Genomic DNA, 72,089 nt, shown 5'->3' with positions numbered 1-72,089 from the left:
AAGAGCTTGAAGGCAGTGTGATGCGCAAATCGAGTGACTGAGAATTGGGGCCTCGAGCCAGGGTATACGGGGCCTCGGGGTCGATCCAGATGTTAGGTTGTGGACAGTCGATGAAGGACTAACAATTCTAAGAGCTTTGATAAGAGCTCTTTACGATCAATAATGGGTAATAAATGAAGAACAATTAATGAAACACAATAAATGTAAGCAATAAATGTAAGTAATAGAATCAAGGGAGAATATGTTTAAGTTAGAGAGCAGAGAATGTTCTTGTATTGAATATTGTGTGTCTTTACAAAATGACAAGGGTCCCCTTTATATATGAGGGGGAATCCCAACATAATACAAATGCATTTATTACAAAGATATATGGGGTACAGCCATTCAATGCCATGGTACGGGTTCGTGCTAGCCTAATAGGCTTGGTCAGCCTTAATCACGTGCCTCGGGAACTTCTTGTTTTTTCATCATAACTACCAATTTGCACTGCTCCGAGGTCGAACGTTGAGGACCCTTCGGGGTTGAACCTCGACCCTTGCCTCGAGCCTTTGGAGACGTGTTTATAAAGCGTCATAATGACCATAAACTTGGACCCTCTGATTTTTCCCGTATACCAATAGTCCACGTGTTTCTTAGAATGAAAATGATAAGAAACGACCTTGAATTATTGCCTTTTTGATACTACCATTATGATGTTAGCCCATCAGAGCATTAAATGCCATGACTCAAAAGCTGCGTAGGAGTCGTTGTCAACACGACTATCGAGAAGGCCATGAACTACTATTGGTTCGGCCTTTCTGTTTCCCAAACGCTGCCCATATGGCTTCTATAAATACCTCAACCGTTTTGTTATTCACACTTTTACAACGTCTTCAATTTTCTAAAGTTAAATTCACCATCTTCTGCATTCTTCTCTCTTCTGTGCTTGCCTCCTCACTTTTTTTCTCAGAAACCTTTTTTATAGCTAGGACCTCTAGAACAGTACCTCAGAAAGAGGGCACTGCTTCTTCGTCTCGCCCATTCAGGGGTAAACCAAAAGTACCCTCAACTATCGAGCAATGTACCCCTACCCAATTCGATACTGTCTCCAATTTTTCCATCGAAAATCCCCCTTCTACATCGGGCTGATGTGAGCACGTGTCTCGGTTCATCAGTGTGGTGACCGATACGAATAGAGTGAAGAAAGACTGCCGATGGGGGAAGGCAGTGCTAGTGGAGATTCCCAACCTGAGGAAAGCATAGTATACTACAAATATGGCTTCCTCAGCGTGTATACATACCCATTTACTCTAGGTCCCGTAGATTCTTTGGATCCTTTTCCCCGTTGATAGATCCTATGATTCTCGACTTCTGCCATGAGTATCGAGTGACACTCGGTCAGATCTATCCTTCTTTTTGGAGGATAGTTTATATGCTCTGATACTTTTCCAACCAGGTCGAGGGTATGACCTTCACCCTCAATCACTTGGTCAGATTATACAGCCCTCGTCTCTTCCAGGGTTCGATCAAGCTTCACCCTTGATCCGCGAGGCCGTTCTTTTCGAGCATCGATGAGGATAAGGATCGGGGGTGGATGAGCCAGTTTGTCCAAGTGAGGACCTCGGACCCCGGCTAATAGGATGCCATTCCCGGAGGAATAGAATATGAATTGTAAGTGCCCCTACCTCGAGCATATTTTATTGCCCTTCCATCCCCTTCTAAAAAATGATCTTCTTTTGATTTTGCAGCCACCACTTGTTACCCCGGCATGGTTCAGAACCTATTGGGATGGATCAAACAGTTGGACTCCACTTTCCCTTATATCAAACGTTCTTGGTGTGACTTGGCCAAAATGCGGTGGCAGACCAAGAACCACGGTATGCTTTTTACTGCTATCTTTACCATGTTTCCTTATGAATATCTTTTACGATGGTAAGTTTGACGCATCATACTTGTGTAGGCCTCGGGATGGAGTGTTGATGAGATCGTCTCTTGATGGTGAGGAAGGGACCTTGAAACCCGGTAAGGGTAAGAAGAGGAAGAAGGAGGCGTCGGCTGAGTCTCCCAAATTAGAGAAACCTAAAGTTCACAGGCCTCGGACTAATGCCAAGGTATCGACTTCGACGGCCCATACTGAGGATGAAGGTGATGATGATGATGAAGGCCCTTTGATACAAAGGACGAGACGAGGTGCAGATGCTCCACATGTTGTTGGGCGGAAAGTTGCCGAATTGGGGGTGCTCAATATAGACCAAACCCGTGCTGAGGAGACCCTCGAGGAGGGTTCAGGCACAGTCCCCGAGTTTCAAGTTTGACATGGTACAGTCCGTACCGATGAACCTGTGGCTGATGATTCCGGAGGGCCTGACCTAAAGTTTTTCGGGGGGAAAGATGAGACCCTCAGAGAAATTAATGCTCTGGGTGGCCTTAATTTGGGCCCTTCATACTCATCGGAGGAAATCAGGGATGCATAGGACTCGGATACCGCCGATATGGGGGCCTCTCATAGAGGAGAAGATGTGCTCGGAGACCTCTTCAACAGAGTTGATGAGAACATTGATCTCGATGCTCCCTTTTCTCTCGAGGAGGCGGAGAGGATTCAGCAGCAGGTGATACTCGTGACAGATCATTTGCGCTTTAAATCTTTGTTCTTGACTTTCTAACCTTTTTGTGTTATTGTAGGCTAAGAAAATGTACGACCATGCCTTTTCTAGGCTTCAAGATGAGCTTTCGTGCTGCAGGAAGGAGCTCGAGAAGCTCACCTCGGTGTTGAAGGAGTCGGAGGCCTCCTCTGCCCAAAAGGGGGAGGAGTTGAGTGGGCTTCGGGTGAGTTTGGAGGGAGTGCGCCGTGAAAGGGCTGGCCTTGCTGAGCAGGTAACATGGCATCCATGAACTCACCTTTTTATTCTTATAATTAGATGCTCACCAACTTGTTTTGACTTTGCAGATTGGGCAAAAGGATGCCCTAGTGGGGCAACTTCAGGAAGAGGTTGCAGCCAAGAATGCGGAGATCCTCGAGCTGAGAGGGAAAAATGAGGTCGTGACCTCGGAGAGAGACCTTTTGCGGTGGAGCTGGCATCGATCCATGGTCTTCTTCGGAGTGCTCAGAAGGAGGCTACTGCACTATCTTTGGCCAAGTCTGAGGCTGAAGAAAAAGCATCTTCATACATGAAAGATGCCGCCACCAATGATCGAGCCAGAGAGATATCGGAGAAGGCCCAACAGAAGCTGACTCGGGTCGTCGCTTACGCTCATTTGCAAGCAAGGAGGTAGGCTCTCGAGGAAGCAAGCGCCAAAGGCACCAATCTCTCAGTTGAGAATGAGGAAGTCCGAGTCTTGGAGGAAGAATCGGCATTTTTGGCCACTTCGGACGAGGGTTCCGGAGATGATCTAGAGAGTAGTGATGGTGAAGAATAGACCCACATCGTCTTCCTCTTTTCTTTTTTCTTTTTTTTTATTTTTTCGTGTATGAATTTCTCGGGGGGGGGGAAGGTTTTGTAAAGACCCCCCCCCCCTGTAAATATATTTTTTGGGAATGTAAAAAAATTTTGCTTCAAGTCTTCGAATTTCATATTTCAGTGTTTATGTGAAGTTAGCCTTTGAACTTTGATGTTGGCTCTTTGGAGACCATACTTGGAGTAATCGGGGCCCTCGAGATCGGCACCATCTCGAGATTAGGTCGATAGCTCTTTTAGAGTCGATGCTTATAATAACATAGGTCCTCGGGATCTCGATGGCTCCTAAGCGCCGTATGACAATGTCATTTATGTGACATAGTTACGAAGTGACCGGGGTGGCCCCACTGGTACACTTCCCCAAAAATGGTACTGACATGGTCAAAATTAATTAGCCTTCAAGATAGGCGAACAGTCGCTGCTTGTTCTATATATGCATTTGCTTGTTTCTTATCTGGGGACTCCGCTACTTTGAATAACTATCTCTTTTATAGAGCTCTTATTCTTTGTGCCAGTTACCATTTCAACTCAAAGCTTTCGCCCAAGTCCTCATCTTCCTTTTCTTATTATATCATAGCCATGGCTGCTACGTCCAAATCCGTTCACCCAAGAGAGGAGAGTTCCACCTCTGTTTCGCGTTTGGTCGGTGGTACACCGCCAACGTCTGGTGAGCTAACTTCGAGGTGATTTTTCTCGAGGAGGAACTTTATGTTAGAGAGACCTCCCAATGTTCAGGACCATCGGGAGCATACATCGAGGTTTATCTCCTCAATAGGGGAGGAACACCTTGAGGTAGTTAGAAGAGACTGCGGATGTGGAGAAAAAGTGGTATTGCAGGTACCTTCCCCGGAAGAGAGCATCATGGCTCATGAACGTATACACGTACCCCTTTACATTGGGCCCTCTCGATAGGGTTGTGCTCGAATTTTGTAGAAGATATCAGGTTACCTTGGCACAGGTTCACCTGTCGTTTTGGAGGATAGTGCTAATGATAAGGTATTTTATAGATAAAGTCGGGCTCGAGTTTACCCTCAGCCATCTTATTAGATTGTATCGGCCCTTACATTACCGAGGCCTGATTACTCTGCGACGTCGATCCACTCGGCCCTTTATTGTCAGCAATGAAGAAGATGTGGACCGAGGGTGGATGAGTCATTTTTTTCGAGTGTGGACTGTTGATGTTATCCCCACAAAGTTCCTTTCATTTCTTGAGAAATGGAATTTTACACGTAAGTGGTACACTCGTGTTCTTATTATTTTTGTCCATGGTATAGGCGGATTCTGTAAAGATGCTTTCTTTTTCTTTTCTATTTTTGCAGCAATACCGTGGATGCCATATGAGGTTCCCGACCTAGCAGATTGGTCTCGAAAACTGGCGGCTTGCTCGACTTACGATGAGCGTAAGTGGCGAGATCTGTCCAAGGGTATATGGGAGGCAAAACATCATGGTACGTGTTGTGTGGCTTGTTTTCTTTGAAAGGTACTTTCTTTTATGTGTACTAACTCCGTCACTGCAGGCATTGGAGAATTTTTAGAGATGAGACCATGCCCCCTCGGGGAGGAGGAAGGGTCGTCGGCTTCGGGGTCAAGGACTGATAATAAACGGAAGGAGTCCTCGAAGGACGAGGGTGCTCATAGCGAGGCAAGCCTTGCTTGGAGGCTCAAAGAAGATGTATCAGCTTAGCCTGCGGCATCTGAGGCTTCTAGCCTCGGAAAAATGGTTCATCCCTTGCCACCGTCTTCTTTTCCCGTCGAGGTTACCTCGAGGGATACAGGTGTTCAGCCGTCGTCCTCACCTCCTGCCGAAGGTACTTCGGGGGATACAAGTTTTTTGCCGCCGTTTTCGCATCCTACCGAAGGTACTTCAGGCGATATAGGTTTTTTGCCGCCGTTTTTGCCTCCTGTACTTTAAGGGATGTTCGAGACCAGGGGCCGCCTAAATCAAATGGGGTCTCGAGCGACCATACCCCATCTAGATCGGTTCAAGTGGGGTCGGTGAGACCAGGCTAATAGATGCGCGCTCAATCTTTTAGGAGGCTCGGCGGCTTTGTTCTTTGGTGAGCTTTGGTTGACTTTGTTGGTCTTTTGATTTTACATTTTCGTTTTCTCATCGAGCTTCTTTTTCACAGGCCTTTGACAAGCTCAAGTTCGAGCTGCTCTACTGTGAAGCCAAGTTGAGGAAAGCCTTGGATGGGGAGAAATCCCTCAAGCTTCTATGTGATAAAAGGGGAAAAGAATTGAGGCACCTTCGGTACGAGGCGAATCGAAGCCTGAACTACGAAAGTCACCTCGAGAAACAGGTAACCTTTGCTCCGAGGGAATGCATGCTTCTTCTTATATCCTCATAGATTAATATTTTGATACTTCAGTTGTAGAGCAAGACAGAGAATTTGGAACGCCTTCGGGGCGAGGTTGGCCAGACCAAGTATGAGTGTAACAAGCTAATATAATGACCCGACCGGTCGTTTTGAACTTTTACACTTTGTGCGCCGGTTCTCGAGCATGGTTTGCCCCGTGTGATGTATTATGACTCATATAAGTCGTTGGTTTTGGTTTTCAGGGTAATCGGAATGAATTTGGAAGAACAACTCTCAGTTTGAAGCTTGAAATTTGAAAGATTTGACTTGTTAGTATATGATCTTAGATTGGAATTTTTATGATTTAGTTAGCTCCGTTAGGAGATTTAGGACTTAGGAGCGTGATAGGAATGCATTTTGGAAGTTTGTGGAACGGTTTAGTCTTGAATTGGCGAAATTGAGATTTCGGCGTTTTCCGATTGATAGGTGATAATTTGATATAGAGGTCGGAATGGAATTTTGGAAGTTGCAGTAGTTCCGTTGTGACATTTGGGATGTGTGCGCAAAATTTAAAGTCATTCGAACGTGGTTTGATTGGATTTTGATCAAAAGCAGAATTCGAAAGATTTTGGAATCCTAGGCTTGAATTTGATATGATTTTGGTGTTTTAATTTTGTTTTGAGCGTTCCGAAGGTTGAGACGAGTTTGAATAAGGTTATGGGATATGTTTGTGCTTTTGGTTGAGGTCCTAAGGGCCTAGAGGTGATTTCGGATGGTCGACGGAGAGATTGGGAGTTTGGTGAATGCTACAGATTTGTTGTTTCTGTTGTATCCGCACCTGCGGATTTAGGACCGTAGGTGCGACGCCGCAAATGCGAGAGATTGGTCGCAGAAGCGAAAATAGGCTGGGAATGTTGTGGCCGCAGTAGCGGTTGTGGAGCCGCACCTGCGAAGGCGCAGGTGCGGGCAAGGCATCGCAGATGCAGTTTTTGGTAACTTAAGTGAAAGACCGCAGAAGCGGCTCTTGGACCACAAAAGCGGTACCGCAGATGTGGTGGATTGGCCGCAGGTGCAAAAATGCCTGGGTCAGAATGTATATATTTCACCCTTCGCGATTTTGAGAGGGTTTTCACCATATTTCATTCGAGAGAAAGCTTGGAAGAGCTAATTGAAGAGGGAATTCAAAAGGATTTCGTGGAGGTAAGATTTTTGGACCCTAAACTTGTTTCTATGATGAATTTTAACATTTTAAGCGTGAAATCTATGGAAAATCAGTAGCAAAATTGGGGGTTTAGGGCTTGGAAATTGGAGACCTTAATCTAGGGATTTGAGGGGCCATTTGTAATCGAATTTTGGTATTCTTGATATGTAAGAACTCGTGAGAGGATGAGGATTCCATTGATGTTAATTTTATCGGATTCTGAGACGTGGGCCCGGGGGCGGGTTTGAGCAATTTTGAGATTTTTTATGTAAATTGGATATTTTCGAGTGGGCTTTGTTCCCTTAGCATATTTTAATGATTATGTACTGATTGTGGCTAGATTTGGAGCATCCGGATGTCAATTTGTGAGGGCAAAGACATCGCGGGCTAGAGTTTGGACCGGATCGAGGTGAGTAATGATTGTAAATGATGTCCTGAAGGTATGAAACCCAGGATTGCACATCGTTGTGCTATATTAAGGTGACACACACGCTTGATGACGAGCGTGGGGTCGTGCACTATTGGGGATTGTGACTTAGTCAACCCCGAATGACTATTTTACCGCGTATTTGACTGAAATCTATTTGTTATCATCATGTTTTGGGTTGAATGCCATATTTGGGTTACGTGCCAACTATTTGAACCCTTAGGGGATTTTTATTGTTATTTCCTCACTGTCTTGACTTTATACTTGAACTCAGTCATGCTATATTTCATTGTTTTCATAACTCAGCCATGTTTGCTTTGTTTTAATATATCAAATGATATTTTAAATAATATTTTGGGTTGAGCACCATGTTTTACTATTGCCCGAGTGGCTTATGTGATTTTGACTGAGTAAGGCCGAGGGCATGTGCTGTAAGGATATTTTGGGTCGAGCTGCACATCGCAGCGGTGATACACTGATTATGATTATGAGGCTGAGGGCCTGAGATATGTATGCCACGAGGTGGCTTGTTGATATGAGACCGAGGGCCTAGTAATGATGCCACGAGATGGCTTGATATTTCGTTTAGGTCGTAAGGGGACCCTACAGGAGTCTGCACACCCCCAGTGAGCGCAGGTACCCATTGTGATGTGAGATATAGCCCGAGGGGCTGGTATTGTTGACATTGTGCCCGAGGGGCAATCCTTTATGTCCTTATCTGTCTTATTTGTCTATCATTTACCTGTTTAATTGTGTATTTGTGCCCGAGGGGCGGATTTTCTGTGCTTATCTGTTCTAATTGCTTTGCATTCAATTACTTAACTGTTAAAAAGTCATTTTTAAAGAAGTTTAAAACTGAGCTAAGATGTTTTAAGAGATTTCACAGCTTCATTGTTTTCTTACTGGTTTTGTACTACACTATACAGCATATTGATGCACTTTTCGTGATTTCCTATCACTCAGTCTTTTGTTATGATTATTACTCATTGAGTTGGAGTACTCACTTTACTCCATGTACCTTGTGTGCAGATTCAGGTATTTCTGCACCCGGTAGCGGGTATTGGTTGATCAGAGGCAGAGTCTTTGGAGTTTAGCAAGGTAGCTGCCCGACGTCCGCAGCACTGATTTTCTCCCTTTGATGTCATTAGACTGTATTTAGTACATTTACAGAAATTCCATATATTTTAGACCTTAGCAGATGCTCGTGACTTGTAACACCCCAATGTCGAGCTTTATCTATTTCTGCACTGTTCTTTTAAAGTTACATTATACAATACCTGATTAACTAAAAAGGCTTAAATTGACTTATTAAAATTTTTGGAATGAACTTTGGGATTGTGTCGGCTGGCCTTGTCTTCACGAGAGGTGTCATCACGACCGGGTCCGGTTTTGGGTCGTGACAAGTTGGTATCAAAGCCTAGGTTACATAGGTCTCACGAGTCATGAGCAGGTTTAGTAGAGTCTCGCGGATCGGTACAGAGACGTCTGTACTTATCCTCGGGAGGTTGCAGAACCTTTAGGAAAAACTTCACTATCTTGAATTCTTATCGTGAGTCCTTGATTCCGCTTGAAATGTAACTCTTTGAATTCCTTCCATGCGTTTGCATGCGCGCATGAACGCTCAGTATCAGATGTGCATCGATGGCTTGTTATTCCCTGGTCGAGGGGCGAGGTGTGATTTTCTATGCGTTGATGTTGGGCCAGTCTGGAGGACTCGAGGCCGCCGGATTTTTGCCTATAGCGTGAACCCTGAACTGATGATTGCATAATGCGCGTGTTTCTGGATCTATGTGTGTTGTTGTGCCCCTATTAGGGGAAGTAATGACTGGATAGCTTCGTGATGAGGGTGATGTGATTGCGGCAAGTGTTCATATGAGTCGAATGAGACGAGAAGAGTCTGTTTTAGGGTAGCAAGTGTCATACCTCCTTTTTTACCACCCGAGGGATATATGAGAATTTTTCCAATTAAAGTGACATTATTTGAAATGGGATTATTTTATTTGTCAGAGTCGCCACTTGGGATAGTTCATTTGGTGTCCCAAGTCACCGGTTTATTTTAAAATCCCAAATCAAGAAAATTCGACATTTATTTTAAAGTCTCTAGATAAGGAATTCTGTTAAGCCGGGAGAAGGTGTTAAGCATTCCCAGGTTCCGTGGTTCTAGCACGGTCGCTTAAACTATTAAAATTGACCTATTATCTGATTTATTACATGTTTTAGCCTATGGTGCATTTTTAACTTTAAAACCACTTTTAATTAAGTTAAACCGCTTTTAGGAAGATTCAACGTTAATTAAAACACGCCTTGAACCCCGCTATATGAAATGCACCCGCGGTTCGCAGCACGTTCGATTTAACATTATTGAGAATTGAAATTAGGTCACATGAAATGTACATCCAAATTTAGTACTTTAAAAAATCAATTTAAAGAACGCGCCTAAAGCAACTACGAAGGTTCAAATTAATAACAATGTTTGCGAGGGCCATGAAAAATTCAATTGATGGCACACCTCGATTTTTAAAGAGTTAGTATTAATTACATGAGGGCCATGGGTTACTTAATGAAAATGGCACACCTCAAATTATTTCAAAGGATTTTATTATTCGAAGTTGTTATAATCGGGTTACATGAAATGCACCCCAAAATTTGGGATTACGTATCGTAACTACGCCACGGGAACCATACCCGTGATCACGATTGTAAGCACGTGATTTTTGCCCAATATGAGAATTACTCCCAAAAAAATTCAAAAATAAAATGATTTTTCTTTGGTGTGCAATTTTGTGATATTTTGTGATATTTTGAATAATTATTTGTATTTGTCTGTACGTGTTTATTTGCTAAATTAACAAAAAATACAAAAATATGTCGCATTTTGCATGTAGGATTTAATTCTACAATTGTTAGTAATTAAATTTGTTTTACAAAAATTAAAAATTACAAAAATAGGCATCGTTTGCATTTTTAGCATTTAATGTCCAAATATACAATTTTATGCTTAATTAATACTTAATTGTGCGTTAATTGTTATTGAGAGTTAATTTGCGCTTTTATAACTTAATTTAGTTCTTAATAATAGTTTAAGTATTTTTATAATTTAGTTTTAGAAAAATAAAAGAAGAAAAGAGAGCGAAAATATAAAGAAAGTCGGAATTGGGCCTCTTCTTCAATTTCAAGCCATAGGCCCAAAAACTGGCTCAATCTTCCCTACGACCCAGTCCATTTCGAACTGGGTCGACCCAGTCCATAACCCAAAAGACCCAAACCCCTTTGTCTTACATTTTACAAAAACAAAGCAAAAATTAAAGGAAGAAAACCCTAAAAAGTCTAAACCATCCGCCCCCCCTCTCCTATCTTCTTCTTCTTTCTCAAGCTCACCTCCCTCCCAACCATGGCTGCCCGGCAACCATCCTCCAAATGATCAGTCCAAGTGCCGGAAAACCAGACCCCTCCACCGTCCGCCATTGACAAGCAACGTTGTTGCTGCGTTTTGCTCGTCGACCAGCTCAAACCTTACGACCAAACACTCCTGTCGCAGCTGCTTCATCGTCAACCTCCCCATCGCTGTTTCTGCCGATGTTTATTCTTCTCCCCGTCGTCCCCCTCGACGGACAGCTGCTGCCACTGTCGTTGCTGCGTTCCATCTTCTTCTGCCATCTACTACGTCCAGCCATGGACGAGCTTCGACGTCGACCATGTCGTCGTCCATGGCTGTCCGCGCCGTGCTGCTGCTCGCCGCTTCGGACTGCTGCTGCTTCACGTCGTCTCCTTCGCTGTTGCGTACTGCCATCGACGACCCCATGAGTCTGCCGTTTGGTTGCTCACCATTGTACTGTTGTTGACGACGCAAGGCAGTCCGGTTAAAGTCCGGCAAAGGTCGAGGGTTTTTCGTCAAGTTCGTTGTATGTTTGGTCGTTGTTCATCTTTCGTCCGGTTAGTAGTTTTTGAGTTTTATTTTGTCCGTATTTTGTTTTGATATTTTCGAATCTAAAATCAACAAATGTTTGTTTTGTTTATCGTTTGAATTAATTTTTAGTTCATGTTCATGTGTTGTTTGTTAAATTAATTTTCAGATTTTAAAATGGAAGTTTAATTAGTTGTTTTCATGTTTATTTCATGTTTGTATTATTGTTTAAGTGAGTATTTGTTAGTTTGATGTTTGTTAGATTCAAATTGAAATTTAATTAACTATTTCTTCAATTTGTTTCATGTGTTTATGTATTGTTAGAAATTGTTAATATTGTTAAATTCAAGCTTAAGTTCATAAGTGTTTATTCGTCGATCTTGTTATTTGTCTAAAAGAATTTAGTTGTGTTTAGAGAAATATGTTGGTTTAATCGTTTAAATCTATCATGTTTGTTGTTTAAAATAGATTTAATTCATGTTCATACTTTGTTTGATTGTTCTTGAATCCGAAATTTGTATAGCTTGATTTCTTGTTTATCGTTTATGATTATTTCTTGAATTTGTCTCATAATCTTGTTGTTTAAAGTTTAATATAGGAATTGTTGGTTGTAATGTTGTTAGAGTTGATTTTAAGTTCAATATGATTGAATTTAGAAATCTTCATACTTTGTTTGTTGTTGTTGTTGAATCCGAAAATAGGTTTGTTGTTGCTAAAATATTGTTCAATCAAATTTTAGTTGTTCTTTGTTGTTCAATTTGTGTTCATGTAATTTGTGGTTGAAATCATGTTCATGTGATTTGTTGTTAAAATGTTGAAGAAATCATGTTCATGAATTTTGTTGTTTGAACATTGTTAGAAATTAATCATATTGTCTATATTTTGGTTATGTTTGATTAAATGATGTGTTATAGCTGATGGGTAGTTTGGTAAATTTGTAGTATGTTCAGGGGTAGTTTGGTAATTTCAGTAAGGTCGTGAGGGGTAGTTTAGGAATTGTACATTTTGAAATTGTTTATTTGAAGCATGGGGGACAAAATGAAATGGGGTGGGTTGTGATATAGTTGTTTAATATAAAGGGGGAACAAGATTTAATTTAAAGGGGGAATCTTGCATTATTTTAAATGAAGCATGGGGGACAAAATATAATGGGGTGGTGTGATATATTTATTTAATGTAATGGGGATGAGTGGAAAGATAATGGGTTGGGTAGAGAAAAAGTATGGATTTTAATTAATTGAAAGGTTTATGGGATGGGTTATAAGAAGAAGTCTTGAACACAAGACATAGACAATACAGAGAGAACAGAAATAGAAAGAGATACGAGAAAAAAAATACACACACATACAGAGAGAAAAAATAAAGAGAGATACGAGAAAAAAATACACACACAGATAGAGAGAAAAAACGGACAGAGAATAGAAGAGAGAAAAATTTCGAAAAATATTTAAACTTTCAAAAAAAAAAACTAAAAAAATATTCTGCTTTCTTTCATTGTTTGAAATAAGAATTAATTGTTGTTTCATCAAAGCTTGAAGCTTTTATTTTTGGGATTACTGCTCTACTGGTTTGCAAACTCTTTTCCTGGGTTGGTACTGTTGCTGGGTTGTTGCTGCTGTGCTATACTGTTATTACTGTTGCTGATTCTCATCTTCATTTTTTTCGCTTCCAATATCAGGTACACAACTGAAAAGCTGGTTATTGTAATCCGAAATATGAAGCATGAATACATATGAAGAATGAAATTTTGAAGTTTTAATTTCGTTTTTCTTTGTTTCCTTTTGTTGATTATATTTAAGTTATTTCATGTATTACTAAATAATAACTGGAATAAGGAAAGAATAACTTAAGTTAGTCTTTAATGAATCAGTTCAGCAAAACAGGTTAATTCACTAGTTATGAAGGTTTCAAGATTATCAACAGTAGGTTAATCATGAATAACTAGCTAAATTTAGCTAAGACATGAATTTAAATTAAAACTTCGTAAATTAGGCATTAAGGCACGACTTGAGTTCAAGCAAGACTAGAAGAACGTTTAAGTCTAATAAACTTTCTAATAAGCTTTAGTAATTATGGTTAAATCAAGTTTCAAATGGTTGTGAATAATTAATCTCAATAATTTTTTTATAATAATGCTGAGTTTTAATCTAGCTATATTTGATTCTTTTGGATATTAGTTGTTGAACTTTTATTTTATTTATAAATTCCTTTTTCATCAATATTTGTATTAATCAAGCAATTAGCATGTCATGTTTTCTTAATAATAATAATAAAAAAAAACGTAATTAATTAGGATTTTCTTTATTCATTTTAGAGACTAATTTTAAATAGCAAAATGTAGTCGCTTTAAGATTTGTCCATTTAAAATAAATGAGACGAGCCTCGCCAAATAAAACACACAAATTGCGGGGCCCTCGATAAAAATTTAATTGATTACTTAAACTTCGGGATGGACCGTTTAGCAAATTTCACGGCCTTCCCCAAAATAATAAAGCGCTAATCGCTTTAAGCGCGATATAATAATAATACATTCTTAAACACGGGTACGCATTTATGCGACCCAAATCCAAATCCCAAAACATTGAATAAAAATATGTTCCGGATCGTGGATGCATTTTATGTAACGCAATCCAAAGACATGTTTTTAAACGATGTTCACATTCTTTAAAAATATAATAATAACAATAAAAGCGGTTAAAAGTTAAAATTGCACTATAGTTTTTGAACATGTATTAAAATCAGATATTTTAACCATTACAACAGTTTAAGCGACCGTGCTAGAACCACGGGATTCGGGGGTGCCTAACACCTTCCCTCGGGTCAACAGAATTCCTTACTTAGAATTTCTGGTTCGCAGAATAACAAACAGAGTCATATTCTCCTCGATTCAGGGATTAAAACCGGTGACTTGGGACGCCTTAAAATTCCCAGGTGGCGACTCTGAAACAAACAAACAAATCTCGTTTCGACTGTCCTTTAATTGGAGAAAACTCCCTACGTACCCCGCGGGGGCGGAAAAAGGAGGTGTGACAACGATAATTTTTTTAATCGCACCTAAAGCAACTAGAGCATTTGAATTATTTTTCTAATCTTTAAGATTATTGCGATGCCAAATTATGGAAATGGCATTGTTGGAAAAGAGTAAGACTCCCACTGAAAGATTATTATCATTATATATCTTGAAATAATATTAATATCACTTGGTTATAAGAAATGGGCTAATTACACTCCTAAAATAAAATCGTTGTTATAAATATATTATATTATGGATGTTCATTTAGTACTCCGTTGTAAATAAGCTTCCTGAAAAAGCTTATCCATATGGGACTCCACTGTAAATATGTTTATCTATTTAGTACTATATTGGAAATAAGCTTCCTGAAGAAGCTTATCACTTTGGTACCCGGTTATGGATAAACATTACCCCCAGTAGAAGTTTATCCATATCGGGTATAATAAGCTTATCTTTTCAGTACCCAGTTATGGATAAACATTACCCTCGGTAGAAGATTATTCATACCGGGTATAATAAGCTTATCCATTCAGTACTTCGTTATGGATAAATATTGCTCTCAGTAGAAGATTATCCATATCTGGTACAGCAGCAGCTTACACAGCAGCTTACACAGCAGCTTGTAGTAGCAGCTTACACAGCAGCTTACACAGCAGCTTGTAGTAACTTACACTGCAACTTGTAATAGCAGCTTACACAGCAGCTTGTAGTAGCAGCTTACGGAGCAGCTTCCTTTCTTCTATAAATAGAAGAGATTTCAGTTCATTATGTACATCAGTTTGAATTCAAATAATATATCAGTTTCTCTCTATACTTGTCTTTACTTTATAGTCTTTATTTCATAACACGTTATCAGCACGAAGCTCTACCATCTCGAGCAAATATTTTGAAAGTATCTGAGGTAAGAACTTTCTTTTCCTAAATAATGTCAAATCTTTCTAAACTTGAATTTGTAGCCCTGGATATATCGGGCAAAAGCTACATGTCTTGGGTGCTTGATGCTGAAATTCATCTTGATGCGATGGGTCTGGCAGACACCATCAAAGACAAAAATCAGACATCAAACCAAGACCGTGCCAAAGCAATGATATTCCTACGCCATCACCTTGATGAGGGCCTGAAAATGGAATATCTTACTGTTAAAGATCCAGTCATACTGTGGAATAATTTGAAATATAGATATGACCACCTAAAGATGGTCGTTCTTCCACAAGCACGATATGATTGGACTCATCTAAGGCTACAAGATTTTAAATCCATCAGTGAGTATAATTCTGCTATGTTCAGAATTATTTCCCAATTGAAGTTATGTGGTGATAATATTGCTGATCATGATATGTTGGAGAAAACTTTCTCCACTTTTCATGCCTCGAATATGCTCCTGCAGCAGCAATATCGAGAGATGGGATTTAAAAAGTATTCTGAACTTATCTCACATCTTCTTATAGCAGAGCAACATAATGGGCTATTAATGAAAAATCATGAAAGCCGACCTATTGGTTCTTGTCCATTCCCTGAAGTGAATGAGACGAACTTCCACCAAGCTAAACGTGAAAAAGGTCGTGGCCCCAGTCGTGGTCATGGCCGTGGTCGGGGAAGAAACCCCAATCATGGTAATAATAATGCACCAAAGAAGCCTCCTCACCACCAGCAGTGGAAAAGGAAGGAACAAAAGCATGAAGCGGTGCAAGCGCCAAATGTAGAAAATGCATGTTATAGATGTGGAGGAAAAGGGCACTGGTCACGTACTTGTCGTACGCCAAAGCACCTGGTTGAGCTTTATCAAGCCTCCCTGAAGAAGACAGAGAAAAATGCTGAAGCAAATTTTATTTCTGAAGATAATTTAGACTTCATGCATTTGGATGTAGCTGATTACTTTGCGCTCCCAGAAGGAGAAATAAGTCATGTAATCGGTGGTGAATCTGTAGAAATGTAAATATTTTAATTTTTGTTATTTGTAATAGATAGTATGGTTATGTAATTGTTGTACATAAAGAAAAATTATTTGATAATGATGTTTACTATAATATATCTTATTTATGTCATTTTAAAGAATATGGATAATATTATTAGATCAACTTAAACTCTAGCAGAGTTTGCAAGAAATATACAACCACCAGAAGTAGTTATATTTCATATATCTCATTGTAATTATATTTTGTTAACCACCATAAGTGGTATATGTCTATGATCACCAAAAATGATAATTTAGGCTTTTTATAGTTACAATTGAAGATAAGCTACATAAATATTCTCTATATTAAATGCACGCCTCGATTTGCTCCTGAAGTAGTAAATATTTTAAAAGAGGTTGAGGCATCACAATTTGATGTGATTAATGCGCATTCAGATAATTATGTTCGATTTCCTAAAGGATGAGAACTTTTGATAATATTAATCTATTTCCTGAAGTGAATGTGACAATACTAATAAGTCGGGTAAATATGAACGCGCTCTTGATGTGAATACATTACAATTCACCTCCAGAAGAGTTAATATAATTGAGAGAATATATACTCAATATTTCGTATTTTAAATTTGCTCCTGAAGAAGTAACACAGTTGAAATTGCCTCCTGAAGTGGAAAAATATTATGAAGAAAAGTTTTCGTGTGCTTAAACAATTGTTTTACATTGTTTATTTGATTGTGATTTTCTCTCATGACACCAGTAGTGTCTGAGCAATATTTGATAGTACAAACTGTATCAATAACTCCTGAAGAGCTAAATGTTTGCCTAAAGAATACATGACACCAGTAGTGTCAGATAAATATTAGAGTGTGGATAATAAATTAAGGCTCTCGAAGAGCTTATATACAAATATGTCATTCATATTATATGATTATGGTCAAAACATATGTTGTAGTAAACCTGAAGTTTACTAATACAAATGGCTATCATATTGAGACTACAAATGATTGGAAGATTGATAATCTTCATGTTTCCACAATCATAGGGGGTAAAATAATATGTATGTGAGAAGTTACCTGCATTATTCTTTAATTTGTACTATATCATGTATCACAGTAAACCAGAAGTTTACTAAAGCAAAAGTTTATGTCATAGTAAACCAGAAGTTTACTAAGAGATAGCACATGACATGATAAACTTGAAGTTTTCATTTGCCATTTTTAAAATGAGCTATTTGAGAATTCAGATAAGCATATACTAAAGAACTAGAAGATTCTTCAGGAATTCTCATGTGTTGCTTGTTCTCATAATGAATTGATTATACCAGCTAAAGTTGGGACTAAGACCCTTGATTCTGAAATATATAAAAGGTGAATATGGGCCCGTTCACCTATCATATGAACCACTTATAGGTGCATATATGAGATGGTTACATGTGTAATTATTGTCAACCTGCAGTTTGGCATTTGGAATTGCTTTTCTCGATTAAGAGCATAATTTTCAGATTATGAAATCAAGACAGTTCATCTTGATAATGTTGGTTTATATCCAAGCTGGTTTAGCATTGAATACCTCCTATTAATGTCTAAACCATTGCTTATGAGAACAAAGCTTCATGTGTTGGTCTAAGATTTTCTAAATTGCATATAGCAGCACTTGTATGCATCAGATCAACAATATATGATAAGTCCTCCCTTCACAATTGGTTTAGGATCAGAAACCAAATATTTTTACTATCTTTTGTTGCGTGGTATATGATTAATTTCTCTACCATAATACACAAAGATATGTTTCCCAAAGATGATTGGGGATATATGTTAGTTTTTCTAACATTTGGGGGATGGAATAAGCAGTTGAAAAATATGCTATATGAATCGAATTATCATGATCCTCACTTAGAAGATAATTCAAGTCGAATGCCAGAAGCATTTGTTGATCCAAAATTAAAATTCATATTTCAGCTGCAAATGCTCCTATTAAAATTAAAGTCCCTGAAGGATAGAGTTTACTGTACGCATGAAGCGTGGTAGATCAATCGGTTCCAAAGGTAACAATCCTTGAAAAATAGTAGGAGCTAATGATCGAAATGATCATAATGAGGAGGAAATAAGCTCTAGAAGAGCCCACGACATAACATTTTATGAAACTCCCGAAAAAGTTCAGGTACCTGAAAATAAAGAAAGTGATGAGATCTCCACAAGTTATGTCGCTTCGGAACTGACACAAAATGATCGTCGACGATACATTTAATACAATATAGTGCACAATATTGTAAACGATTGTGAGGATCGGACTAGCAGTCCAGACACTTGAAGATGTCGTACCATTTAGATACAAGTCTTAACCTATATGACTTATTTGGCTAAATCTATATGAAGATCCTTGAAGGATTGAAAATGCCCGAAGCATATAATTCAAAGTCTTGAGAAATGTACTCGATCAAATTATAAAGATCTTTGTACGGTTTAAAGCAATCTGGGCGCATGTGGTATAATCGCCTTAGTGAATATTTGCTGAAAGAAGGTTACATAAATGATGTTATTTGTCCATGTATTTTTATAAAGAAAATGGCATCAGAATTTGTTATACTTGCTGTTTATGTTGATGACATAAATCTTGTTGGAACTCCAGAAGAGCTCCAAAAGGCAATTGAATATCTTAAGAAAGAATTTGAGATGAAAGATCTTGGAAAGACAAAACTTTGTCTTGGTCTGCAAATTGAACATTTAGCAGACGAGATCTTTATCCATCAATCTGCCTATACAGAAAGAGTCTTAAAACGCTTTTACATGGACAAAGCGCACCCATTGAGTACACCAATGGTTGTTCGATCACTTGAAGTGAATAAGGATTTGTTCCGACCTCCAGAAGAGGACGAGGAACTCCTTGGTCCCGAAGTACCCTATCTCAATGCAATTGGTGCACTAATGTATCTTGCTAATGCTACAAGGCCTGACATAGCATTTTCTGTTAATTTACTAGCAAGATATAGTTCTTCTCCTACACGGAGACTCAAATATTTGAAACAAGGTTTTCATCAGGGGGAGTAAAATACGCGATGCACTCTTTTTCCCTTACTAAGGTTTTTCCCATGGGGTTTTCCTTATAAGGTTTTTAATGAGGCACCTAGCAATGCGTCTTACTAAATATGTGTACTCTTTTTCCTTCACTGAGATTTTTTTTCCCACGTGATTTTTCCTAGTAAGGTTTTAATGAGGCACATTATCTTTTAATGAACATCCAAAGGGGAGTGTTATAAATATATTATATTATGGATGTTCATTTAGTACTCCGTTGTAAATAAGCTTCCTGAAGAAGCTTATCCATATGGGACTCCACCGTAAATATGTTTATCTATTTAGTACTATATTGGAAATAAGCTTCCTGAAAAAGCTTATCACTTTGGTACCCGGTTATGGATAAACATTACCCCCAGTAGAAGTTTATCCATATCGGGTATAATAAGCTTATCTTTTCAGTACCCAGTTATGGATAAACATTACCCCGGTAGAAGATTATCCCTACCGGGTATAATAAGCTTATCCATTCAGTACTCCGTTATGGATAAATATTGCTCTCAGTAGAAGATTATCCATATCTGGTACAGCAGTAGCTTACACAGCAGCTTGTAGTAGCAGCTTACACAGCAGCTTATAGTAACTTACACTGCAACTTGTAATAGCAGCTTACACAGCAGCTTGTAGTAGCAGCTTACGGAGCAGCTTCCTTTCTTCTATAAATAGAAGAGATTTCAGTTCATTATGTACATCAGTTTGAATTCAAATAATATATCAGTTTCTCTCTATACTTGTCTTTACTTTATAGTCTTTATTTCATAACAATCGGCAATTTATTGTTAAGAAAGTAGGCTAGTCTATAAATTGATTTGATAGGCAAAGCATGTAAGTAAATAATACTACAATCCAAACATTTAAACTAACATATATCGAACAAAAAATGCAGCAAATCAAAATACATCTTTAAATCTTCATTATCTTAAAACAGTGTGAACTAATATTTAAACCCAATCAATTAGATGCCAAATTAATGTACTCACTATAAGAGAATTAGGATAGCAATAGTAAAAAACGAACCTGTTGAGCCAAGTCTTTTTAATAATAACAGAAGCAACCAGCAGATACAAGTTTTTGCTCCAAATCCAAGTGAGAAAGTAGAAACAGAATCGGACAGATGTCGCGAACCCGAATCGGACCACGAACAGCGACTAACCAACGACGGCGAACTCGAGCGGAATTCAAACTCAATCCAACTCCATGGCTTTGTAATAGAAATTCAGAAAAGAAAAAAAAAAAGAAACTAGAAGTATTGTATTTTTCGAATTTGAAATAAAATTAAACTAGAAGAGACTAATTTTTTTATATATATTTTTTCTATATATAAACAAATTGGAACCAAAATTAGAGGAAGAAGAAAAATGTCTAAATCCTCCGCCCTCTCTTTTTGATCGAAAATCTGATCGTTCCCCTGCTATGTACGTGAGTGTGTGTTTTGCGGCTGAAGCTTTTTGTGAAGAAGGGGTGGCTGCTCTTGTCTTAGGGATATTGAGGGGTTGAAGCTTAAGGGACTTTCTAGAGTGAGAGTCGTTCTTTTGTGAGAAAGGGGATTGATGATTAGAGGTGTTTTATATGATTATGAAGTTTATTGGTATTGCATTTTAATTCATGATTGTCTGGTGGAGGACGGTGATTTTGGAATTGGAGTTTGGAATCTTTGGTATTGCCGTGTCCTTTCCTCTCTTTGTTATCTATGAGTCCGTTTTTTTGAAGATAGGAAACGGCAGATCCTTTTGGGGTTTTTAGGCGTAGGTTAATTTAGGGATTAAGTATTATTATATAGGGATAGGGATTGGATTAGAGGTATGGGCCTAGAAATTATGGGCTTGAGAATTATGGGCTAGGTCCAAAATTAGGCCTAAAATGGGTTGTTTGAGCCCAAACACCGGTCGGGTCATTACATTTTCCTCATCTTAAAGAAAATATTCGTCCTCGAACAAGGATAGAGACATACCTGAAGTGCTGAAAAGGTGAGGATAACAGCTACACATATCATGTTCGGCCTCCCAAGTCGCCTCCTCGACCGGTTGGCCTCTCCACTGAACCTTTATTGAAGCAATATTCTTTGACCTCAACTTCCGGACCTGCCTGTCCAAATATAGTCACTGGCTCCCCAACATAATTCAAATTTGTCCAATTTGACTGAGCTAAAATCTAGTACATGTAATGGATCACCATAATACTTTTGGAGCTTGGAAATATGGAATACCGAGTGAACTGCCGATAGTCTGGGTGGCAATGGAAGTTTGTAGACCACCTCACCAACTCTCTCAGGGATCTCAAAAGGATCGATATATTTAGGACTCAACTTGCCCTTCTTCCCAAACCTCATGATACGAATGCAAAAGCAAAGTAACAAGAACACAAATTAAATGATAGAAATATAGAGATTTAGTAGAGAACCAACTAAGAAAATTGAAAGAACATTTGAAATAAATAAATACCCAATCAATTTAAGACTTAGTTGACCCAAAACTATAGGAACAGGGAAGTAATCTCCTTGCAAGTTCACCTTAGCAAGTAATCACCTTAATTGATTCTAGCATGTATAGTTGTCATGCATGTGTCGGGTTGTGTTCTTCCCTCATGCTTATTGGTACTTGATGTCTCTATTTGATATGTTGAACTTGGAAACGTAGTTAAATTGTTAAAACTATGTGTAAGTGACATATTTGGAAGAATCTATGCCTTAACTGATATTCTTGAAAACCATGCTTATTTCTTCTCTTTCTGTGAAAAGGTCGAACTTGATATTACTTGAGCTATCTTTCCTTTTGTTGTTATTATACTATTATTGTTGTTATTGGCTATTAGTATTGAATATTGGACCTTTCCAAGTTCGTCACTACTTTCAGCCTGAGGTTAAACTTGTTACTTATTGAGTACATGGGATCGGCTGTACTAATACTATATTTTGCACTTTATGTGAAGATCCAGATGCTGCCGAGAGAGGTAATTACTAGAGCGTGGCACCAGTATCAGTTTTATTGGAGATTTCGACGTAGCTTTTGTTCTCGTTTGCAGGCCGTGAAGTCCTTTTTCTTTTGGTTTCTATTAACATTGTTCTATCATTCGGATAGTACTGTATTTGGAGGTTAGACATTGTATTTAAATTCTGTAGCGCTCATGTACTTAGTGACACCAGGTCGTGGGATGAGACTATTTAATAATTGTTATTTGAGTTTATTGTTATTTATTGATTGATGGCTTGCCTAGAAAGCAGTGTTAGGCGCCATCATGGCTCCGGTGGTAGTTTGGGTCGTGACAAGTTGGTATCAAAGCACTAAGTAACTTAGGTCTCACAAGTCATAAGCAAGTCTAGTAGAGTCTTGAGGATTGATAAGCAGACGTTTGTGCTTATCTTCGAGAGGCTACAGGGTTGTTTGGAAAAATTTGCTTTCTTTCATTATCTATCATACGGATTTGTTTATCCCTAAGTCTGAATTGTTGCTTTTCTATTCTCTCATAAATGGTGAGGACACGATCATCAGGTGCAGCTGAGCAGGCGCCGGTACCCCAAGCTACTTCCATGAGAAGCCTAGGTAGAGGTAGGAGCACATGTTGCAGCTAGAGCCCATGTTCATGCAGCTGTTGTGGATCTACCAGTAGCTCATGTTAAGGAGCAGGTTCATGATTATGTGGAGTTTGAGGTACCTGCTCAGGTTCCCCAGGTCTTATTTTTTTGCCCGTTGTTCAGGATGCCTTGATCCCCATGGTTGGTTAGTTCGAGAGTTTGGATCAAGCCGAGGCATTTCCTACTATACCAGTTACTTCCTAGGCAGGGGGCGGAGCGCAGACTCGTACCCCATAGCAGGTGGCCCATAGTTATCAGACTCCTGTGGTGTTGCTAGATGGGGGGTTCAACTAACTATTGCCATGAACTTGAGGATAGGCCCGCGATGTCAGATGATGAGCTGAAGAGGTTAGACAAGTTCACGAAGTTGCATCCCTCACTTTAATGGTACACCTTCAGAGGATGCTCGAGGATTCTTGGATTGTTGTTATAAGATTCTGCACAATTTGGGACTAGTTGAGTCCAATAGAGTTGACTTCACTATGTTCGAGATACAGGGTCCGTCCAAGAGGTGGTGGTGGGTTTATGATATGGGTAGACCAATAGGTTCACCTCCTCTTACATGGGCTCAGTTCTCCAGAGTATTTTTGGAGCAGTTTGTGCCATGCACCAGGAGAGAGGAGCTAAGGAGGTAGTTTGAGTGCCTATAGTAGGGTCAAATGTCAGTTACTTAGTATGAGATGAGGTTTACAAAGTTGTCCTACCATGCTATTACTTTGGTTCCCACTAAGGAGGAGAGAGTGAGGAGATTCATTGAGGGTCTTCGCCCTAGTATTCTCCTTGTTATGGCTAGAGATACTGAGACCAGAACTTTGGTAATCAGGTGGTAGAGATAGCACGTTGTGTAGAGCGCACCCATATCGAGACTAGGGAGATGATGCATGGTAGGGACAATAGGTCCCAATATTCAGGTAGCTTTAGTGGTGCCTCATTTGGAGGTTAAGGCCGATTTGGGAGAGGCCATTCTAGCAGGATGGCTTATCATTTCGAGGAATTTCAGTGCAGTCTTTATTCGGTGCACTCCCAGCTTACGGTTCTTACCACGCTCCCTTAGTTCAAGTTTGTCGGTACCAAATTTTTCTATTAGTTATTCTAGTTCATGGAGCCCGACTCTGACTTCGCAGTCATTTTCGATCAAAGATTGCTATGAGTATGGAGAGTTGGGGCACGTAAGGAGATACTGCCCCCAACTTTACAGAGGTCTAGTGTAGCAGGGAGGTCAAACTATGATTTCCGCACCAGTTGCTACACCACCTGCTCTGCCAACTCGGATTGGAGGTCATTTAGGGTGTGGTCGTCCTAGAGGGGGAGCTCAATCTAGTGGAGGTTAGGCCAGATGCTACGTGTTTCCAGGGAGGACCAAGGCTCTTGCTTACTATGTAGTGATTACAAGTATCATTTACGTATGCCACAAGGATGCTTCAGTATTGTTTGATCCTAGTTCTACTTATTCATATATGTCATCATACTTTGCTTCTTGTATGGATATGCCTCGTGGTTCTCTTTATGCTCCTCTGTATGTGCCTACACTTGTTGGTGATTCTATTATGGTGGATTGAGTTTATCGGTCATGTGTGGTCACTATTTGTAGTTTTGAGATGAAGGCAGACTTCTTATTGTTTGATATAGTGGATTTTGATGTGATCTTGGGTATGAATTGGCTATCTCTGTACCATGTTATTCTTAATTGTCACATTAAGATCATGATATTTGTGATGCTGAGGTCGCCAAGTTTGGAGTGGAAGGGGTCTCTTGGTTGCAATCCTAGCAGAGTAATTTCATTTTTGAAGGATCAACGCATGGTTGAGAAGAGGTGTTTGGTGTAAATAGCTTTTGTTTGAGATATTAATGTTGATACTCTTACTTTTGAGTCAATTCCAGTAATGTGGGAGTTTCCAAACGTGTTTCCAGCACACCTATCAGGAATGCCACCCGATAGGGATATTTGGGATTCATTTAGCACCGGACACGCAATATATCTATATTCCTTAGTATTATATGGCTCTAGCAAAGTTGAAGGAGCTGAAGGAACAGTTACAAGAGTTGTTGGATGAGGGGTTCATCAGGCCTAGTGCTTCAGCTTGGGGTGCGTCGGTGCAGTTTGTTAAGAAAACGGATGGGTCTCTGAGAATATGTATTGACTATCGGCAGTTGAACAAGGTGACCATCAAGAACAAGTATCTATTTTTGTGCACTAATGACTTGTTTGATCGGCTTCAGGGTGACAGGATGTTCTCAAAGAGTGACTTGAGGTCGAGGTATCACCAGTTGAAGATCAGGGCTTCAGACATTCCCAAGACTGCTTTCCGTACTCATTATGGGCATTATGAGTTCTTGGTGATGTCGTTTGGGTTGACTAATTCCCCAACAACTTTCATGCATCTGATGAACAATGTGTTTAAGCCCTATTTGGATTCTTTTGTCATTGTATTCATATATATTGGTGTATTCACGTAGTAAGGAGGAGCATAAGAAGCATTAGAGGATCCTGCTTCAAACTTTGAGAGAGAAGAAGTTGTATGCTAAGTTCTCCAAATGCGAGTTTTGGTTAGACTTGGTGGCATTCTTGGTTCACAAGGTATCTAGTGAGGGGATCAAGGTGGACCCGAAGAAGATTGAGGTAGTTCAGAGTTGTCCCAGACCTTTTGCCTCTATAGAGATTAGGAGATTTCTGGGTTTGGTTGGTTATTACCTTCGCTTCGTAGAGGGAGTTTCATCTATTGCAGCCCTGTTTACTAAGTTAACTTAGAAGGGCGCTTCGTTCAGGTAGTCGGATGAGTGTGATAAGAGCTTTCAGAAGCTCAAGACAACTTTGACTACAACTCCAATGTTGTTTTTGCCTTCGGAATCAGGGTCATAGATGGTTTATTATGATGCTTCGCGGGTTGGAATTGGGTGTGTGTTAATGCAGGACGATAGGATGATTGTCTACGCATCACACCAGTTGAAGCCCTAGGAGAAGAACTATCAAGTGCACGATTTGGACCTAACAGCTATTGTACACGCACTCAAGATTTGGAGGAATTACTTATATGGAGTGTCTTGCGAGGTGTATACGGATCATCGGAGCCTCCAGCATTTGTTTATACGGAAAGAATTGAATTTGAGGTGATAGAGATGGTTGGAGTTGTTGAAGGATTATAACATTATCTTTCTTTATCATCCGGGTAAGGCTAATGTGGTAGCAGGTGCCTTGAGTAGAAAGGCAGAGAGTATAGGAAGTTTAGCATATATTCTTGCTGGGAAGAGGCCTTGGGCTAGAGATGTTTAGGCTTTGGCCAATAGATTCGTGAAATTGGACATATCAGAGCCTAGTAGAGTCCTTATTTGTATTGTATCTTAGTCGTCCTTTTTTGAGCGCATCAAGGCTCGTCAGTATGATGATTTACATTTGTTTATCCTTAAGGACACGGTACAATGAGGTAGTGCTAAGGAGGTGACTATTGGTGATGATGGTGTGTTGCTGCTTTAGGGCTAGATTTATGTTCCTAGTGTGGATGGGTTGAGTAAGTTGATCCTTGAGGAGGCTCATAGTTCATGGTATTTAATTCATTTGGGCGCTACTAAGAAGTATCATTATTTAAAGCAGCATCATTGTTGGCGGAGAATGAAGAAAGACATTATTCGATATGTTACTGGTGTTTGAATTGTCAGCAGGTTAAGTATGAGCATCAGAGACCTGGTGAGCTGCTTCAGAAGATTAAGATACCGGAGTGAAAGTGGGAGCTATCACTATGGACTTTGTGGTAGGTTTGCCTCAAACATTGAGGATATTTGATGAAATTTGGGTATTGTGGACAGACTGACCAAGTCTGCACATTTCATTCCAGTCATGACTTCCCACAATTCGAAATAGTTGGCTAAGATATACATCCGGGAGATTGTTCGACCGCATGGTGTACCTGTTTCTATCATCTCGGATTATAGCACTCAATTTACTTCGCATTTCTAGAGAACGGTTAGGCATGAGTTGGGCACGCAGGTTGAGGTGAGTACCACATTTCACCCTCAAACGAATGGGCACTTTGAGCAAACCATTCAGATTTTGGAAGATATGTTTATAGCTTATGTCATATATATCAGAGGCCAATGAGATCAGATTCTAACTCTAGCGGAGTTTTCCTACAACAACAACTATCGCTTGAGTATACAGATGACTCCGTATTAGGAATTGTATGGGAGGCGATGTCGTTCTCTGGTTGCTTGGTTTGAGATGGGTGAGGCTAGGCTATTTGGCACAAATTTGGTTTGTGACGCTTTGGAAAAGGTGAAACTTATTTAGGAGCGATTGCGTACAATACAGTCCACGTAAAAGAGTTATGCTAATAGGAAGGTTTGGGATGTGACATTTATGGAGGGTGAGAAGGTTCTTCTTCGAGTTTCACTTATGTAGGGCGTGATGAGATTTGGGAAGAAGGACAAGTTGATCCCTCGGTATATTGATCCTTTTGAGGTGTTTGAAAGAGCGGGTGAGGTGGACACAAACTTGCTTTGCCACCCAGCTTATCGGGAGTTCATCTGGTGTTTCATGTTTTCATGCTTCAAAAGTACTATGAGGATCTATCACATGTATTGGTTTTCAGTTCAGTGCAGTTAGATAAGAATATGGCTTATGAGGAGGAGCCAATGTCCATTTTTGTTAGGTAGGTTTGGAATCTAAGATCAAAGAATATTGCATCAGTGAAGATTAATCGAAGAGGTCAACCAGTTGAGGAGGGGAATTGGGAGACCGATCATGATATGCAGAGCATATATCTTCACCTTTTCTATATCCCATGTATGATTCTAAATTCGTTCAAGAACGAACATTTATTTAAGAGGAGAAGAACGTAATGACCAGACAAGTCATTTTGTGTATTTTGAGTCATGTTCCGCTATTTAATGCATCTCATATGTATATTTGTTGATATGTGACTTGTGGCAATGGTCGGTTTGGTTTCGGAAAGGTTTTGGAGTGAATTGGAACACTTAGTTCTATGGTTAGAAGCTTAAGTTCTAAGAGTTAACCGAGGGTTACTTTGGTGTAAACAACCTCGGATTGGTGACTTGATGATTTCAATAGGTTTATATGGTGATTTTGGACTTAGGAATATGTCTGGATTTGGATTTAGAGGTTCCTAGGTTTATTTGGCTTAAATTGGAGAAAGTGAAAAATTGTTTGGAAAGTTCATAGGTTTGACCGGGAGTTGACTTTGAGGCTATCGAGGTCAGATTATTGTTTTGGGACTTGGAACACGTTCTTTATGTCATTTGGGATTGGTGTGAAAATGTGGGGTTATTCCGAGTTGGTTAGACGTGGTTAGATGTGAGTTTTGAAAGTTGGAAGTTGATTAGTTCATTAAGCTTTAATTGAGGTGTGATTTGTAGTTTTAATGTTACTATGTGTAATTCAAGACCTCATGTAGGTCTGTATTATGTTTTGGTACTAGTTGGTATGTTTGGATGGGGTCCCGAGGGCTCGGGAGTGTTTCGAATGGATTTCGGATCATTTGAGCTTGGTTGGACTGCTCAAGATTTGCTGGTGTCTGGTGTGCTTCGCGATCGTGGAGCGGGTCTTGCAATCGAAGAAGCTTATTTTGGGGTAGTGGCATTTTATTCTTCGCATTTGCAATAGGTGAGTCGCATTTGCAAAGCTCTATGAGCAGTGGCCTCTGCGTTCGCGACCAAGGCATAGCATTCGTGCAGAAGGACGGAAGGCTAGGGAAGACCAGAGCTAAGCTAAGCCTTCGTGTGGGTGAGACCGCATTTGCATAGATTTGAGGTTGCAAGTGCATCGCGTTCATAGGACATAGATCACGTTCGCGATGGGTAACTTCAAGGGTGGAGTTGGTTGTGCTTCGTAAATGCGAGGCTTGGTAGTGTTCGCAAAGGTTATCACTAGGCAGAACTATAATTTCAGGATTTAGACCCATGATTTCATATTTTGAGTCTTAGACTTGGAAATGAGCGACTTGTTTAGGAGATTTTCACACAAGGCAAGAGGGTAAGTGATTTCTACTTAATTTTAACATTATATCTTGTTTACCCATAGATTATGGGATTTGAAGGATAAATTTCGAGATTTTGACTATAGTTTTGGAGAGTAAAAATGAAGATTTGAACCTCGATTTGGTGTCAGATTTGGATGAAACTTGTATATTTGGACTCTTATTCAAATGAATAGTCGGGATTTGTAACTTTTGTTGGGTTCTGGGAAGCGGTCTCGGGTTAACTTTTTGGTTGACTTTTTGAAATTTGATAAAGATTGAAGCTTTATTTCTTGGAATCTATTTATGAGTTTTTTTACTAGATTCGAGTCATTTGGAAGCCGATTCGCGTGGCAGGATTTTAGAGTATTTATTCATACGCTTTGAGATAAGTAAATTGTCTAAATTTGGTTTGAGGGTAATTTCCCTTTTAGCTTTGGTATTTGACATATGTTGGGGGTGATGCACATGCTAGGTGACAGGTTTATATACGTACATCGAGATTATTCATAATCTGGGTAGACCTTAGACTATTATGTACCTTATTTTGCTATCATGCCCCGTTATTTCCGTATTTTCTCTACTTGTATGACTACTTGAGCTATTATTCATGCTAGAAATCGTGTCTAGGCTATGTGATTATCTATTGGAGACATAATAGAGTTATTCTTACTATATTGAGATAATTGCCTTAATTATAGCCAAATTCTCAGTCATTATGTTACATCCGCGTATTATATCTCTATCTCTATGCAATGTTTATATGTTATTGATTCCATTATATGTGTGACGTTGAGTATTGTGAGATGTGAATATTTAGAACTTGAGCGGTTAATGACTAGCCTTGGACGATAGAGCCGATTTGATATTAATAGTGAGATGAAACGTATGCCAACCCCCAACATTGGGTTAAGTGTTATTGATTATGTGTTGATGTGTGCACCAAGCCCCATATTGGGCTAAGTGATATTGATCGTTGACTTAGATCTGATCAGTGCTTAGACAATGACCCGCCCCTCCGAGTGAGGTATTAATCGTGGGCGCAGGCACATGATCATATATATGCTTGAGTGAGGAACTTTTGTCAGGAACCCGTACAGTGCTGAGTGTTGTTGTGTGTGATGATTGAAGAACAGTAGTGTCAGGCACCATCCATGTGTTGAGATTCGATATACCTAATGATTTAACTATGATATTGTTGATTTTAGCATGTATACTTGCCATGCAAGTACCGGGTTATGTTCTTTCCTAATGCTTATTAGTACTTGATGCCTCTATTTGATATGTTGAACTTGAAACACACAGTTAAATTGTTAAAACCATATGTAGGTGATATCTTTGGAAGAATCTATGCATTAACTGATATTCTTGAAATGCATGCTTATTTCTTCTCTTATTTTGAAGATGTCGAACTTGATATTACTTGAGCAATCTTTCCTTTTGTCATTATTATACTATTATTGTTGTTATTGGCTATTGGAATTGAATATTGGACCTTTCCAAGCTTGTCTTTGCTTTCAACCCAAGATTAGGCTTGTTACTTATTGAGTACATGGGGCCGGTTGTACTCTATGTGCAAATCCAGGTACTGCCAAGAAAGGTGATTACTAAAGTGTGGCACCAGTACCCATTTTCTTGGAGATTTCGAGGTAGATGATGTTCCCGTTTTCCGGCCTTGAAGTCCTTTTTCTCTTGGCTTATATTATCATTGTTCTATTATTCAAACAGTATTATATTTGGAGATCAGACTTTATATTTAAATTTTGTAGCGCTCATCTACTCAGTGACACCAGGTCGTGGGATGGTTTTAGTGGTATCATTGTTATTGACTTCAGTTATTTGTGATTATTCTATTGTTGAGACTATTTAATACTGTTATTTGAGTTTATTGATGTTTATTGATTGATGGCTTGACTAACAAGCAATGTTATGTGACGTCACAGATCAGGTAAGAGTTTGGGTCATGACATCGAGTCTCCCCAATACTAGTCACCCCTATTAAAACCACTAGGATTTACGCTTGAATCTGCACAAGAAGTGTAGAAGTATAGTATGAGTACAATCAATCCAATGTACTCGGTAAGTATCGAGCATAGCTTCGATGAGGTAGTGATGAGACAATGATAAAACATTTACCATATAAACTTGTGTAAGTAATAGGAAGGAAGCATTAGCAATAGAGAGAAAAATAAAAGTATAAGATAAAATAAAAGAAATCACAAGGTTTATGGGAATAACAATAAACACCACAAAGGGGAAACAACAACAAGGAATAAGATCAAGACATCATATGTGTTGTGGCATGCAACTCGATCCAAACATCAATATTGTTGTAGCATGAGATCTGATCAAACCAATAAATTGTTACATATGCAACCTGATCCAATCAATATACCGTTGCAGCGTGCAACCCGACCCAATCTCAATAGAAATCCACATGAAAACCAACAAGCAACAAACATGATAAGGAACATGAATAATACTGTGGGGAAAACAAGTAAGCATAATATACCAAGCAAAGGATAAACATGATACACAATTCAAAATTTTAAGATCCATCTCGCTCATATATCCCAGCAAAGCCTCAAAGATAGCTAATAACATGTAAATAAACAAGGAGTCTCACATTCCAACATAGCTTAATATAATAGTACAAGAATTAAACAAGGACATGAAGAAAACTACTTTTACCCGCATGTTTTTCCCCACTACAAATGCATATACACTCGTCACCATGCATATACGCCATCCCCAACACATTTAGCACATAGAAAGTAAGACATCTACAATCTAATTCCCTCAAATTAAGATTAACCATAATATTTACCTCTTTCGGAATAAATCAACAATCCAATACCGCTTTTTCTTTAGAACAAGCTTCCAAACAATTCGAATCTAGTCACATAATACTCAAATAAGTCAAAACAAGCTTAAGGAACCCTCCTAATACTAAAAGGTTATATCTTTAACATATTTGGAAAAGTTAACAAAAAATCTACTCAGGCCTATTTGGTCGAAATCTGAAATCAAGACAAAATTCTAACTATCCATTCATCCTCGAGTCCAATTATGTGATTTATTTCGATATCCGACCTGAAATCGAGGTCTAAATCTCCAAAACATTTATATCTTAAGTTACTACCTAAAATTCTATTTTACTCTTTAAAATCCTAAATTTAGAGATAAAAATCTATGGGGGGTAATGTAAGTTAATCAAAATAAAGTTAAAATCACTAACCTTTGAATTTGAGAAGAAAATTCTCTCAAAAATCACTTCCTAACAAAGTCTAGGTCCAAAAAAATAGAGTAAAATGAGCTAATCTTGGAACCCTCCCCTTTTTAACCAGCTGTAGATATCACAATTACAAAATATTGTTCGCAATTGCGAAGCTTGCAAATACGAACCAGTGGTTGCAGATGCGAGGTTCACCTAAGTCACTAAAGTCGCAAATGCGAGTGAAAGTTCGTAATTGCAAACATCGCAAATGCACTTCCAATTGTGAAGCTGAGCTTCCCTTTCCAAACCTTGCAAATGTGAGTTCTCATTCGCAAATGTGAACCTCGCATTTGCTAGTTGGTCATCGCAAATGTGATGACTGTAGCACCAACAATGGAAAAACTCTAAAAGACTTCTGAAATCAATCTGAAACTCACCCGAGCCCTTTGGGACTCCATTAAAACAAGTCTATAAATCTTACACGAACTCTCTTTTAAGATCAAAACATTAAAATAACACCAAAAATCAACCACCAAAACTCAAGAACTCACATATTCATAACTCAAATTTCCAACTTTCAACTATAAGAACCGAAATGGCCTCGGGTCATCCGGGACCCAAATCAAATATATGTAAACGTCCAAAATCATCATACAGACCTACTGGAATGATTAAAACACTGATTTGAGGTCGTTTACCGAGAATGTTCACGGTGGTCAACTCCGTCAACTTTAAAGCTCTAGAATTGAATTTCTCTATCAAAACACATCTAAACGTTATGGAAATCAAAACGAATCGTATATACAAGTCATAAATTATCAAATGAAGCTATTCAAGTCCTCAAATCACGACAAAGAAATCTAGAACTTAAAACGACCTATCGGGTCGTTACAGAGTCGACATTTTGAGATCGCTTTACTTGCACCTTGGTCTCTGGGCATTTGAATGCTCAAAACTCATGTATTTTGGGGTGGATACACTGGAAAAAGGTCACTGACTAAATAACTACATATCATATCTACTCCCATCAATAATTTTTTCTATGTTCATATTTTAGAAACCTATGAATCACAACCTACTAATATATTCTAGCAATTCTCACAATATGACCGACTCAAAATTAACCTAATAGAAAAGCATGAAGTGTCAGCTTCGTTTCCCTCTGTGGCTATCAAGTAGATCACGTTAAAATCCTTTTATTTGTGTCAATTCATATATTAAAGTAAATGTTTATCACTTATTTCGATTCCAGTACTGTCTGCAAAACGAGAGTGTTGATCTCAAATTCTAGGGAAAATTACTCAATAAGGAACTGTGGAAAATAATATTTGCTAGAATAAATTTTAAAAAGACATAAAGTAGCCATAAAATGTCGGATTTACATCTAGTGAGTCAAAGAAAAAAATTACATAGCGTAAGAGACGAAGTTTGAAATCCCAAAATGGTAGTTAAAAACGAAAATCCGACACCAAGAGTGCAAACGTTAGATTTCAAATTTACTGAATAGTTATTACTGTGAATTGCATGTTACATCGCATAAACGATGTAACGACCCAACCGGTCGTTTAGAGTTATCGAATCTTGTTCTGTGATTGAAGACCTCGAGTAGGTTCATGTGATGTTTATGACTTGCATGTATAGTTGGTTTGTTTCCAAGAGATTCGGGAATGATTTGGAACATTTAGTTCCTAATTAGAGGCTTAAAGTTGCATAGTTCATCTTTATAGCTTTTTCATAGAATGTTTTATATTTTTCACAGGTTTTGGAGACTTAGTTTACACATCAAGATGTAGGTTGAAGACTTCATGCAAGTTGACGAGTTGATTATTATTTTGCAAAGACTGCTAGGCAAAAATTTATACTTTTTGCTATGGATCTTAACTCTTTTACAAAGAGGTTGTGTAAACAATAAACAAAGATATTATTGAAAATTTTGTTGAATCCGATTGATTATAATATTATAAATTGTATCATATTTTAGTGAATAGGATTGAAAAAGATAATATGGGTTGGTGAAGAACTTGCCCTTAAAGATCCTTTAAGGACCAGATTTATTGTCCTTAAAGACCTTTTAGGACCAGTGTAAATGGTCGCCAGTAATCCGAATACACCAAAACAATGACCAAGCACCATATTTAGGGAACAAAAATATGGTCCTTAAACGTATTTTAGGGACAGGAATACTATCGGTCGCTAACTCCCTTTAAGGACCAGATGTGAAACCTCGTCGTTATTAACTTTTGGCGGTGGAGCCTTTAACGACGGGTTGCGGCCAATTTTTTCCGGTCGCTAGTGACATTTAGGGACTAGAATTGGACTTTTAAGGACCATATTTCTCGTCGTTAATGGCCGTTTTTCTTGTAATGTAGAAAATTAGCTAATCATCTAAATTAAGAGTAATAGTAATTAAACCGCTCACATGTCAGATTCTATCAAGTGTAATTATATGCACCTTCAAAATTTGAATCAACAAGGGAAAATTGACTGCAAAAAATATACACAATAATAAATTAGAATGTCAAACAAACAATGTTAGATAGAAGCTGACATTCTTTTTAATCTTGACATAAATTATTTAAAATGAGCAAAACTTTATAAACTGATCATTAAACACAAAGAAATATGAAGCTGGAATTTAACATGGTATGGATCCAAATTCTAGTCTATATATAATGTTGAGATCAGGTATTTAAAGCTAAGCCATAAACAAGTATCAAATGTGCTAATTATATGAAAAGTAGCTTCATATAAACAGGATCAAATCTCAAAATAAACCAGAACACGTAACAATTTTCAAAGATGCACAGTCAAATAAAAAATATAAAACGAAGAAAGAGTCCACAAAATTGATCAAGTCATTGAATGCGGGGAGCATTAGATTAACGGATTTAGTGTGAACTTACATGATCAGTAATCATCAATTAAATATTCAATATGAACTTCATGATAATTTAAGGTATCTCACTTACAAAGATGTCATTATTCCCACTGATGTATTCAATGGCTTTTTTAATTACGGGTGCCATTGATCTTCTGATAACAAGAAACATGTAAACCTTTTTAATTTATACCCCTTCCTTTGCCAGTTTCTCCTAATATTCGTCTAAGTACTTTTTATTTCATGAGTAGTATAAATCGTTGCACCAAAGCTCAACAATTCTTCAACTATGGCATGTCTAGTGCATCAGTAAAGAAGAAGAATCAAAAGTTAATGGACGCTGTAAATGAAATGAATGAACTCCAAAATTTCATACGATAGAAAAAAAAAGAATAATGGATAGGACTTGAAATGTTGCTTACTCTATACCCGTAGTACTCCAATAACAAGGGCAGTTCCTCCATGGAATTACCATTTTTCAGCTCCATTGTTGCTTACTCCATCAGTGGTAAAAATTTCTAACGATAGAAAGAAAGAATACTATAATCTACTACTCAAATTATCAAAAGTATTCTTCAGACTTATATTATTATGTTAAAATAATTAGAGTCACCATTCATTAACCATTAGCGTCAGCTCGTAAATTGCTCTAACATTTCTTAAATCGATATCATGCTTAAGTAAAAATCTGATAAATCTAATGCAGTGGTTTTTACTTAAAAAGACATACTTTTCTGTAAAACGAAGATTCATTCAACACTAGCCCGTTACTATACATAATAGAATCAACTTTATTAAGGCAATAAACTAAAATATTGAGACTTTTAAAGAGTAGGAAAAATGGCACTTGATCTCAAAATGAGCCGATTTCACCCACCAATGCTCAAGGGCAGTGACAATATAGACATAGACAACTGTTAATGACTAAATTGTAACTGGCCAGCACAAGAGTAAAAGAATGATAATGCCAAGTGAACAGAATGAAACCTTAAAAATTTGGTATGACCAACTGAATCAAAATATAACAAGTAGACCAAGACAAAAAGTAATATTCTCCAGTTGGAAACATAAACCAAACTATTAGCTAAGTTATCAACCATTAAAAGGAATACTAAATAGAGCTAGAGCAAAATTTTAGAACTTCACTATTTTGCCACCGGCAGCATGCTTCCTCCTTCCCATCTCATACCCTCCCCTGCCCCCAGAACCATGAAGATGCAGAAGGCACAATCTAGTAGCACGAGTATCCAAATGATATCAAGCATCAACTTATTCCTACTATAAAGAGACTAATTTTAGCACGCAAAACTACAGAAGCAACCATCGTCCAAACAAAGTGGTGTGCGAACTAGAGAATATCAGAATCTAATTAATTGGATTACTCTCACAATAAGACTATAATAAAGAAAGCACCAAAAATCTCAAGCTTCACCCAAACTGTATGACTCTATTGTATCAAATTATGACACTTACACTAGATTCTAGAATCATCATCTCCATCTAGTTCTCAAACATATTCAGGAAAGTATGAACATATACTTACCTAATTAGTGAATCCCAAAAAGAGTATCTCATACTAAAATCACTACACTTTCCCAAAGCTCATCCATGACATAGAACAACGAAAAATTCCAGATCTTCATTATCGCAATTGGCCCACGAGATCTTGGTCTCAAAAAGTTGAGAGTCCTATCATCACGAGCTGTAGGGTGAGTAATTGCTAAGAGGAAACAATACAAACCTAAATGCTCCAAATAATGTAATAAAGGACGAATTCGCCAACTCCCAAAATATATAGCTAGATCTGAAGAAATTTGAGATTTTATTTCGATCTTTCCAGGGTTTGGGGAAACTAGACTTACTCACATGTGATTTACCCTTTTTTTTTTCTCTCGCTAGTATTCTAGAATGGCATACGAAATTATAATCGGCAAACCCTCGCCAATCTTTCATAAATAAATCCCAAAAATAACAAAATATACACTTTTATTAATTACATAGAAAAATAATTTTAACTAGGAAAAAAGAAGAAGAAATCTTTTGATAGAAAAGGACTTATATTTCTTTTGTAGTTTTCGTGCCTAAATCGTCGGCTATGGAACCAATGGAGATCGAGTTTTTAGGAAGATTTCGCAGAGTTTATCTCCAGAACAAGAGGGCTCACATGGGTTAGTAGCATAAATTGTTAGATCGAGTTTATCAAAAAAGGTTCAAGGATTTGAAGAACCAAATTTTGACAAACGAGAGGTTTAATTTGGTAAAAAAGAGAGGCTGAATGTTTTTTTAATTTAATTGTCACTTCGGTAGCGCCTCACTCTCTAGTCTCTCCGCTAATTTTACAGTAGAGACCAGATATTTACTATTTTACAGACCATATTTTGTCTCTTGGTCAATTTAGCTAGAAATAGAATTATGGGCCAGAAATAATCTTGTCCCTATTTATATAAATTTAAGGACCAGGTTTTCTAGTCGTCCTTAATTTTTGGTCCCTAATAAACCTTTTTCTTGCAGTGTTGAAAGAGTTGACCAAAGTCAACATTTTGGTAAACGAGCACGGGTTCATAATTTGAAAGCTTCAATATGTTTGTATGATGATTTTGGACTTGTACGTATGTCCGAATTTGGTCTCGAATAGCCCGAGAAGGATTCACCACTATTGGTTGATAGTTGGCAAATTGAAGAACTTAAGAGTTCATAAGTTTGATTAAGGTTTGACCTTTTGTATTATTGCACTTTGCTTCGTGTTTTGAGCCTTCGAATACGTTCATAAGGTATTTGGACTTGTCGAAATATTTTGGAAGAATCTTGGAGGGCTCAGATATGATTTGAATGTATCTTGTGTAAATTGGAAGCTAGAAGACTTGAGAAAGTTCAATGCTTGATTCTAAATTCTAATGTTGTCATACGTATTTTGAGACTTTGTACAAGTTCGTATAGGGTATGCAGACTAGTTAGGATGACTGGAAAGGGTCCCGGGGACCTCGGGTGAGTTTCGGGGTATTTGGAGAGTGGTTTGAAAGCAAAAAGGTTGCAGAAAAATGCATCAGATGTGGAGGCCAAGGTTGCGTCCACCCTCTGTTGCAGGCCAAGAGGAGTGAAGTGTGGACACTTCACTTCTCATAGTGAATCCGACACCTGAAGCTGAAATTTTAGCTTTTTGCTATAAAATACCATTTCACGCTTGGACTTTACTATAATATTTGGGGAGCTAGGGAGCTCGAATTGAGGCGATTTTCACCTAAGACGATAGGGTAAGTAATTCTCACTCAAATCTATGATTATAACATGAATCTCGTATTAATTTTAGCTCTAAATCAAGGAATCTTAGAGAGAAAAAAGAGGGTTTTGGTTTGAAAGATAAGAAAGTGTATTTTGGATTTTTAAACACCAATTTGGACTCGGGTTTGGAAACTAATATTTAGATTCGTGCAATTACGTCAATGATATTCAACCTTGAATTCAGGTTTTGACCATGTGGGCCCGAGTTGACTTTTGTTAATTTTTTGAAATTTCTTTAAAGATCGAATCTTTATTGATTGGGAGTGCTTCCTTTAGTATTGTTGGACTCCCGTGAGTGATATGTGGCTAGGTTTTGGGAAATTAGAGGTCAAGAACAAAAGAAAATACGTGATTTGGGATTGAAGACTAGCCCGGAGAAGGTAAGTATCTTGCTTAACCTCAACTTGAGGGAATATTTTCTAAAATAAACTTACGTGTTACATGTTATGTGTTTGGGGGTGACGTGTATATGAGGTGATGGGTGTATATGCGGGCATCAAGATTATATCATACTCGGGGTAGATTTTAGGCCTTGTTATGCCTTGTTTTGGTACATGATCTGCTTGTGATATGCTTTAATTGTTTGTATGACTACTTGAGTTTTCTTAGTCATGATAGCTTTATTTGGACATGATGGCTATTTGTATGATGAATTACATGTTGGAGTTGTAGTCATACGTTACACATATGCATACAGCAATGCATAAAGATCATCTCTTCTACACATGCATACATCCATGCATAGTTATTTCTCCGTCTACATGCATCATACATGTTTATCTCTTATTCATATGCATACATATTTGCATATGATTCTCTTATATGGATTGAGATTATGGCACGTAACTTGTCCGTGCGGTTGATATTGTTATGGCACGATGATTTATGTCGTGCGATTATTATGAGATTGATATTATTATGGCACGGTGGCTTATGTTGTGTGGTTATTGTAATATTGATATGTTATAGCACGATGAACGTCTATGTTGGCGCTTGAATATGAATCTGTCTCTTCGGAGTCAGGTGATCACCTATGTTACATTGGGCCCTGTGAGCACAGGTAAATGGACAATGTTGGACCACATGGGATGTGAAGGATATTAGTTATAATACAGTCGTGATCATGCATGATTATATTAGACACGTGTAGAAGCATTCATATAGGTGCTACTTTGTGCATTTCATTTTTCTATGTGGATTTGGCAATTATATTGTGTTTATGCATGAGGCTTGTTAGTAGATTATGGGATACTTGGAGAGTGTCGGACTGATGTACAATCATCACACAGACATCTTAGACTCATGTAGTAGCATTCGTATAAATGCTATTTGAGAATTGATGTGAAATTGGGTCTTATCATGCTTAGACACTCTACATTCATGTGGAATTATTCGAGTTAAAGCTACTTTATGCAAATCTCCTTTATATGCGTATTTGGTGCATTTGTATATACTTTGACCTGGTTACTTAGAAAAGCATGTTTATTACTCCTTCTGTTCCAGTTTATGTGAACCTATTTCCTTTTTGGTCCGTTCCAAAAAGAATGACCCCTTTCTAAATTTGGAAACAATTTAGCTTAAACTTCCAATTCTAACCTTAATTAGAAGCTTTTATAACCATACAAATACTCTGGACCCCTTTTTGACTTGTTTAAGACCATAAATTCCAAAAGTCTTCATTTTTTTTTAAACTTCGTGCTCAGTCAAACAGGTTCACATAAATTGGAGTAAAAATAGCGCGGTATAGCCAGTTTTTGGACTGGTCATTCAAAAATAGCTAGCGTTTACCAAGTCAATGAAAAATAGCCACGATTTTGCTGCAACAGAGACTGGTCCAGCATAATATACTGGAGTTTGGTGCACCTATGTAAGAACTCCAGCATATTATGCTGGACCGGTATACTTTGCTGGCTCCAGTATAATATACTGGAGACTGGAGCACCGGTGCTCCAAATTCCAGTATATTATGATGGACCGGTATACTTGCTGGAACTCCAGTATATTATGCTGGAGTTCTAATGTACTTATGCTGGAATTCCATCATATTATGCCGGAGTTCCAGCATACTTATCCTGGAACTCCAGTATAATATGTTGGAGTTCAAGTATACTTATGCTGGAACTTCAGCATAATATACTGGCGTATTTTCCGGGTTGCTAGAGTTCTAATGTACTTATGCTGGAGTTCAAGTATACTTATGCTGGAACTCCAACATAATATATTGGCGTATTTTCCGGGTTTTGAACAGTGTTTTCGCTCAGATTTATCTTTACATGAAAAGTAGCTAAATTTCAATTACTTTTGAAACTGAGTTATTTTTGAACGACCAATTGTAAATCTAGCTATTTTTGAATTTCTTCCTAAATTGGAATAGAGGGAGTACTTTTTTCCTGATCGAGCACTTTATTGTTGATATCATTTGTTTCTTAGCTATTTCTTGGTTATTTTTCTATTACTGTAATGCCTATGAGCTGCACAGGTTATATAAATTGAGTATCTTTTGACAGCCTCACGACTTGTTTCATTAGGATTAGTACTGTACCAACCTGCACAGGTTATATAAATTGAGTATCTTTTGACTATGCCTCACAACTTATTTCGTTAGGATTAGTACTGTACCAACCGAGTACATGAGGTCGAATGTACTTATACTACACTTCTGCACATTCCATATAGATTTTGGAGTCGAACTGTTGGTAGAAAGCTAACATTGAAGATGTACCAACGTTCCAATTACAAGCTACCATTTTGTACAAGCTGATGTATTTTCTTTATTTTCTTCACACCAACGTTGTACTTCTTAATTGAGCTTACCTAACGGGTTGAATTAAATGCCCTCACAACTTCGTGGAATTTGAATCCTGACAAACGGTGATGCAGGAAGTTCCGTCACAACCAGAGGGGGGATCAATGGGAAATTCTGATAATGACAAATCTCAAAGCCAGCTTTTTAAGTTGTTCTTTAAAATCAAGCTATACATGTAACACCTATAATCACCGTATAATCAATGTATATGAATTGGACTACCAGCATGCCAAAAAGTTTGCCAAAATCCTGAACCTCTACAATGATAAAAGTCTGGTATCATAGAAGTCGGAGCTGAAGAAAGCAATGCTTTGGGAAGCTCATCATGTAGAAGTTTCATGATAATCAGTAAATGATAAGTCTCTAGAACGGAAGCTCACTATAGAAGCTTATCTAATTGAGCTTCCAAATCCTGTAGCGAGACCATCTTGACAAGGTCTTGTCTATCCTCTGGTGTATATTCTTTTTTCAGAAGGGATAGCACTTGAACGTGTGCTTCCAATATATTAGTCCTGCACAGATATGAAAAAGGATTTAGGGGTTCAGAATCCTTTCGATGATACAAAGTACAAAATAAGAAAATGCATATTATTACATTTTTGCAATACAATGCATATGACCTTATTCTCAGAATTTAAATTAATGCGTGTTTGTTTTTATAATTCTGTAATAATTGGATATTTCTTGTAGAAAGCCATCATTTTCCGCTAAAGCTTCTGTGCACAGGCTGTACTTTTTTGTGACCATAAAATACATATTGAAAAGGAAACCATAGACTGGAATTTCAACAAGTTGTCTCTCTTTAGGGAAGAAGTTTTCAGCAACAAGCTCATTCTGGGAATGAACATCAGAAAGGAGAATTGCTTTTTTTCATGTCGGAAAGCATGAATTTATCAATCTGATTTTGCAAACTTAAACCCTACTCAGAGAACACATACACACACAAAGAGGGGACAGGATTGGAAGAAGAGAAAGAAAGTTCAACCCAACTGAAAAAGGGGAAGCAAAAATGAATGCAGACACTCTCAATTCGATTTCCACTAAAGTGTCAAGATTTACAAGGTTAGCGGATTAAACAAGTTTTGTTATAGATGTAACTGCACAAGAGATCTTACTTAATGGGTTTGAAAAGTATGGCACGTGTTGATGAATTCTGCAGATAGAGCTTCATTTTGGCCAATATCCTAGGCAAATCTTCATTTATTGCTGTGCTGACCTGTGTCAAATAAATGGATCAGCATGTTTATTGAAAAAGAGGGGAAATCTGATTGAATAACAAAAATCAACAGGCATGATGTTTGCTGATTAAAAATATCAGTAGGAAGTTGACTTGTTTGGTTATGTTGGTTGATTCAGGCACTTGTGTAAAACAGTGTCAATGACTTTTCTTTAATTCAACAAAAGATACAGCAAAAGTCTATCTGTTTACCTTCTGAAGAAGCTCAGCAATCTTCCCTGGTGAAGCAAAAGCATGATCCTTGAGTGGCTTTGCAATCCCAGACACCGGTTTTTGATTTTGACTACCAGATAATGCAACTTTAACAGCTGTAACCTTCAGACATTTCATACCGAATAGTTAAAATCTTAAGAAGATTCATAAGGAAATGAACAGTATCTTTGCGACCAGAAAAAGGGAAATGAACAAATCTGCTAGGTCGTAAATATATCAGATTTTGACACTAACCGCTTTGGTTCACGACCGGTTCAAATCTCTGAATATGGGTCCTACTATTTCTGATCCTACCCATTTTTAGAAAGACCCAATCATGCAAGTTTTCAAGAATTGCTTCAATGTGCTCATCTGACCGTATGAAATGAGCTCAAGCATCTTTCTTAGGTTTTAGAGACAAGTAGGAAGTAGGAACTCTTCTCACTACACATTTTGGACCATCGACTTTATATCATTTAACACATTCATCATGTTTGTAGGGTTAGAAGTTCAATTCAAGATAGCACTTTGAAAAAATTCAACCAGATTTGAAGGCTTTTATCTTTTGATGCAATTCTTCCCATTTACAAACAATTCTTAAACTTCTCCAGATAATCATAAATCTTCTTTTCTTTCTGGAGAAAGCGAGATGTAATCACAAACAACACTAATTCAAAGTAATCAAATTTCCACTAGTTTGATACTTTTCAAATAAATTTTGCTCATAGGCAGTTAGGGCATTTAGAGATTCCCTTTACGTTTCAAAAATATACATAACTTACTGGCCAAACTTTGTCATAGCGGTTGAGGGAGTTTTCTCCATACCATTAGGCCAAGAGTTCAAGGCTGGTACGTAGCAAACACAAAAAGAAAAAAAAAATATACATAACTTCTAATACTTTTTATTTCTGTGTGCATAATATCGGCATGAAATGAGTTTAAATGGAATAACATAGTCAGTGGGGATTCACATAGCCGACCCCGACTTGCTTGGGACTAATAGCTTGTTTGGCCAAGCTTCTTTTTGGCCAAAAGTGCTTTTTTTTTTGCCAAAAGCACTTTTGGCCAAAAATTGAGGTGTTTGGCCAAGCTTTTGGAATGAAAAAAAGTGCTTTTGAGGAGAAGCATAAGCAGTTTTGGAGAAGCAGAAAAAAGTAGCTTCTCTCCAAAAGCACTTTTTTGAGAAGCACTTTTGAGAAAAATACACTTAAAAGCACTTTTTTAAAGCTTGGCCAAACACCTATTGCTGCTCAGAAGTGCTTTTCAAGCTAATTAGCCAAACACAAACTGCTTCTCACCAAAGAAAAGCACTTTTGAAAAAAAGTACTTCTCAAAATAAGCTGATTTTTGCAGCTTGGCCAAACGGGCTATAAGGCATAGTAGTTGTTGCAGTTAGGGCATGCAATTGGGACTGATATTAGTAAAATTACACTTTTCTCCTCTGTATTAGCTATTAGGAAGGTAAAAAGAACATGGAGAGAGACAGTCCATCCACGACACATAATCTTTCCAAGTTTGACCCCTCTGTCCTACCCCCAGCAGCCTGGAGGCAGTTAACTGGACAAAGTGTTGCATTTTCTTATAAAACATCCTACAAAGCTACAACTGTTTTAAATGGAAGTTATAAAACAAAAAAGAGACAAGTAATATGTCTCAAACTCTAGTTTCAAAGGTATTGACAGCTGGTAAGTTTCTACATCAAAAGTAATCACAAAAAGATGCAGGTACATAAATTAGATAGAAATGCATGAAAGAAGCTAAAAGTATACAAGGAGGAGGCAGCTTCTGAGCACTTGAAAGATCATGAGAACTCGACTAAATATCTATAACTAGTGCAATGATTACGTTTACAACGAAAGAGACACGTGGGAAGGAGAAAATGTTCTTTTATCTGGAGAAGAAAATGTATTCTGCCAGAAATCATTAATTATTGAAAGAGCAAAGTTGAAAATGTTGGAAACTGCTTCTGCAAATAAAGAAAAAAAAAGACGTAAATGGAAAACGTAACTAACCTTTGTCACGAAAGAAAGCAATGGTTCCACGACCAACTTAGTCACTGACATGATGAACTCCTCACATGTAGCTTTCAGGCTTTTCTCCAGTTCCTGTATTTAAAGAAGTTTTTTTTACCATAAATTAAACTTCTAAAAAAATTGAATTCATCATTTATATAGCCATTTATTTGACCCTGTCCCAACTTTTTCCATGGATGAGGGTTGATAATGTCATATCTTTCCATGTAAATGTTGAAACCATTGTTTCATAGGAAAGAAAGAGGGCTAGAGAAGGTGATAATAATTGTTTACACAGAAGAGTCAAACTAAATGCATGAAGATTAATCCTTCTTAATGAGATGAGAGGGAAAAATAACTACAATCCATTTCCATCGATACTAAAAGTCACTCTTGTTTTTGCAGCACCAATACAACACTTGAGTGACCCGATAGCAAGCTACCGTAGAGGACTCTCCTCCTCAAAAAATTGAGCTACATCATGTGAACTGATGGCCCACATATCAGATATTAAACTGATAAGAACAGATACTCCACTTGATCTTAGCCAAAAGGCCAAGAAAGGTATATACTAAAAGTCACTCAAGCGAAAACTGCTGAAAACTAACTGGAGCATATACCTTCTTGGCATCAATTTGACTTTCCAATACTCGTGGAGATAAATTTCTAGCGAATGAAGTTGATCTTGACCAGTCAAAGATTGACGCCTGACCCCTTAGAATCCGCCTGAGATGCTCCTGGAAAATTATAACAAATATACAAGAAAGTTTCAGAATCTAACCGTCAGTCAAACATTAATCTAAAGCTAACAGATTGGTGCACATGTAGCATGAGAATTGAAGGCTTAAACTGATGGTCCATTCTATTGCAGAATAGAAGACGGTGAATGGCTTTGAAAGGAGATTAGACAATCTTAATTTCTTTGATACCCGAGAAATCCCTGAGGGTCAGTGACGTAGGGTTTGAAGCTCGGTGGTTAATGGGCCTGCCCCTTTATCCTTCTCTACTTAAATATCAGGCTTTTGTTTGCAGCAAGGTTAGAACCTGCGATGTGCGCCTAACCCATATCACCTGTTGCACTTCTCCACTAGACCAAAGCCCCCGGGGCAAGGGATAAGACAATATTTGCTTAGGCTACAATGATCCATTCTCGGACATACTGGGATACCTTAACATGGTCTCATGGAAGCCCTTGATGAGTTTCACAATAATGGGGGTTATGAAAGAGCATCCCCTCTGCTTCGGTCTTCAAATTTCTTCATTCAGGAAGTCCAATGAGTTCAAGACCATTTTCTTCGCGGAAAATTTATACACTTGAATTCCCGCTACTTTCACATTGTTCTTTTGCAAAGAATTGTAAGAGAGATCATTCAGCATCTTGGGTGCAGCAGTTGTCCCGCATTCTAAGCTTGTCCTTTGTTTGCAGCAAGGTTAGAACCTGCGATGTGCGCCTAACCCATATCACCTGTTGCACTTCTCCACTAGACCAAAGCCCCCGGGGCAAGGGATAAGACAATATTTGCTTAGGCTACAATGATCCATTCTCGGACATACTGGGATACCTTAACATGGACTCATGGAAGCCCTTGATGAGTTTCACAATAATGGGGGTTATGAAAGAGCATCCCCTCTGCTTCGGTCTTCAAATTTCTTCATTCAGGAAGTCCAATGAGTTCAAGACCATTTTCTTCGCGGAAAATTTATACACTTGAATTCCCGCTACTTTCACATTGTTCTTTTGCAAAGAATTGTAAGAGAGATCATTCAGCATCTTGGGTGCAGCAGTTGTCCCGCATTCTAAGCTTGTCCTTTGTTTGCAGCAAGGTTAGAACCTGCGATGTGCGCCTAACCCATATCACCTGTTGCACTTCTCCACTAGACCAAAGCCCCCGGGGCAAGGGATAAGACAATATTTGCTTAGGCTACAATGATCCATTCTCGGACATACTGGGATACCTTAACATGGACTCATGGAAGCCCTTGATGAGTTTCACAATAATGGGGGTTATGAAAGAGCATCCCCTCTGCTTCGGTCTTCAAATTTCTTCATTCAGGAAGTTCAATGAGTTCAAGACCATTTTCTTCGCGGAAAATTTATACACTTGAATTCCCGCTACTTTCACATTGTTCTTTTGCAAAGAATTGTAAGAGAGATCATTCAGCATCTTGGGTGCAGCAGTTGTCCCGCATTCTAAGCTTGTCCTTTGCATCAACTTTTGGGTTTTGGTATATTCTAGCAAGAGAAAACTTTGTGGAGACTATCAATGTTCGGGGATTTTGTGATGCATTTGGCTTGAAAGAAATACGAGAATATTATTGGACAAGAATATGCCTGCTTATGTATAGGACAGAACAACTCTTTTGGCACACCAGAGCAAGATCTTTACTCAAGCTAGAGTCATTTGGACTGAAGAGATTCTTTTTCTCAACTACCGGATCTTCAGGGAGATTGAAGGCACCTCTGTTTGGGACTGGCCTTATCCTACTACCATTTTATCTTCCCTATATGTGGTACCTGAGAACTATTCATCTACAGCTCTGACATGGTATACATAGAAGTATACCACCGTCTTCCCATGATCCTAGATAGGATCAGAATCTTATACATGGGATAGTTTGTCACTCGAGCATTTGTACCATCTGACTCAGCCAAAATTTGTGAAGGAAGTAATCTGTAAGTTTGACTCTAAATTAACTAAACTTTTGATCTGAAAAGACTTATGCTTCAAGTTTACTGACAATCAAAGGAAAAGTTAACTCTAGTACACAAATGTGTCTGATGCAGCATTCGTCCACTAGCAGTGTCACCCAGAGTTGCCAAAAGAATTAAATCAAGTGTGAAGAAAATAATGATAGGTCCAAACTTGAAAAAGGAGATCAAATGTGTTAGTGTAATTCACTGAAGTCAACTTTGCATTTCTTCTTAATTCCATAAGAGATGACTTCAGTCTAATATTGCATAGTGGAACGAGCAAACTCTGCCTTATAAGAAAATAAAACAATTTAATAGCATTGTCTGTTTCATTCAAGATAATGTAATTATCAGAGAAAAATACATTTGCAGCAGAGAAGTGATGGAACCTGAAGAAATGAATACCAACAGAAATAGTAGATTCTCAATACTCACCAGTAAATGCGAAAAATCAAGCTCCTTGTGTGTGACTGAAAATTCTATGTCAAATGGGGCAATCTGGAAAGCATCTTAAGTTAGAAACCTGCAGTTATGCCAAGGAACTAGGAATTTCAAAAGCAAGTAAGAGAAACCTGCTCTCTAAGGATGAGTAGATGCTTTATCAAGAAAAGTTGCGCATCCATCGATGACGATCTTTTGCCAATAAGTTTGCTAGCTTTCTGAAGGAATTTAAAGTTTAGCAATAACCAACAGCATATTGACAAAAAATGACGAATACAGCATTACAAATTTCAACAGCATAATCAGCGGAACAGTCAAACACATGAACTTCAACAAAAGAAACTTACTTGGATGGATAAAGAGCAGAACTCTACAGCTTCCTGAGAAAGAAAAATAGGAATTAAGGATCCAGAAACATCTAACTAAAATTAGAAGGGGTAGTGGTAGCAAAAGTAACTGCTTACCTGGGCTAATCCAGTGAAAACAGCTGATTCTAGAGAACAGTACAGTTTTGACAGACATGAGATGGTTTTCTCCAATGGTGGATACCAGGTTCCGGAAACATCTGGGTTTTGTTCAGTCTGCACCAAATATAAAATAAGGAGAAGCAGAGAATATGGTGCAAAATAGCAAAAAAGTAAAGAGACACAGAATATAGTGCAAAATCGCAGAAAAGCATGTTTAACAGCAAAGAGACAGCGAAAGAATATCTGCAAAAAACAATTTCAAGTTACATAAATCAACATATTCTAAAGCGTTTATATATATATATATATATATACGCCAAGAAGTTGATGGCAAAAATAGTTTAGTACATGCATGTATTAGGACTCCCAAGAGTCAAGCCTCCTCATATAAAGTAGCAACTCAAAATCAAGAAATAAAAATCCTGTTCTCATCACATCAAGATGCATAGTTACAATCATATAGTTGAAATGCCCAGATCTTTGAGAAGGTTCCTAACCCAGACCCTCAAGCTATTCAAAATAACCAACAAAAAGCACCATACTAACATAAATCCTAAAGTCTCATCTTAAAATACAGAAAACAAATAATAAAGAAAATAAGCTTAAATTACAAATTCCATGAGACCACTTATTTTCAATTTTCACACCTTGGAACTTCAATATATTTTGCTTCGTACTGTGCAATAAACGTCATAAAACAAGAATCACAGGTCAAGAACGGTTAAGCAAGATATTGATTAAAGAATAGTAATAGGAAAATATATCAAACTACAACCTCCATACAAGAATGCAAACTTCTCCACCAAAAAATTACAAAGAAAAAAAGGATAAAGATAAAAATAAAGGCCATCCTAGCTCGTACTTCCTCTAAAGATATAGGTTACAGAAGTCAACTGAATACCCGTCACAGGATAAAGAGCTTGGCACTTACAGATGGTGAATTTAGTTCTGCTGACACAGATTGCTCCAACTTTTTTGGGTAATCCAAATCCTCGTCTGAAGGAAGGTAGTTTGCAATCTGAAAACAAAGCGGGGAAAGAAGGCATGATCACATTATTTGCAGACCAGCGGTTGCTTGTGAAGAAGTTCAAGCACATAGAAAGCAAACATAAATATGCACTTCTTAGTCCAGTTATCCCAGCTTATATGGCCTAATCTCCTTCTCTTATCAATCCCTACTTATCATATTCCCCTAATAAAAAACGTTTTCCATCTCCATTCAAATCTATTGAAACTCGTATCACAACTGTTTCAGTACGAACTAGTTGGCGACAGCTGTTAACCATGTTTCCCGTTTGAACTCATCTCAAGCTAACGTGATAAAACATTTGAAACTCATACCACTTTGCATAATTTAATTCAATAAAAACAACGCACAGAGTAGAAATGAAAGTATGGCAGGAAGAAGGAGAAAAGATTAGACTGGGAACCGAATAAACTCCAAACAAATATCAAATACGACAGTAGCAAAAATAAGGAAAGCACGCAAAGTTTCCTCATAACGATGGATAGGGCTCATTTTCCACAAATTTGTAATGAGTGAGTAATGACAAAGAATTGCAAGGCCTTTCGCTGGGATCTTCTCTTTTCTTTGGGGTTTTGGGTTGCATATTTCACTGTACACAGAATGTTTTATGTCTTTGTACCGGGGTCGCATAACCTTGGTGTCTATTTATAAAGGCAGAATACATAGATGGTTCCTTAAAGTTGCCCATTATTTTCACTTAGCTACCGCAACCGAGACTTGTACCTATTAGATACTCCAACTTCAGTCATTATGTGCCTCTCAAACACATAAAGTTAACATGGCCAAAAAACTGAGAAGCTCAAAATCCCATTTTTCTTTTTATTTTAATTTTTTAAAACTATTTTTACAGAACCACAATATACAATCCTACCGCCGTTGCTCCAGCACTGTCGCCCCTACAAAAATCCTGCAACTATTTTTGTTTAATCTTCTTCCGTCTTCGATTTTGTACTACTCCCAGATTGAGATTTTCAGTAATTACAAACTACTTTTCTGGAAGAGCAAGATAAAAAATGATATAGAAATAGACCGAATTAGTGACCTAGAAACGTGAATCTACCCAAATCAAGAAAATCCCTTATTTTCACTTATGGTCAATTTGTTCCAAGGTACTATTTATGACATCGATGGAAGATAGTGCAAATAACAACAACAACAACGACCCAGTAAAATCCCACTAGTGGGGTCTGGGGAGGGTAGTGTGTACGCAACCTTACCCCTACCCCGACGGAGCAGAGAGGCTGTTTCCGAAAGACCCTCAGCTCAGGAAGACGGAAAGAGACAAAATCAGTACCACCAACAGATACCATAGGAAAAATAACAGCATCATGAAAACCAGAAAATAGATGCAAAGCAAAAGCGATAGCCATTAAATAGACCCGGCACTATGAAAAACGAAAAAGTAGTAAGACACAACATTAACCATTAGCATTCTAAAGAAGAGAGCAATAAATTGAAAAGTAAAGCTATTGGACAACAGTTTATACCATGAGATACAACTGCTTATGTTTGAGTATGAACAAATATTCCACTTCTAACCAAAATCTATGCACCAGGAAAAAACGGCCAAATTTATCCAGTAACTTACTTTGCCACTATCCATCTATCAATGAGGGTGCTGGTTAAGTGGAGAAATCGAGAGGAAAAAACAAGAAAGAGATTGAAGTAAGTGGTAAAATTATAACAGCAAAGTTTAGCATAATATGATCCCGTATCCAAGTAACACAAATAAGCTGCCATACAGCATTTAAATACAATGCCCAAGCAATACTTTGAATAGTTACCTCATCACGGATATAGGTGCGAGCACGAAAAGTTAATCGCTCATGGACATCTGCTAGAATCCTGTCCAGAGTTGGACGCAGCCCAGCCAATGATTCACCCCGTCTGCTCAGTTGTTCTCCGAGAACTTCAACTTTAAGGATATCAACCAGTTCACAAAGAACATCCAGGTTTGTTTCGTGAATAAGTTTAGGGCGCAATGTATCATAAAGGAAAGTGCACCTGCAGTAGTAGGACCCAAAGGTTCACATCGGAGGTAATCGTAAACCTTAAAGGTTCACATAAAGCTCAAGTTTAATGATCAAAAGAATAAAGCTCAAGTTCTAGCAGCTTCAGTGGCATATAAATAATATAACTAGAAATCCTCGGGTCAATACTTCATTAAACTGTAGTAACTGGACCAACCAAGAGATGGGTCAGGCTCAGGAGCACGTGAATTTAGATGCTATGCATAGAAGATTCATATCATGAGACTTGGGGACAATATCCTGAGACTTGCATTCTCAAACATTTTCAAAATTTCATGCCAAAAGGAAATGACAGTCCAACAAGTCCAGATGATACAAAATGGAGAAGTTTTTTGGGATTTGAGGTTTACAAGGAACTTTCAGGACTGGGAAGTGGCAGAATTCCAAAACCTAGTTGAGTTGCTTCACACACAAGGAACACCATAAGCTAACCACGACGTATGGAAGTCCACGACGTATAGAAGTGGGGGGCAGAAAATAACGGGGTATTTTCTGTTAAATCATTTTATCAGAAGCTTCTGGTTAGGGAGGAGGTTGAATTTCCACATAGAACTCCATCCCTAAGGTTCCAAGAAAGATGTGCTTCTTCACTTGGTTAAACAGAAATATAGCTTGAGAATGCACGAGACAGAGATATCTGATTGTGTATCTCTTGTTAATAGAAGGGAGCAAAGAAAAAAGTAAAGTTAGCAAGTGCAACCCATAACATGTTCCACTACTTTTTTATATAACAGTGAATTACATGTTCCATTACTTAAACTTACCAAGATTTAAAATCTGACATTAGATTAATTATCAATAACCGTAACTCTTTGCCATTGATATTATCTAATCACATTAACTTATCCAGAAAGACTTAAAAAATGATGAAGATTAAATCTAGGTCTAATTTCGATGGATTAAAAAGAGCATGGCTTTGTTTCTCTCTGCCCCCACAATCAGGAAGGATGTACATATAAGTTAATGTAAAAATATTCAGAGAAGGAAAAAGGAAAATTTATGAACCAAAAGAAAGGTGCAGGTTTAAGGGATATCTCATATCCACCCACGGGAGAGTAATTTAAATCTCAGTAAAGAGGTAATTCACATGTAGTAATTGATAGAATTTGGTTTCCTTACCCACCTACATGATTTTAATTTCCAGGTACAGGAAACTGCTTCCCCACCTAACCGAGAAATCTCCAAAGGCCAGCCGGCATACAGTTCGAAACTCGGTGGAAAATCCCGGGCCCCTCTACCTTTTCTCCACTTAAACAAATGTTTTCACACCTTTTGAGTTAAGGCTTATATTTAACGGACCTGGTTTTCCTTGTAGTAACTATAACTTTCACATGTGACCTCCACATATGTATCACGAAGACTTAAGGACACAAAAAAGCAGTTGAAGCAACCTACAAATCTAAACCAGATGAGAAATCTGTCACAGCTCTTTCTAAGGAATAGATAAGCGTAGATTCCATGGAAGGCTTCAAGTTCCTAACTAGGAACTAATCTTGTGCTTGCGGCAAGATCTAAAGTGACGATCACTAAGCTATTGGGCAGCCTCATAGTTAACACTGATTTTCATTACCGCACAAATAATGTGTCTGGAAACATTTACATCCACTTGATACCAAGAAGCTATGCCCTGTATGCATTGATAGCAACTCTGGCCTAGGTAGGTCTTAGAACAGCACAAGTTACCAAATTGACAAAGCCTTACAGGCATAAACATTTTGCAATGTTGGCTCTCTTGCTTATAAGCACATGACAGCAATATAGATGGTCCAACCCCCCTCCCCCCCGCCCACCACAAACAAGACGAGAAAAAGAAGGAAAAAGAAAAAGCAAATCAGAAAGAAGCTGGAAAGGAATGAAAGCAGCACAAACAGGTCCAAATGCAGAAAGAAACCCACAAGAGAACTTAGGCAACTCACAGAGGATCTACAAGAGGAGTCAAACTTGAAATGTCCTCTGAAGATGATGGGAAGAAGTGATTGAAGAGTTGATGCTCTAGCTGACACACCTGCATTAAGATATCAAAGATAAAGTATGGAGACTTGTTCATCTCACTTTTACACTAATATTAAAATGTCCAAGATATAGATATAGATATAGATATGGCATTTTTAGTGCTAGCTGAACGTGAAGTAATGGCTTTTGTGCAACGTCGAAAGGGTCCTGATGTAGTGGGATCGTTTGGGTTGTTAGAACCTCTAGCAGATGGTTCGAAATTGATTCTAAAAGAACCTATTTCACCAAGTAGTGCTAATTTCTCCCGTACTTGATCGATTGAACTACGATGATTGAAGTGAAGATAGACAGACTTCTGTGAGAGAGACAGAATGGCAAAACTTTATATATATATATATATCAATTTTTACCCTAATAAGCTTCAGCAAGACCTTTTCTAGAATCAACTTCTGATAATAACTTTGGGAATAGTGATTTGATTCACTAGAAAACATATAGAAGTTCTGATCCTTCCTCAAAGAAACCAAAGTTGCTATACTTTTAGCATCATTCATACTAAATCCAATTAGAGGAAATATTCTTCCACATTAAGATGAGCTAAACTTTTAAAAGAAAAGTTAATTCGTGGCTCTCTAATTTAGAACTAATTACTTTGAATTCATCCTGTCAAATAAAAAGAAAAATGAATTTGGATCGCACATATGACTATCAAGACTAGCAGGTCAAATTTCAATTGTGTCCTTTTCTACTTCTTCTGATGCCCCCCCCCCCCCCAAAAAAAAAAAAACCATCACCATAAAAAGAACAGGTCATCAAAGGATGTCCCAGAATCTCCTTTTGCTTTTCCTACTAGATGAAAGTAAGGCAAAAATTATCATACCATTCTCCAGTGCAAAATGTTTTAAAGAACAGAACTGATGTCATTCGAATGTACCTGCATTAAATATGCACATCCCGATCTACTCAAAGACGGCAATGCTTCTTTCCTGGAAAATTCAGAGATCCGCTGTTGCACTATACCTCTTATCTGGGTTAAATGAATCAGAATGAGTACTAAAATGAGAGAAGGAAAAAAATGACCAAGAATTTTTCATATATATATATATATATATATATATATACATATATATAAATTCTGATACGTAAGAAAAGAGTAGCTATAAAACCCAAAGGTGCTTATGACTCACCAATGAAAGGCGCTGTTCACAGTAGAGTTTGTGGCATTCTTCAAGAAGTTGAATATATTCTTTTCTAGGTGTTCTGCTTTCAATTTCCTCCAAGATAGGCTTGAGCTGCAGATAACTAAGATCATTTGGTTCATGGATTACACAGCAAAGCTAGTTGTTGTGATACTCACCCTCATACGGCCCATTAATAGACTTTCTATAAACTAAAAAGAAACGAGAAGTTCCAGGTTACCTCATTTGCTGCAGCCTTGAAGCGTACATAAATTATAGATGCCTCTATACCCTCGGCCAAAGATGTTTTGCTACCACCACTGCTTCGTATTGCAGCCTGAACCTAATCAAACGGAAATATCTCAGGAAAATCAACCATTCATCTGCAAGTCAAAGATCGTTCTGCATATAAAAATGAAACATAAAGCAGATTTACCTGAGAAGAAGTGCTTCTAAGTACTGAGAGAACATGAGAGCGAATCATTCCCAGAGCTCGAGACTGGTTACAAGAGCAAAACGGAGAAACAGACACAGAGAAAGAGAAAGCGCAATGGGGTTAGAATTCTTATATCCCAGAATTTCATAAACCATGCTCATTCTATAAAGAAATATATTTTCATATTTGGAAGATTACAAATTTTTTATGTCAATGCTTTTAAGTACCTGAAGTTGTCGAAACTTGACCAAATAAATGCTGCACTCCGCATATTGTGGGTTACTCTCAACATATCTTCAGTCACGTACAAAAGAAACACAAAGGTTATTTGTGCTCTTATGCAAAGATTTACCCCAGCTTAATTTAACAGGACTTAATCTTGACAAAAGAATTTACTTTCCTAGAAGAAACCTGTGAACCCATTACTTGTTCACATGATAAACATCACAAATAACCAAGAAAAGTATGGATTATACATCATCACTGTGTTTTGTAGAATTCATAGATCTCAATGCAGTAATATGAGATGCAATGTCACTTACGAGATACACTCATCGAGTCTCTTAAGTAATGGAAGAAAATTTGTACTCCCAACGCTCATACTAGGAGAATAAAAAGCGGTTGCAACCTGCAAACAGGTGTACAAGACAACCACGAGGAGTTAACGCAGAAAAAAGGGTAACAGAAAACTGGATATGTGACATTTTTAGAGTTCAAGAAGAAGAAGAAGAGCAAGATTGAGCACAAGATAAATCAAGCTGATATAATGCTCAAATAGGATGTAATTCAACAAAAAAGCATTAGAAAACTTTTAGGCTAATGGTCGTGATTAAATCGAGAATATCCACAGTGGAGGGTGAAAAAGCTATTCCATTTTTTTTTGTTAAAAAGCTATTCCATTTCTGAAGGGCATTTAAAAGAAGGAACTCTCATTCTCAATATCACAAGTGAAAAGTTTTTCCTTTAGAAACCACCAAACACAAAAATGGGAGAGAAAAGAGCTGTTAAAGGCTTTCAGTACAATAGAAGAAGAGCCAAGATTTAAAAAACCACCTTAAATAAATAACTTGCTAAGTAAGAAATATCAGAATAATCCCAAAGCACTAGAATGACACAGCCAAGATAGACTAGCTTTGGATGACTCATTTATAACATGAGAAAGAAAACCATCCTGAATCAAAGCTTAAGTTACAAAGACTGAAGCACTTCGGTGAGTGGCTGTGGGGGAACAAAATCTAATTGAAAAAAAAATGAATTTCTTTACGGAGAAAGCTCTCGTTTCTTAAAGCTGCTTTGCCATAGTTCAAGTCAGTTTGGTATATTAACTCACTAATGTATCAAAGCATAAAAAATACAGATAGCATGAATTCTTCACTCAGAATAAAGCTGACGCAGAACTCAATTCAAAAAAAAAAAATCAATTCAAAAAATAAAGCTGACGCAGAACCATACCCAGTTCAGCATAGGCATAGCTAGACCACTGTGGATACCAGTACAAAAAAACATGGGATATCAATGAAATATTTTCAATATAAATGGCAGTCGGACCTTACATTCTCCAATTCATCGAAGTAATTGAGCTTATTGTGAAGTGATTCCGCAAACTCAATTAATTTCTGCTTCTCCAAAAGCTGCAAAAGAAACAACAAATTGCACAAGCAAGAGTATTCAATGTTTGCTTCCTGTGTTAATTATTACCTTTTTACCTCTACACCACATGGCCATTAATATTAGACACTGACAGGGAGACTTCCTAATTTAAAATGCAAACCAATGGACATCGCAAATACACAATATTGACATGAATTACAACTAGACAATGCTATATGCCAAACAGCAGCTTGAGCTAGAAAAAACAAAAAATGCATTACTTGGTGCTAGGTGGCAATTGAAGATGTTTGGCATCTATTAAACACACCAGGCTAAAATCCAACAAAAGAGTAGATTGGAGGTAAGGACTTTCGGCATCATAGACTGATGCAAACCGATATCTTTTTTACAATGAACTCCATCACTTAGAAGCGTATCCTCTAATCATGCAATTAAATTGTTCCTACGTTCTACAAAATGTTGAAAAGAGTAATACAGTGAAGTACAATCTATTGCTAAGATAACCACACAGGCTAAGAGAAATGGGTTGACACACCAGTCTATCACACGCATCATGAAGAGTTCTAGTCTTTGTTGCCACTGCTTGATGCTGCAGCTGCAGCTCATTGAATAAGTCAAGTGTTTGATCCACCTGCGAGAGAGCCATTATTAAGGGCAAGTGCATGTCGAAAACAAGCATAGAATAGATGAACTGCATCAACAGAAAGGCCTAAGAGAAGAGTATAAGAGCATTCTTTTCTTCTCAGAATACCTGGTGAAGTATAATATTGCAGGTCAGAATCTGCTCTGTTAAGGTGTTGACATAATGCTGATATTTTTCTTCTGTCTACATAAGAGAAAGAAAGCATATACAATTTTTTCATTAGTAAGTGTAAAAGAGGAAGCTTATGTAATTTTGGGCACACATCAACAAGTAGCTTTTGGAAGATGTGGAAGAGATATAACAAGCTAAAGACTAACCTCTGATTTCATGGCTGCTTCAAGATCCGCAAACCATTTATAGAACTGGTCAACAAAACAGCACATCGGGGGAAAAGATAAAATATCAAGTTGAAGTAGCAATACAGAACAGGATTACCAAGGATGCTATTTCCATCATCATTTACAAAGCTAAACTAAGCATATTTATCATTCAAGCTTATACATGAATGCAACACAAAGTTGCCACAGAGACAAATTTGGAAAACTAAAGCTCCTTATAAAGTGGCTTGCTTCAGCTAGACAGTGACATATGAGCAATACCAACACAGCAAATTCTTCAACAGAGAGGCCTGAATATACACAGAAAGTACTACAAGTATGAAATGGAGGCTGAGGATGTTAATTACTTCTTACTACACTGCCCATAGTCTCAAAGTTGCGCCGTTCTAACTTTTAACATTTTTGACGCAAAGGGGACGATACCAAGATCCATGGAGAACTTTAATTCTGCTGAACAGGAAAAGGCGCGGGAAAAGGAAAAAGCTACATAAGGGAAACGAGACTTTCCTCATATGACTAGCTAGGGCTTTACAATAAAGAGAAGAAGATGTGGGCGGCATGGGATGTAGCTCCATTAGTTTTCATGTGGTTCCTTGGAAGGAGAGAAGTAGGAGGGCTTTTGAAAGGGGTGGAAAATGATTTTGTAAACTAGAGAAATAGCCTCTTATTTTAGTTAACTGTATGTATATATAATTAGAAACAGCCTCTCTACCTTCACAAGGTAGGGGTAAGGTCTGCGTAACCACACTTGTGGGATTACAGTGGGTTTGTTGTTGTTGTATGTATATATAATTGGATGTCCTCGATACAGAAATTTTATTTTTTTTGTGAAAAGGTAATTAAATTCATTAACAATGGAAAAATCTCCTTAACAAAAGATAGAGAACCTACAAAATAAAATGAAAAAGGGAAAGAACTTCTAGTGCTATCTCTATCATTTCATATAGTGCTATCTCTATCATTTCATATGCATGCAAATTAAGAGCCGAAAACCTCCTCTGTTGCATGGAAAGGTGAAGGCCAACACTAAAGTTCAAATATGGAGAGTTCTAAAAACAAATTCCTTTTTGCATGTCTTTCTGATATATAGATTTAAATACTGCTCCACTCAGGCAGGCAGGGCCAAGGCCATAAATAGACACATGGTCATTTCAGACCAATATCTGAATACATCACTTGCAATCAAGGTATTTCTAACCCAGAAGACATTGAGTACCACTGTCAATTCTCACTAAATGCAAGTTTTAGTTATTTTTTGCTTGGCATAAGGTGTTTCCTCTCCAGTTAATTACAATCATCAGGACCAAAATGAGAGGCATATTCTTTAAGTAAGCCAAAAAATGGAGCTGTTTAGCAAGCAATTATTATGCATTCTGTTCCAGCTCATTGGTTTAGCAGTTATGTGTGACTGATATGTTGCCAAGCACAAGACACTACAACTTCTAGTCTTACACAAAGATCAACTCTATATTTTAGCACTTGTTGCTCTAAACACACATATAGACAGCTTATTATGGTTACAAGATGTGATAGTTCTAATTCCTTTCCAATATTTAGCTGATCGTGCACCCTTTTTTATATGGGAAAAAATCATTCACGATCCCATATTTAAAATATGGAATATTAAGATCTACAACCTGGAAATAGCAGAGGTAAGAAATAATGGACGTGCCAACTAAACATTTTAAAAGTTCTTTGCTCTTTTTTTGTAACTGACCTGATTTGTATTCACTAGGACTGCTTCAATGGCCCCTGAATCTTCCAGAGAACTGAGCTTTGTTGAGACAGAGAGATTATTATCCTGTCCAGAAACTTGATCCTGGGACTAGAAATAAAAAAAAATATCAGGTAACTTAATTTGAGATAGATGATACTTTCAAATCAACCAAGAAGGAAAAATTCACCAAATTGGGCGGGAAAGGTCTCTCGGCAACTGCATGGGAAAGTGCTTGTATGGCTGCTTGTTGTTGCTCTGTTAATGGAGCATTCTGTAAGAAGAAAATTAGCTAGAGTCGTTGAAGATATAACATCAAGAGAGCCACTAATGCTGGATTAGTTAACAAAAAGCAAAAAAATTCAGTAGACAAACACACACATGTAGCACATACAAATGGGAGGAAATTCAGTAAAAACAATGTATATTGACATGGTGAGGGCCGCAAACTCAAACGATTCAAATCCAAGATGGAGGTGATTACTAATATAGTGATTTTCCATTAGAAATTCCAAGAATAAGCTAAAACTAAAGAGTCACCAGATAAGGAAACAGCTAGCTGGCCAGTGGTAATACGAGAAAAAAGAGAAGCAGTGCAACATTAGAATGAGAACAAACATGAAAAGATAGTTAAGTGGCAGAGGCAGATCCACGATTTGAACATTATGGGTTCGAGTTCAGAATTCTAGCACAAGCCATTTGAGTTATTGGGTCCGAAATCAATTTTTAATACTAATTTAGTGGATCTTTTAGCACATTTACAGGGTCTGAACTAAAACTATTGGGTTTGTACGAAAGCATATCTAATGCACTAGGTCCATCCCTCTTCAAATAAGAGGACTTGATTTACACAAAGATTTGCTGGAAGGTATTTTCTAAAGCTGTAAGGAATCCAATAAGTCCAGTAACACATCGATGTCAGTGACACTCAGCATTACACCAAACAGCACTTCATTATTCTTCTTTTATTTGGGGAGTGAGAAGATTGAAATGCGCTTCAAATTTGTCATACAGTCACAGATCTATGAGAGAACTGAAAATTTGGTAAAGCGTTCACATAGATCTGGAGCGTTGATTGATGTTCCAGAGAATTAGACCTAAAATATAAGAATTGTACAAAATGGGAAAGAGAGGGGGGGAACCTGCTCCCAAGTAGAAGCGAAATTGTAGCCTTTGGAAATAGCTTCCGACTTAGGAACACCGGGCCTTGACGCCATCGCCATGGGTTTATCGACACTCTCTTCTTTTGGCTCAGCAGAAATGAGTGATTTTCTGTACGTTACAACTGTTCAACACGAAGCAGAATTGAATAAAAATAGGGATTAGAGAAAAGCCGATCAAATTAAACCAATCAAACTAACAATGCAAGCTCTCTAGAAAAACCCCAATGCACACACCAGCGGTCCAGCACTAGCCGAAAAACCCGCCCTCCATTGTTGCTACCATTTTCAAGAACAATCAAGAAAACAGATGATTATGGTGGTTACCGTAGGGATTCAGTGGAACCAACTTCGAGTTCTCAGCGTACTTGTCGAAGTTGAAGACTGGGAGATCTGGGATATGATCGTCTTCACTCTTCCATATGGCTGCACTTCCAAAAACTTCCCATAGAAAGATTAATTATTCTAATTTCTAATCGTCGTAAGAGAGGGGGAAATACTACTTTTTGTTTTACAAGTAGTAATCATTTACACAGGTTTTCTTTAACTACTGTTTTTATATTTTATTTTAAAATTTATTTCAATTACAAGAATTTTAATACGTAAACTAAATATAAATAATAGTATGCAAAAATTAGATTTACACTTTAAATTTACTAGTATTAGTACCCGCGCGATGCCCGAGCAAAAATCATATCAAATTGTGATGTAGGTTGTTTGAATCATGTGCGAATAACCTTAAAATATAAACCTCTGAGATAAAAATTATATAACATTAGATATTAATTATAAAGAATGATATGAAATTATTGTTCAAATCTCGTAGTGTGGACAACTTATTTTTTTATATATATTTGTATTAGCATAATCCTTAGTTGTAGTACTTGCATTTCATTTCAATATTAAAGTATACTAAACATTTCATGTTGTGATCAGTCTTGTTTGAGCACATTAAATAATATTATTTTAACAAAATTCTTACTATCACTTTGTTTTTATCTCAAAGACTGAAAGTCAAATATGTCTTATTTATCACATCATTTTTATGCAAATTCTTTTTTTTGTTTTGTTCTTTTCTTATAGTTATTGTATTATTTATTAATTAATATTATTATACTATCATATAAGTTTTTATTAGCTTAATAATTAAATTAATGTCTTGCTTATTATCCTTTAATAGTTCTTAATAAATATAAATATTTTATTCTTGAAATTTGGTATATTTTTATGTTTGTAACCTCTTATTCGAAATTGTTTAATCATTTAAATTTATAAGTAATATTTATAAGTAATATTTTAATTATTTAATTTATTTAATTTAAAGTATAAGTATCCTCACACTACCTCTATTTTTTATTCACTCTCTTCTCTACTACAATATTTTAATTAGTTTTTATATTACTATTTCACCTATAACCAAAATAATATCATATTTTATTTTAAATTGTAACTTTGAATTAATTTATTTGATTATTATGTTCCAAATGTATTGAGTTCTCTTATAATTATTTTTGTATTAGCTGCAGTTAAATTTTCTTTCTTTTTAGCTTTAAGATGCAAATTTAATTTTTAATTTTTATTAGTAAAATTACCTATATTAAAATTTTATTTTAATCACAAAAAAATATTTTATAATTATTATGAACACATTATATCTGAATATTGTAGCAATATTTTCACTGTCATATTATTTACTTATATAAATTTTCTTTCTCTTTTAGTTTTAAGATACAAATTTAATTTTTAATTTTTATTAGTAAAATTGCCTATATAGAAATTTATTTTTTATTTTAAATTTTTTATTTTATTTTTCATAAATAAGACTTCAATTTTGTGGTATTATCCATAGTTTGAGTATTCTCATCATAGTTTTAAGAACTCTAATCTCACATTCAAATAGTTTTTTCCTTTCATTTCGAATAGTAATTTAACGTAATTTTGCTATTTTTTAATCTGATATATAGTCTTACTATGTTTTATGTGGCTTTTCATTAACTTGTAACTTTATTTAATATCATTATCAACTACTATTCTTTAATATAATATAGATAAATATATAATTTTTTAATCATAAAATAAATATTTATTTTGATTTAAAAATATTGCTTGAAAATTTTAAATTATTTAAATTTTAATAATATTCTTATGTGTTATATATTTACTTTATTTTATTTTCTAAACTCATGATTTATAAATATCCTCACATTATCTCTAATTTATTTTTATTATTCAATATTTTTAGTTTTTGATTTTGTCTATTAAACTTGAGTTACGTGAACTTACCCATATTATGGCTTTTCTTATCACAATATAAAAGACTTTCTTATCTCAAATTTAAATTAGTTTTACCCCTTTTCTCTATGATAAAAAATATGAATTTTTATTTTTTTCTCTATTTAGTCTTTATTTTTGATATTATATTATTCAATTCCTAATATTATTACATTGTCATGTGAATTTTTATTATCTTGATTGAATTTAATATATATTTATATCACACTCATTCTAATATAATATAGATAAAAATTAAATAACTTTCTCATCTCAAATTCAAATATTTTTTTATCATTCTATTTTCTAAATTGGACCGCATTTTCAAAAAATTATGTTATGCTTTCAAACTTAAACTAATTGTACTCAATTCAAATATTAATCATACAAAAGTATTTTCTTAATTGTTTGAACACATTATATCTAAATGTTGTAGTAATATTTACGTATAAGGTAATTGTTTGTCCGATTTATAAATATTAATATGAGTTCATTATTATTGTTATTAAAATATCTTTTTACTGATTCTTTAGTTTTTTTCTTACCGTATAAATAATTTGTATACTTTAATAAAATCTTATTTTGCTGCTTAAATTTATTAAATTTTTAAACTCAATAAATCTTTAATATCTTAAGTAAATTTTAGTTTTATTTATATTTTAACTTACTCCAAAATATAAATAGTCATAGGTTATCTCAATTTACATATCTCTATATTTTTTATTTTTTTCTATTATAGTTTTTTTAATTAATTTTTTACCTCCATATTTCTAGCTAATATAGAAGAAAATCTATGAGCTGATCAATATATATATATATATATATATATATATATGAGTTGATAGAAGAAAATCTATGAGTTGATCAATATATATTAGATTTGTCTAAGATATATTTAGATTATGTATAAAATTCATTAAACTACTTCCATTGATTATGTTTCTATTTATAATTTCTAATTATTAATGTTGTCCTAAAATTGCCAAGTGGCTTCATTTTAACTTGCCACTTGGCTTAACCACAATGCATACTACTCTCCTTTTAATATAATATAAATACATACTATTCTCCTTTTAATATAATATAGACTAGTACAAAAGGGAATCCAAAATTTTAAGATTTACTAGCACATGTCGCACTAGCCATACATGGGGTATGATAGGAGCTTGTATCTGATTTTATTTGGTTCATAGATCTATTATGTGGTGAGTCGGTTCAATTTAATAGGTTTTAATATATTATACAGATAAATTACATATTTTTTATCGACAAGACAAGTAACAAAAAATTCAATAGGCAAAATACATAAGTTACCCCCTAAACTATGCACCAAATTCCTATTACATATTTTTTGAACACGAAAATTGTCTTACACATTCAACCTTTTAAGAGTGTGTCTAATACACACCTCTTTTGTTACGTGGCTCGCGCGTGCTTAACAAGAAAAAACGAGCACGTAAAATTTGTAAAGATCTTTTGAAATCCATATTTTAGTAGTAATATTTTCCTTATTTCCATTTTTATCAAATTCAAAAAGCTGTCAAGCTACCCTTTTATATCGGTCGACCTACCAGGACAACCCCCCCCCCCTCCGTTCTTCCCCAAACTCCCCTCCTGTTTAGTTCTTCCTCTGCAATTTACAAAACCCACTAAAACTCATGTTAAAGAATTTAATAAAGGTACTGTAATTTTTCTTTAAATTGCGCTTCCAAACTTTTCGTGCTTCCTTTTCAATCATTAAAACCAATATAAACATCTAATCTTTACATAATATTTTTTTGTATTTCATGAGAACGACTGAAATTATAAAATTCCCAACTCAATTTCGTCATATAAAGAAAGATTTGAGATTTTATTCGCAGTGAAGTTGTTTAATTTATGAAAACGAAAATCTGACTTTGATTTGCTTTGTTTGGTTGTGTTACGAGACCTGAAAATGGAGAAAGAAAATGCGGAATAGAGGAGTTACAATTTTAGTTTCATCTCTTCCATTCTTGGTCTTGGGTTTGTTATAAAAACTGAATTTGCGTGAAGGTTAAGAAGCGACGATAATGGCTTTTTCCGGTGGTGTCAACGGTGGCGGAAGGCAAAAGAAGATGGAGATGTTAGAGGATTCTTTAAATTGGGGGTATAAAAGTAATTTTAAATATTTTTTAAAAATAAATAAATAATAATGACGCGTGTCATCATCCTATTGGTGCGTGACATTACACATATTTTTCTAAACTGGTCAAGAAAAAAGAGGTGTGTATTAGACACACTCTGAAAAAGTTGAGTGTGTAAGATAATTTTCGTGCTCAGAAAGTGTGTAATAGAAATTTGGTGCATAGTTTAGGGGGTAACTTATGTATTTTGCCAATTCAATAAGATAAGTAGACCTTCTTGTATAGAAAGAAAATAAATTTATACTAGTAAAAACAACATTAACAATAAAAACAATTACCCTTATTCTATAAACATATGAGCACAATTAATATTTTTCATCAAAAAAATTACACATATCAAGCAACAATATAATTTTCAATAGGAAAATCATTCACTCTACTAGTACTAGCTCAAGCAAAGGTAATTGTCACGACCCAAAACTCTAACCTGTCGTGATGACACCTATAGATGATACTAGGCAACAAAATACTCTGATATTTCATAAAAATAAACCAAAAGCTTTTTCATACAGAGTTTTTATATAATAGGAGTTAAACTCAAAATACAATGCGGAAAGATAGCCCCAAATAACAGGGTGTCACCAAGTCATGAGCAACTAGACCTTCAATCTAAAAGACAATGTTTACAATAATCTGCGTGTGTAGACATGTGATTTTTGACCCTCCCCAAGATTTTCCATATCTTAGCACGTAAATATTTAATTTAGGTCTAATATAGCTATTTCAACTATTTTTGACTTCTTTACTTTATTTACGTCATAAAAATAAAAATTACAAAAAATATTTTAGTTTACGTATCTTTCATAAACTTAAATAAAAAAAAATAAAAAAAATAGTACCTTATCTTTATTTTTATATAATCTTGAAAACACAAAAAATAGTTTTATGTTTTATAGTTTAGTTCAATTAATTATAATTAGTTTTATATTTTTATATTATAATTGTACATAATTTTAGAAGGATGAATTAATTTTAGGTTGGTTTATCCCGTCTTTATAAATCCTATAGTCCATTTTTTTAGTCTTTGGCCCAATTCTCTAGCCCATAATTCCTAGGCTCATACCCCTAACCTAATCTCTACCCTATATATAGTACCTAACATCTAAAATAGAGCTAGCCTACACAAAAAAGGAGAGCCGCAGAGACCTAAATGAGACCCGCTCCTTTAAGCCAGCGCCATCTTCCCTCATTCTTCTTCCACATCTCTTGCTGAACCAGAAACAGACCCTTCCCCTTTAGCAAGGAAAAGCCAACGCCTTCCCCTCCCCTTTATGACATCTTCTTCTGGTTCTCAAAATCAAAGAGAACAGATTCTCCTCTAGCAAAAAATCAACGCAGCTCTTCCCTTCTTCTTCTCCATTCCCTCTTCTTCTCACACCCGCTTTCTCACCTCTCATTCGGACCTTCCTGGTCCATTGACGCACACATTTGAAGAACAAACAAGCACAAAGAAGGATCGAAAACAAATTCGAAGTTCAAAAGTTAAAAGAAAAAGGTGAAAACAAGAGCTTTCAAAAATGGATTAAGATGATTGTCTATAGGGATTTCATTTTCTGTCATTTGAAGTACTTTTCTGGGACTCTCACGGTGTAGTTGGGTTTAAGGATACTCTGTTTTGGCTGCTGCTTCTTTCATGGTCGCTTTTGAACTTCATCAGCTCTATTGTGGCCTTTATTCGGCCATTGACATTTGTTAGATGGATTCCTATGTGTTAGGCCTTGAATTGGTAATTTGGTTGGATTTTGCTGCAGATAGGTACGTATATGCCTGTAATACTCCACTGCTCTCTTTTAAATAAAAATGCAAGTTGATCATGTTGTATTTAAAAAAAAAGGATCAAGAGAGCAAGAAAGTGACAAAAATTGAAAGTGATAGTAGCGTGTTATATTGTTTTTGGCATTAGCTTGGCTGCCGCACCCCTTTATTTTCTTTATTTTGCAATGAAGGTGACTTAATAAATTATCGTGGTTGTGTAAACATTCGCGTGATATAGTTATGATTCCAGAAATTAAAACCAAGGTATGCGTTCGCGCAACTTCGGGTAAAACAATCTTATTAATAATAAGACGTGATTAATTGTGGATACGTACGCGTGATACGATTTTTGACGCGCCAAATGAAATGAGTACACGTATGCGTGACTCGTTTTTGTAAAGATAATTCCATAATTAATAGTAATTGAGCAAATAAAAGCGGTTAAGGGGGTAGATGCACATAGGTTTGAAAATAAGTAATTAGACAATTTAGTAAGCCAAGTATAAATTGCTGAGCGACCGTGCTAGAACCACGGAACCTGGGAATGCCTAACACCTTCTCCCGGATTAACAGAATTCCTTATCTAGAATTTCTGGTTCACAGACTTCAAAAGAAAAGTCGAAATTTCCTCGATTTGGGATTTAAAATAAACCGGTGACTTGGGACACCAATTAAAATATTCCAAGTGGCGACTCTAGAATTAAATAAATAATTCCATTTCGAATAATGTCACTTAAAGTGGAAAAACTCCCTTATACACCCTTTACGGGGTGTAGGTAAAAAGGAGGTGTGACAGCGTGTAAATGTCAATATAGAAAAGAAAGATAGTAAAGAAGGAGAACAAGGACTGCGAACGTCGGCAGCTACCTCGTAAATCTCCGGTAATCGACCACGCATGAGCTCAATGTCCTCCTTGACCGACCACACTTGGATCTACACACAAGGTGCAGGGAGTAACGTGAGTACTTCTATCTCAGTAAGTTACAGAAATAAATAAGGAACAGATAAGTAATGATTTATACAAGTACAATTCAGTTCAGTAATTTTAGTAAAGAATAGGCATGCTTTCAATCCGAAAATTTAAGTCAAATTGGTTTTATACAGTTTCAAGTTCGAGTACATCGGATATAAAAATCATTGAGAAATTTCACAACACTAACAGATAGCAACTAAGTGCAACAACAAATGAAGGCAAGTACAACCTCACAGAGCAACTGTCACTCAACTATCTCAACAACTCAATCACTCGGCTCTCAGCCCTCAATACTCACAATCAATAGGTGCATGCGCTCACTAGGGGTGTACAGACTCCGGAGGGGCTCCTTCAGTCGAAGCGCTATATCACTGCGGCTGCAGACCAATCCATAATATATAAATGGCCATGAGACTCGTTGTTGCGCGCAACTCGATCCATATACATATATACCACCTAAGGCTCGTTGCGGCGTGCAACCCGATCCATATACATACAGCCCTCAAGCTCGTTGCGGTGTGCAACCTGATCCATTTACATACAGCTTACAGCTCAGCACTCAGGTCCTATCTCAGTCACTAACCTCTCCAGTGGGATCTAAAAAATAATATAAATCATTCCAAACAGAAATAATAACATGTATCAATAAGGAACAAGAAGAGATGGAGGTACGATAAATAAATAAAGCCATGACTGAGTATAAGACGACAAATAACAGCTAATTCAACAAGTACACGACCTTTGCGGGTCCCAACAGTGACATCATATAGCATAAGCATGATTTCTAACATGGATTTCAGTCCAATTACTATGATACTGAGAGAAACATGTAGCTAATAACAAGTTATTCCAATTTATGGTTTCACGGGACGGACCAAGTCATAATCCCCATGATGCACGCCATACGGTCGTCACCTAGCATGTGCGTCACCTCCAAAGTAATCACATAGCACAACGTCCGGGGTTTCATACCCTCAAGACAAGATTTATAACTATTATTTACCTCAATCCGAGCAAAACTCTACTCTAAAATGCCCTTGCCTCACGAGTCGGCCTCCAAATATCCTGAATCTAGCCACAAGCAATACAATACAATTAATATAGGCTGAATGGATCAATTCCACAAAAAAAAGCTACTAAATTAAACCCAAAAATCCGAAATTGGCTCAACTCGGTCCCTAGTCCCACATCTCGAAATCCGATAAAAGTCACAAAATCCGAAAGCCCATTCACTAACGAGTCTAACCATACTAAATTTATCAAAATCCGACATCATTTGGTCATTCAAATCCCCAAAAATTCATTCTCCAATTCTTAAGCCCTAAACTCTCAAATTTCACTTTAAAATCTCACTAATTAGGTGTAAAATCAGTGGAGAAATAGCATTATTGAAGATAAATAGGCACAAGGAACTTGCCTCAATAATCACTTCGAAATCCCTCTTAAAATCCCCAAAATTCGAGCTAAAAAATGATGAAAATGGTGAAAAATCTCGAAGTCTTATATTTATAGGTTATGCCCGGGCTTTTTCGCACATGCGGCTAAAACTCCACTCCTGCGGGCTCCGCATCTGCGGTAAAAGTGTTGTTTATGCGAAAGTCACTTGAATCCCCAGGGCTCGCACTTTCACCCTCTTGTCCGCATCTGCGCTACCGCAGGTGCGTGAAATCTTTCGCACCTGCAACCTCTGACCTTCCTAGCCTTGCCCGCACTTGTGACCTTCCTCTCCACTTCTGCGAGCTCGCACCTGTGATGAAATTAAAGTTACGCAAATGCGATTATAGCAGCTGAGCCCAACTTCAGCAGCCTTCAAACTTCAAAACTTGTTCCGTCAACTACCCGAAATCAACCCGAAGCCCCTCGGGACCTCAACCAAATATACCAACAAGTCTTATAACCCGATATTAACTTAGTCGAATCCTCAAATCACCTCCAACAACATCGAAAACATGAACTACACGGATTCAAGCCTAAAGAACTTTAAAATTTCTAAATTCTACAAACGACGTCAAAACATATCAAATCACGTCTGATTGACCCCAAATTTTGCACACAAGTCCTAAATGACACCACAGACCTAGTCCAACTTTCGAAAATCCAATCCGACCCCGATATCAAAAAGTCCACTCCTGGTCAAATTCGTCAAAAATCCTAACTTTTGCCAATTCAAGCCTAATTCTACTATATACCTCTAAATCACAATCTGGGTGCTCTCCTAAGTCCAAAATCACCTAACGAAGCTAATGGAACTATCAAAATTCAAATTCGAGGTCGTTTACACGTAAGTCAACATCCAGTCAACTTTTTCAACTTAAACTTCCAAATAAGAGACTAAGTGTCTCAATTCACTTCGAAATCACTTCGGACCTGAACCAACTATCCCAGTAAGTCATAATACAGTTGTAAAGCACAATAGAAGCAGAAAAATGAGGGAACAAGGCTATAACTCTCGAAATGAATGGCTGTGTCATTACATCCGACCCCTCTTAAACAAACATTCGCCCTCGAACGGGTCTAGAAACATACATGGAGCCATAAATAGGTATGGATATCTGCTCCGCATCTCCCGCTTGGTCTCCCAAGTAGCCTCCTCCGCGGGCTGACCTCTTCACTGCACTTTTGCTAAAGCTATATCCTTTGACCTCATCTTCCGGACCTGCTGCTCCAAAATAGCCACCGGCTCCACATCATAAGTCAAATCACCATCCAACTGAACCGTGGTGAAATCCAAAACATGAGACGGATCGCCGATATATTTTCAGAGCATAGAAACATGGAATACCGAATGCACACTCGACAAGCTAGGTGGCAAGGCAAGCTTGTAAGCCACCTACCCAATCCTCTGAAGTACCTCAAAAGGCCCATGATCTGAGGGCTCAACTTGTCCTTCTTCCCGAACCTCATAACATCCTTAATTGTTTATACCTTCAACAGAACCTTCTCCCCAACTATGTAAGACACATCACGGACCTTCCTGTCGGCATAACTCTTTTGTCTTGACTGCGCCATGCGAAGTCGCTCCTGAATCAATTTAACCTTGTCTAATGCAACCTGAACCAAGTATGTACCCAAAAGTCTAGCCTCGTCTGGATCAAACCAACCTACCGGAGATCTGCAATGTCTCCCATATAAAGCCTCATACAGAGCCATCTGAAACTCGACTGATAATTATTGTTGTAAGCAAACTCCGCAAGTGGCAGAAACTGGTCCCATGAACCTCCGAAATCAATAACACAAGCGTATAACATGTCCTCCAATATCTAAATAGTGCACTCGGACTGTTTGTCCATCTAGGGTGAAATTTTGTGCTCAACTCCACCTGAGTGACAACCTCTCGCTGCACGGCTTGCCAAAACTGCGATGTAAACTGCGTGTTTTTATCTATAATGATGGAAACCGGCATACCGTGTAGGCGAACAATCTCTCTAATGTAAATCTCAACAAACCGGTTTGAAGAATATGTAATACTTACTAGAATGAAGTGCGCGAACTTGGTCAGCCGATCCACAATCACCCAAATAGCATCGAACTTCCTGGAAATCCGTAGGAGTCCAACTATGAAATCCATTGTGATCCGCTCCCACGTTCACTCCAGAATCTCTATCTTCTGAAACAAGCCACCCGGTCTCTGATGCTCATATTTACCTGCTGACAGTTGAGACACCAAGCTACAAACCCAACTATATCCTTCTTCATTCTCTTCCACCAATAATGTTGTCTCAAATCCTGGTACATCTTCATGCCACCCGGATGAATGGAATACCGCGCGTTGTGGGCCTCTTCAAGAATCATCTCATGTAGCCCATCTACATTGGCACACATATCCGGCCCTGCATCCTTAACACCCCATCGTCTCTAATAGTCACATCTCCGGCATCACCGTGCTAAACTCTGTCCTTAAGGACAAGCAAATAAGGATCATCATACTGGCACTCTCTGATGCGATTAATTAAGGAAGACCGAGAAACCACACAAGCTAGAACCCAACTGGGCTCCAAAATATCCAATCTCACGAACTAGTTGGCCAAAGCCTGAACATTAACTACAAGAGGTCTCTCCCCAATAAAAATGAATGCAAGACTGCCCATACTCATCGCCTTCCTACTCAAGGCATCGACCACCACATTGGCCTTTAGGGGGTGATATAGAATAGTAATATCATAGTCTTTTAGCAGCTCCAACCATCTCCGTTGCCTCAAATTGAGATCCTTCTGTCTGAACTAGTACTGGAGGCTGCGATGATAAGTAAATACCTCACAAGACACACCATAGAGATAGTGCCTCCAAATCTTCAATGCGTGAACAATGGCAGCCAACTCCAAATCATGAACATGGTAGTTCTTCTCATGAGGCTTCAACTGACGTGAAGCATAAGCAATCGCTCTACCCTCCTACATCAAAATACACCAAATACTGATCCAATAAGCATCACAATATACGGTATAAGAACTAGAAGTTGATGGTAGAACTAGAACTGGAGCTGTGGTCAAGGCAGTCTTGAGCTTCTAAAAGCTCGCCTCACACTCATCCGACCACCTAAGAGGAGCACCCTTTTGTGTCAATTTGGTCAAGGGTTATGCAATAGTCGAAAAACCCTACACCAACTGACGATAATAACTAGCCATACCAAGAAAGCTCTGAATCTCTGTAGTTGAGGACGGTCTGGGACAACTCTGAACCGTCTCTATCTTCTTCGGGTCTACTTGGATACCCTCATTGGACACCACGTGCCCCAAGAATGCCATTGAACTGAGCTAGAACTCATACTTGGAGAACTTAGCATAAAGTTTCTCCTCCATCAACCTCCGCAACACA

At 37.3% G+C, this 72,089-nt stretch overlaps 1 protein-coding gene, 1 long non-coding RNA gene and 1 other non-coding gene across 8 annotated transcripts; all 3 read right to left on the bottom strand.

Annotated features, from left to right (window-relative positions):
* Positions 1 to 35,060: 35,060 nt before the first annotated feature.
* LOC107809511 (uncharacterized) lies at positions 35,061 to 36,583 on the bottom strand. Its single transcript, XR_012702035.1, has 3 exons — positions 36,438 to 36,583; positions 35,317 to 35,412; positions 35,061 to 35,192 (listed from the first exon to the last, which is right to left on the bottom strand). It is a non-coding gene; the product is annotated as an uncharacterized LOC107809511 (long non-coding RNA).
* Positions 36,584 to 41,097: 4,514 nt separating this feature from the next.
* On the bottom strand, positions 41,098 to 60,623 carry LOC107809510 (conserved oligomeric Golgi complex subunit 3). 6 transcript variants are annotated; one of them, XR_001653423.2, is made up of 26 exons: positions 60,438 to 60,623; positions 60,093 to 60,235; positions 59,141 to 59,224; positions 58,954 to 59,061; positions 57,216 to 57,260; positions 57,007 to 57,081; positions 56,791 to 56,886; positions 56,198 to 56,275; positions 55,187 to 55,272; positions 54,872 to 54,938; positions 54,645 to 54,707; positions 54,450 to 54,551; positions 54,218 to 54,322; positions 53,965 to 54,057; positions 52,994 to 53,082; positions 50,832 to 51,051; positions 48,952 to 49,038; positions 48,018 to 48,134; positions 47,901 to 47,933; positions 47,685 to 47,771; positions 47,548 to 47,610; positions 45,041 to 45,157; positions 44,421 to 44,513; positions 42,409 to 42,524; positions 42,095 to 42,195; positions 41,098 to 41,491 (listed from the first exon to the last, which is right to left on the bottom strand). XR_001653423.2 is itself a non-coding variant. In XM_016634155.2 (26 exons), the coding sequence occupies exons 2-26, from the start codon at positions 60,171 to 60,173 to the stop codon at positions 41,359 to 41,361; spliced, it is 2,346 nt and encodes a 781-aa protein (XP_016489641.2). In that variant the 5' UTR covers positions 60,174 to 60,235; positions 60,438 to 60,623; the 3' UTR covers positions 41,098 to 41,358. The 6 variants fall into 6 exon arrangements, 4 of the variants coding, with proteins under 4 accessions (XP_016489641.2, XP_016489643.2, XP_016489642.2 ...); XR_012702034.1 differs by having other exon boundaries at positions 60,348 to 60,559; XM_016634155.2 differs by having other exon boundaries at positions 42,409 to 42,531.
* Positions 44,798 to 44,988, bottom strand: LOC142173061 (U2 spliceosomal RNA). Its single transcript, XR_012702495.1, has one exon. It is a non-coding gene; the product is annotated as a U2 spliceosomal RNA (small nuclear RNA).
* Positions 60,624 to 72,089: the final 11,466 nt, after the last annotated feature.

Source organism: Nicotiana tabacum, chromosome 18, assembly GCF_000715075.1.
Source record: "Nicotiana tabacum cultivar K326 chromosome 18, ASM71507v2, whole genome shotgun sequence".
NCBI lineage: Eukaryota > Viridiplantae > Streptophyta > Magnoliopsida > Solanales > Solanaceae > Nicotiana > Nicotiana tabacum.
Note: the sequence above shows the minus strand (reverse complement) of the source record. Positions and strands in the feature narration are given on the sequence as shown.

Bases quoted from the DNA above. Each gene is read 5' to 3' on its own strand.
- LOC107809510 (XM_016634155.2), bottom strand. From the start codon at position 60,173: ATGGCGATGGCGTCAAGGCCCGGTGTTCCTAAGTCGGAAGCTATTTCC. The intron at 59,225-60,092 runs GTTCCCCCCCTC...TTCTTCTTACAG, and splicing joins TCGCTTCTACTTGGGAGCAG to AATGCTCCATTAACAGAGCA. The intron at 53,083-53,964 runs GTACATTCGAAT...ATCTTAATGCAG, and splicing joins GATGTGCATATTTAATGCAG to GTGTGTCAGCTAGAGCATCA.